The sequence below is a fragment of the Euprymna scolopes genome, chromosome 19 (assembly GCF_053919585.1).
Source record: "Euprymna scolopes isolate OS-2025 chromosome 19, ASM5391958v1, whole genome shotgun sequence".
NCBI classification, from domain to species: domain Eukaryota; kingdom Metazoa; phylum Mollusca; class Cephalopoda; order Sepiida; family Sepiolidae; genus Euprymna; species Euprymna scolopes.
In genome coordinates this window covers 133784998-133857086 of record NC_136500.1, presented here as the reverse complement: position 1 = coordinate 133857086, position 72089 = coordinate 133784998, and positions in this window count along the sequence as shown.

Sequence of the window (72089 nt, the reverse complement as noted above, 5' to 3'; positions counted from 1 at the left end):
GGTTGACTATTTTGAAAAACTGATTACATATAATGATAGACCATGTATGGAGACACATGAATGGCAATGTTTGATCTGGCAGAATAGTGGTTCTTTAAAATTGTGGGGTCTGCGTTCGCGCCTGGTCTACAAAGTATGTAAAATAAAAAATTAAAAATTTAAAGAAAAAACTTTTACAAGATTTTGTATATAGATGTACATAAGAATACTTTGATAAGTATGTTTTAACTTTAATAGGGATGGTATAATAAAATCGTGGGGTCTGCGTTCGCGCCTGGCCTCCATAGATTAAAATAGGCACACACTTTGATAAAGACTTTTCATATCTATCTGCGTAATTATACTTTGATAATTATGTTTCAGTTTGAAGAAATATGGTATAATAAAATTATGGGGTGTTCGTTCGCGCCTGACCTCCATAGAATGGAAATATGTCACAAAGTTTAACAAGGTTTTTTAATATAGATCCACAGAATTTTGTGATAAGTGTTTTCGTGGAAACAGGTATGTTATAGTAAACTATGGGATTTATCTATTTTATTTTTACTTTCATCATATTTTGCTTTGGTTTTGATACCCCCAAATTCCAAGCCGTCTCTTTACAACCCTTCCATTTCATAACCTATCCCACTTTCATAAATCAGAGTTCATTTTCCGTAGGCTGTTTTTGAACCCAGTCAACGACGGATACTTTTGCTATATATATATATATATATATATATATATATATATATATATATATATATATATATATATATTATATGGACAGGAGTCAAGCACTTATATATATATATATATATATATATATATATATATAAATATATATATATTGCACATAATGTTGCAGAGAACATAAAGCCTGAGTAAATCCGGGCTTTACTCATTGTATATATATATATATATATATATATATATATATATATATATATATATATATATATATATATATATATATATACAATGAGTAAAGCCCGGATTTACTCAGGCTTTATGTTCTCTACAACATTATGTGCAATATATATATATATATATATATATATATGTGTGTGTGTGTGTGTGTGTGTGCTTGACTCCTGTCCAGATAACGTATATCTAAAATTTCAAGTGAATTAGCGGAGGAGTTTAGTAGAGTCTTCAAAGGCCTACTCTTTTTAACTTTGACCTCTTGGCAGCCAAAATTTCGACGTCAAACTAGTTAAACCACTGCATATTTGAGTACCCTTTATGCTACATTTAAAATGTTAAAACTCAAAATTTGCTGAATAGTTTGCTAGAGACCGCACAAGTCAAATATTTTTAATGTTGACGTCTTGACAGCCGAATTTCTGGCCAAAAACAAATTACAAATCTTGCGTTATGTCTGAACACACTTTATGTAAAATTACCACAAATTCGGTGAGTAATTTAGTAGAGACTGAAGAGGTCAATTTTGTTTTTTTAATTTAATCCCAATTCTGACCCCTTTAACATTTATAATTTTGAGCTCACATCGACTTAAACAGTTTGTATCAATGTCTAAGTGTTTAGCCGCAATATTCGCAGAGGAGTTTGATAGAGATTTCAAAGGTCAAATCGTTGAACTCAAAAACCTTGAATGCAACATTTATAACCGAAAACGGATAAAAAAACATTTCCACATATCTCAATACAACTTACATCACATCCCGTGTCTTTAAACTTAAAATTGACAGAGTAGTTTTGTAGGGAAATGTACACACACAGACATACACACAGAGTCAAAGAAAAACATTTAAATTTCAACTAATAATAAATATATTGCTGTACCATCACTGTTTTCATAAAACTGATTCCAATAAAGGTATTTTTATAGACACTTATCCTCACATTTCTTGTGTTGTCATTTCGAAAGTAAAGGCAAAAGAAATAATAGATATCTGAAAAGCTGTCAATCCTTAATTGCGTTTGTTAAATGAAATTGGTATGGTTTACAAGGTGAGAATTCTATGCTTTCCGAGGAAAAACCAAATAAATACATAGATTGGAAAGAAAAGTTGAATACAGCATTTCATACTTTACTATATACACAGAAACTGCGCATTTTAAGCTGCGCCAACACTCATGTAAAATGCAACAAATAAAATTGCCAGATTAAAGACATAATTTGCACTTGATTCCTGAAAAAGACAGTAAGTTATTCTTTTTAATTAAGTTGGAAAGGGGCAACCATACCATCTACATTGTACAAATGTTACAACTAATGAATTTCAACAGTTAAAATAAATATTGAAATCCATTTTTCCATTTTATTTTACATATAAAATAATTCGTTATTTAATCAGGTAAACAGTATTTTTTTATATTAATGATATATGATATTTCAGATTCCTTTAGAAGATCGTAAATATTTAAACAGTTCAGAAAGGTAAAATTCCAGCTTAGACGAACATATAGAACTACTACAAAAATGTAAAAAAGGAGAGAGATTAAATCAACAATGAAGAGTTCATCACCAATAACTTCAATATCATATGTTCAGGATGATGTTCCTGTTCCTCTATTTCCACTGATGAAGAAGATAATAAACAGTCAAATAGTCTTCCCAAAAACCTTATAACTTAATAAAACTTCCAAGAATTTGTCAGGATGGTATATAATCCAATCTTGAAGCAAGCCTTGCTGATGTTTTGTTCTTGGGTACTAATACAGATTTAAAAATATCTATATGATAAAATGCAAAATTGATAGAGCAAATGCTAAAATAAACAGAAATGCCCATGAAAAACAAAATGAATATGTAACGAATCTTCTTTGTAGCTGGGAAGGCACAGAAAGACACACTAATATACGAGGAATCAGTGGAGGAAAATTGAAGTAAACTCTGATAAAAGCAAAAGGAGCTCAACGCCATTTGACAATCACGAAAGCGACACCAGAAGAGAATGTATATTGGACACACAGAGTCATCTCTCATATTGCTTACACTGGTACTGTTCTTACGCAAACATAACCAATACAGATGCGAATAAAATTAGAAAAAATCTTCACACTATTGTTTGCTCTTTTTATCAAAATGCATTCAGGCCTTTATTTAAACGTATAGATGACACAAAAAAAAACTCCTACTACGTTCAGTGGTCCAGTGGATAAAGTATGTCTAATTAAAAACCTACCTAAAATACTTTTTCAAATGTTGGGAATCCTCTGGAGTTTCATTATAGAATTGAAGACGTGGGTAACCTCTATATATGGCAAAAGACGTCTCTATTTATATACAATGTGTATTCCTAGAGGTAAAGCGACCCCTAGGGTTGTATCGTGGTAAATCGGCCCTTTAAACTAAGCAAAATGGTTAACTTTGCTCACCAGGCTCATATCTCTATGAACTAATGGGTCATACCCACAATATCTGTCAAGCAAACTATATAGTTTGATAAATTTTGTTTGTAATGTTTGCGCCGTTTGGCTGGTTTATATTAAAGAAGGCACAAGTTCCACTATCAATTAATTTATATTTATAAAATTATAAAGAGAATTAAGAGACGATCTATTGAGATTTATTGTATCGCCTCAAAAATATTCAATAAATTACCTTTCCATTACGTCATGTAAATGATATGTGCCAATTGGTGAAGTGTTATGACCTTGAAGTGAGAGTAAAATGTATAAACATAATTTTGGCAATTAGGTAAGTAAATATTTATTCAGTAAAAACTGGTTGAATTACTTATGCCAAATTATTGGAACATTTAAATTTTTTATCTAATTTCAAACATATTAAGACAGTATCGTATTTATTTAAAAATTATATTCAAATTATATTTTTATATTTTTCAGAGCAGAAGCGCCAGCAAGGAAATGACAGAAAAAATCCAGTGACCAATCTGAAAGCTTTACACTGGACACATTTAATGGATTTGTCATTAAATGGCATTTGTAAGCCGCCACTAACAGTGGACATTTCTACCAAACAATTAGAAAATTTAGAATTAATTGGTGAATAGTTGACTTAACTGATTTTTCTTTAGATATTCAATGTGTGGAACTAACAATCAAGTGAATGTCTTTGAAGCAAGGCACAATTATATAATAACAATTAAAACCATCATTTTCTTCAAAAAGCTCGTACATGGAACAATTTGACTGGATATATTAAAAATAATTTTTTAAAAGTAATCTTTATTTTTTCAATTTTAGTTATATTTTATTTTAAATTATAACTGGACAAATGTCAATATATTTCAACACTTGAATAATAGAATATCTAAAAAGGCAATGGTAAGGTGGAGTGAAGTAAGGGTTCAATTTTAAAATTGAAGTTTTGTTATAATTTTTTCTCGATCTTACCATGCATACTATAAGATTTCCGTGTTTAAATACGGAAATTGTTTAGTTTTAATACCAATATTTAAGTTAACCCAAATCGAGAAAATTTATATTAAACAAATTCCTGCCGAATGCTCACAAAACCGTTAGAGATTCAGGTCTAGTTTTTTGTATAAGTATTTAATATGCATATACACAACTTTAGTTATATTATTCTTTTTAATATAAAAAAACAATTGAATATTTATGGTTCAAATCAAATTAAAAAGTTTGATACATGGTCAAGAACCTACTTCTAAAATGTCAAGTGTTAAGACCAAAAATTGTCGAAGAGTTTGGTAGAGTTTTTAAAGGAGAAAGCTTTAACGCTGACTCCTTCACAGCAAAATGTCTGGGGGAAAACGCATAAACAACGTTTTACCAAATCTTAATACGCCTTTTATCGTATCTAGAGTATGCATACTGAAAATTGGCAGAGTAGTTTTGTAGGCAATTGTACACATACATACACACACAGACAATTTCACACATACTTACATACATAAAATAATAATAATAATAATAAGCTTTACTCCCTATTGTGTATTTAGCTTCTTTTATTCGGTTGGGAGTAAATGATCTATATATATATAATACTGTTATTTATAGTTTGAAGTTTAACACTGTCTCTATCAGGTAAACACTACATCACCTTGATTTCATTACTATATATATATATATATATATATATATATATATATATCAGGAAAATCAGATAATACGGTATCACTGGAAATATACTTAACATAATTAAATTCTTCTTAGATAAGAGAAAAATCCAGTGACAGACACGACAGGAAAACAAATGAACACATATCTAAAGAAATGGCAAAAGCCCTAGATGATGACCTCCAATCTGTAGTGGAATGGCGACATAAATGGATAGTCACATTCAATTCTGCCAAGACTAAACTTGTTTCCTTCAATAACTACAAGAAACCTTCTCTACCACCAATAGCAATGCCCAAGGACGCTTTATCTGAAAGCACATCTTTTAAAATTCTCGGCCTAACGTTCACATAAAACATGAGTTGGAACAATGCTATTGAGAGCATTACCAGGACTGCTACGAAAAAGGTAGGTTCTCTCTACCGTGATAGAAAGCTACTGACGACTGAAAGGGTCCTGTACGTCAAGAAGGCCTCCATTCGCCCAGGTATGGAGTATTGTTGTCATGTTTGAGCTGGCGCAGCTGCAGCTAGTCTCACTCCTAGACAAGGCTCAAAGAGATCCGATAACCTAATAGGTCCTGAACTATCATCCACGCTTCAATCTCTGTCCCATCAACGTAATGTATCATCCCTCTGCATGTTCTATAAGTACTTTAACGGTGTATGTTCCGACGAGCTGCAAGCACTTGCACCCCCTCTAGGTAAATACCACCGACAAACCCGACAAGCAGTACAATCCCACCCCTTAACAGTAGAAATTCCTAGATGTAAGAGAGCCTTCTACTCCAGCATTTTCTTCCCAAAAAACCTTGGATCTCCCTGCAATATCTGCATTAATACCAAAATGCTAGTTTATTTTTGTGTCTTCAACCCCTTACATTTCGTTTGCTGATGACGAGACTTTCGTTAAATATATAAAAAATTATTTTTATCAAATTATTGTCCAAGAGATATTGTCTATTTCAATAAAACATCGTTTCCGAAACGATCGTACAAACTATGATTTTGTTTGTTTTTTCCTTTTGAAACTAATTTTCAATTCAAAAATTATTAATCATTTCACTCAATGAAACTCAATATATATATATATATATATATATATATATATATATATATATATATATATATATATATATATATTGCAAACTAATTTTCCACCATATCACGTTTTTTTCAGTGTGCATAGCTATAGTTAAATTTTTAAGTTAAATTTTCAAAAAGAACGTGTATGTGCTACATCAGATGAAATAAATAAAGCATAGAAATATGTATTCATTTAAAAACACATTGATAACAACTTCTCATGAGATTTATGAATATTTTTGCATGAATTATAAAAATCATTTAGCGGACCTGAGGTAGTGATAAAAATAAGAATATAAAAAAATCGCAAAAAATCACAGAAACAAAAATCATATCGAATGAAAACTTTTATACAAGGTAAGTTTTATATTATACTAGCAAAGATACCCGATGTAGCACGGGTATACATGAAGTTTCGTTTAGACATACCTGCTACACTAATTGAGCTTATTTTCATTACTATAGAGCATAGATTCCACATAATATTTCAAAAATAGAAGATACGACAATCCTACATAAAGAAAAAAAACAGATACAAACAAGAATATTATAAACAGAAGTACTTCATGTACTCCACACCAGATATTTTGTGCCAAAAAGAAGCTGTTCTCAAGATATCGAGCACTTTTATTATGATTATATACCGGTTCCTACAGGAAATGTTTTTCTTTACAGCCCGTATTTTTTAAAATAAAAATCTGAAAAATGAAACGAACCGGAAATAATTTAATTTTAAAATAACATACTATTTTTTTTAAACAAAATAAATATTTCTGCGTTTTAAAGATGAATAATAATTATTATTATTATTTATTTATTAAAAGAGATTAAAAGTGATGTTTACTTTTACACCGGACACATTTAATTGATTTGTCAGAAAATGGAATTTGTAAGCCGTCACTAACAGAAGACATTTCTGCCAAACAATTATTTAAACTAAAAAACCCATTTTATTTTGTGATGAATGATGATGCCTGCTGTTATAATTTCATTAGCGAATTATTTATCTCATTGGAAAAGTGTATTTGTTTTTTTCTTGCTTGTTGGATAATCTTGTAAAAGGAACGCTATCTTTGTTTTCTAATTCAATCTGGTTGAAGAGACATTCATTGCATGTGCGTTTTGTAAAACACCATTAAATAACATTCTTTTTGCATTTATTCAGCAATTTTGGAATGTGATTATATAGAAAGTCAGCTTTCAACATACGAATTTGTGAGAAAAGTCGAACAATTTAGACAATTGTTTCCGGCTCTTTGTTTTTTTTTCCTTTATAAATGTAAAATTTTACGATTGGGCCCTACACAGTTATCCAAAGGTATCTTTGAATATTTTGACATTTTAGTACGCATTTCAAATCAATAATAAAATATTGGTCGGCGTGTTTTAAAGTGTTTGTAATCGGACATAATATTCACCCTTCGCAAAATTTACCATCGCAAATAACTGTGATTAAAAAGCAACAACAAAAAACGGACTTTATTTTCTCTGCGTAGTTAAACTTCCCCCATTGCACCACGTGCTCAAGATCAGAGAAGCCAGAATTAGAGAGAACTTTTGTCATTTACGGTCTTTGATGTGCTGCCATAGATGGTCGTGTCATCAGCATAGATGTCAACGAATGATTTAAGTATGTGTTTTGGGAGATCATTGATATAGATAAGGGAGAGAGTTGGGCCCAGGATGGGCCCCGTGGGGACTCCTGCATTAATATTGTGGGCCTCTAATTTCTGCCCATCAACCGCTACTCTTATGAGAGAGAAATGATTTAATGATACCGTAGCTTGAAATCTTGTGAAGTAGACCCTTATGTCATACCTTATCGAAGGCCTTCGATATGTCAAGAGCAATTGCCCTGGAAAGGAAGCCTTTGTCAAGGGATTCACTGATCATATGTGGTATAACCGTTAGCACATCTTCTGTAGATCTTGCAGAGCGGAAACCATATTGCATGTCACTAAGAAGGTTGTTTCTGTTGAGGTGGTTGACTACTTCTTTATTTAATATGGATTCCAACAACTTACTCATGACACACAGGAGACTTATTAGTCTGTACTGAGAGGGAGATGACTTTTCATCTGAATTCTTAAATACAGGGCATACTGATGAGGTCTTTCAGGGTGTTGGAAAGCACTTCTCCTTAAGCAACGCCTCAACAATTTTGTCAGTATGGGGGCAAGTTCTGGTTGGAGCCTTTTCAGCACTATAACTGGAATGCCGTCAGGGCCGGTTGCTTTACTGGAATCAAGGTTCTTGATTAGCTTGGCGACCTCACGCACATATATGTGTATGTTGCATAGCGTGTTGTCTGTCATAGGAAGAAATACAGGGAGTTGATGATCATTGTCACATAGGGTAGAATTAGCTGCAAAGTTCTTGGCAAATAGTCTGGCCTTGTCTGATGCTGATGATATGACATCAGGTCCATTGATGATAGTTGGGAAGCCGCTGCTCAGCTACTTTGGATTTAACAGACTGAGCATATAGCTTTTTTGCATGTTCAATTACTCTTTTTCAGTGTTTGCTGGCAGTCCTGAAAGCAGCTTTAGTCTCAGTAATCTATTACGTTGATAGCTATGGAAGTTATTTTGTTCAAAAATATAATACATTTATAACTAAAATATTGCAGCATTAAGATTAAAACATTAATTAATAACATTTTATAATCAGATTTTAATGCTGATTGGTGGTCTACTGCCGGTTTCATCCATCACAACTTGAATCCGGGTGAAATGATTACGGCGAACTACTGACGACAAATTAACGGACTTCACCAGAGGCTCCAACGTATGCGCACGAGATTGGTCAGTATGAAGGCACCAATTCTCTTCAATAATAACGCTCGCCCTCAAGTTGCTCAATTGACTCTGCAGAAGCTGAGGGGATTGGGCTACGAGGCTCTGCCTCATTCGCCATATTCACCGGACCTCTCGCCCACCGATTATAACTTTTTCAAGAATATTGACAAATTCCTGCGCAAAAAAAAAAAAAAAATCTTCAAAAGCCAAGATGATACCGAATCGGTCTTTAATGATATCATCGTTACTAGAACCCCGGATTTCCATGCTTATGTGCTAAAATTGTTTCTCGTTAGCAAACATGTGTCGATTCTAATCTTTCTCTTTCTAGTTATAAATTTGATTACCGAAGGAGTTATGATCTTTTGAAGTTGAACCTCAAAAGACAACATTAGTTTTGCACCTTTATAGATTGAAAACTCTTTCTTAGACCCTATCAAAGAAGGGGGGCTTAGTGGTAGATGCAATAAAGCATGATATGCATAGGATAATGGTCGCGTTTTACATGTACAGGATACTCCCAGGCGCGAGTAGCCTTCTAGCTCAAATTCTTTGCAGCAGCTTCAATTGTGGGAAAAGCCTCTTGTAATTGTTTACAGAGAGCAGTGTAACCTAACTGGTCTTATATCTTACCATTCAACTGCGAAGATCATTTACATACGATTCTTAGATTTGTGTACATGCGTTCTTCCCTCGTATATGTTATAAAGCATTGCACCATCAGCAAATACATGTATTTCGTATAACGTAATATTTGTTTAATCGTATTTTTAGGTTAACAAACTTACCTTGGAATTACCTTGGCAGTTTACACGCCTCGAACCCCACGTAGCAGAAATATTTTAATATTGATTACAAGAATGTTTTTTACAAAATAAATTATTTGTGTCAGATTTGTAATAGGTTTAAATGCATAAATTACATCTTAATTGTGTTTTATTCATTCTTTAAATATTATTATTAACTAGAAACAGACGAACACTAGGAATATTGTCTTCGTGAGCATGTGTACATTGAGTTTTTATACGATTAATGAATCCCGCTTACGAGAAAATTGTAATCCTTTCATTTTAATTGATTTTCATTTTCGGTCTTCTTTATAATAGTCAATATTTAAAGTCAATTAAACAGGAGGATCGAAAAGTATTCTTATAGAGTCGTGATTTCAAAACCAAAAAAAAACAAAAAAAGTGTATCTAAGTGCAATCAGCCTGATTCGAAACTGTAACATAAAAAGCTGGAGGGCCACTAATATTAATATACAAAATGTCAAACGATTTTTTTTCAATTTTACCCATATTTGACTCTTTAAAACAATTTAATTTAATCAAATAAAACCCCAAAAATGGCGGTTTATAAAAAATCACATAATTTGAAACTCCTAGCGCCACCATTTTTTAGTTTCGAAAGAGATATAGTTTGAAAATATGGAGACATACAGACGGACAAACAGACCGACAACATGTAGCCTTTTATATTTTAGACGAATTTTGTCTTATAAGTCTATGAAACAACAGCATATGTAAATGTATTTCTATCTTTGTTATATTTTTATAATAGAAGAGTTTAGATATGATCATATACACACCATCCTATCTGGACTTGTGGATGCCTTGGGAAAGGAAAAGGTTAAGGGAGTACACCCGACAAAAACCCCGGTCTGTAGTTCCAACATTCGGATGGTGAAGCTCGGCAACATCTTTCCAGCAGCTTCTGCAGCCCTGCTAGCACCGATTGTATTGACTTGCCTTTCCGTTAGATTCGGCCTGCAACGCCGAGAGGGGAGACCCTAATAAATGGGTAAACCAAGGTTCTCTTATTACCTGCCCAGGGCTTCACGTTGTTAGCCACAGCAGACGATATAGTAAACCAAACTAGTTGATGAATGCCTTGTCTCAAGAGACAGAAGTTAGCCATAATTATTATGTTATTTGTATTGTTGTTTACAATAAACATGATAATAATAATAATAATAATAATAACTGGCAATTATGTAGACGAATACAAATGATACAAGCACAAACTGGCAGCAGCACCGGAAGATTAATTTCAAGGTACGATGGGACATGGATATCCTAACGGGTAAACCAATCTAAGCAGGAAGACCGGATATCATAATGGTTTACAAGAGGAAAAGTCTTGCCATATGTAAATTTTGCCGTTCCAACAGATCACAGATAGAGGTCAGAAAAAGGAGAAACAGAGCAAATTCACGAAACTGGTCAGAGAGCTCAAAGAGATTATAACACTACACTATGCACAATACTGACACTTTGAAAAAAGAATCGGAAGATAGGAATCAAGTGGCTTGTAAAATAGGATAAAACGTGAAACAATATTAAAAACTGCAAAAATAGTAAGGGAAATCTTACAGATGAAAACCACAAAAAAAACATACAGATGAAAAACACACAACAAAACTGGAAACATGGAATCATGAAAGCCGAAACAGTATAATTGTTACATACCAGCGATTTTTGTATATGTGTCACCATAAACGTTGATCACATCACGTAAGTGAGGAGGGTAAAAGCGGACTGAAAGACCGAGGAGGGAAAGCACAAGCCAGACTTCCGCTGGTTTAATGCAAAGAGGACGTGAAACTTTTGGGAGGCTTATGGCCACTTAAATTCCAATAGAACATCAATGGTCGCTGCAACGATAAATCATTGATAAGCGGCTGTTACGATTACGCAAATTCTTTTGCAAATGTTAGCGACAGATGGGGAAAGTACTGAAAATCCGGGGAGACTTGTTTTGACTCTGACTCCAGAGTATTCAACAAGTTGCTCCTAGTGAGCCATCTTTGGAAATGGCTTGTGTGGCTCTGAGTAAAATACTACTACTACTACTACTACTACTACTACTACTACTAATAATAATAATAATAATGGTAATAATAATAATGAATGCATTAAAAATGAATATACATAATTATATAACATACACATATGTATGCTAACATTTCTAACTAACATTGGGAACTGGTATAAGAAAACAAATTAGAGCCAAACCTAACATTATCGCTAATAATAACTGTTAACAGATTTGTAGACCCATAAAAACAAAATATGTTATACCACCCATTATCTTTTAATACCTAGAGACACTATCGTTTCATCCTTTCTGACATCATTATTCCAGAGAATTACGATTACAGCAAATTAGGTGATTCACACCCGGCTAGGAAACCATGTATGTGTCGATTATCAAGGCACAAACAACACGGCCAACGTTAACCGGGAGAAATACAGTTGAAAAAAAAAAACATTTATATAACCCGTAAAAAAGCTAATTTTCTATACGTCGAGAGTCGTCTTATAATTATAACATAATGTGAGTTCATGTGACCTATTTTATTTGCAACTTAGAATGTTCTAACAATAACTGCGTACTTGTAGAGTGAAACAAACTCGTATGATATGTATCACATGAAAACTGTCATTTCGTAAATTATTTTATCGAATTATGTTCTGATGTAGATTATGAGGAGAGTGTCAGCTAATATTTCTATATCGATATTATAGATTATGTCTAAATATATGCAACAGATGTTGGTTCTTGCATTCATTGTAAAGAAATCGCTTCGCTGACGATTTTAAGACAAAATAGAAAACGAATTAGTTTGTCTTAGCGTTTGATGAACAGAAAGTCCATGCAAATCCTTTTTTAAACATAGAATATGAAACCAAATAACAAATAAATGTATTCAGCTGTTATGGATGATGCCGACAGCCCAGTTAAGCAGTCAAAGTGTGCTTTCTTGTTTTGTTTGATTGGAGGCATTCGTTTACATTATTTTCCTTTTGCTATGGCTTGTATACATAATAGATATTCTGCATCCATATCAATATATCAATGTATATACATATATATATATATATATATATATATATATATATATATATATATATATATATATATATATATATATTCAGAATAAATTTATCCAACAATCAGCTGGTATGGGCACCTGTGATTATAAGACGTACAAGATATTATGTGCCCCGTGTACACTTTATGTGATATCTCCATTATTTATTCACCGATTGCCTTTATTTTAAGGACATGGCAGAATCAACCACCGTGAGTTCACCAAGACCCCAGTGGAAGCTGGGAAAAAGAATACACTGTGTCAAATTTTACTACAAGAAAAGCCAGGACGGTTTCATGCGTCAGTTCGAATGTGAAAAAGTTCCATCCAAAAGCATAAGTCAGAACTGGGTGGACCACTTCGAGAATTATGGGACCGTGGGGAACCTCAACGCTGCCAGAGAGAACCGTCCAAGCCACTCGGGACGTCTCAAGAAGCAAACAGCCGAGCTGGTCGAAAGAGTGAAAGAGTCTGCAGTAGAGTTCGAAACGCTATGTGCGTAAGCAAAGTAAGTCCCTCGTTATGTCCCGTGAGACTTGCAGGAGAGTGCTGGTGAACGATATCAGGTCTTACCCACACAGAATACAGATGTTGCAAACCCTTACAGCCTCAGACAAGAAGCAGAAGAGGGTTATAACAGTTAAGATGCTCGAGAAGATCGAGGAGACACCAAGTTTCCTTAACTTCCTTTGGAAATCAGATGAAGCCAACTTCCATCTTGAGGGAAAGGCGAACGCCAAGACAAATGTATTCTGGAGGTCCTCCAGGCCCAATGAAGTAGTCACCAAGCCCCTGCACTCTCCTAAGTGCACGGTGTGGGCTGCAGTCTTGACCGGATGAATCATCGGACCAATCTTCATCGAAGAATCTGGTGCAGCAGTGAGAGTCACCAAGGAGCGGTATGTGGAGGTCATCAAAACCTTCAAGAGTGAGTTCCAGACCATCTACCCGTCGCCTATGAGCAAGTTCTGGTTCCAGCAATACGGAGAAAGTTCTCACACCTCAAACCTGTTCCGAGATTGGCTGAAAGAGAACTTTGGAGGGCGAGTGATCAGTCTCAAGACTGAATATGAGTGTGCACCCCATAGCCCGGACCTAAGCCCCTAAAGTTTTTTCTTTGGGGCTATCTTAAGGAGAGAGTCTACGAAGGGAAACCCAGAACCATCACGGAACTAAAGGAAACTATCAAGGAGGAGATAAGACCAATTGCCCAATTCGGTCTGCAGAAATGCACGGAGCTAAATGTAGGTCATCTAGAACATATGCTGTAGAACGGAGAAAAAAAGCCAAAGACCCTAGTGTTTTGATGTGATGTTTTGAATATAATAAACTAGTTATAACCAAAGTTTCATTTCATTCGGACAAAACACTAAGAACCGTGGCCTAATTAGAGTTGGATTACTTGTTTAGGGTCACACTGTATTCTATAAGTAATGTCCCACCTAAATAACAATTGCTCTATATACAGGATAGAGCAAATAAATCAAATTTTAGTCATTCAATGAATTTAAAAATTTCTGCCGTGAAATGTTTGAGTTTCAGGTCAAAGATTTTTATTATTCTATGTAAGATAAAGAATATATTAGAACTATTTTAACTCCTTATCCTGTACGATTACGATGTCTACCATCTCTTCAGAAGAGAAAATATTAGCAAATAGTTATAGTGGTTTACACATTATTTGCTAAGATCAGTGAGACATGGAAAATCAATTAAAATTAAGTAAGAGAAGTAAAAAAAACGGATATAAAGTTAAAATCCAAATTGCATGTATAAAGCCGAAGTGGATGTCCTTTAAAGCAGTGTGGTAAAATGATCCAAAGTGTATTTTTGGTAATCTACATCACAATTTAATAATCCGAAGTAATTGGAGTAATTTTCCTTTGTTATATAATTGGTCCGATAAAACAGTTTTTTATGTTGGTCCGGTGGATCTTTTAAGTAATAAAAATATAAATTGATAAATTTAATTTTTTTTTATATTCATAGAACATGAGCTTAGAATTGCACTCTAAATTATAGATAGATGTAATTACAGGCATATAACAATAAATGAAAAAAGTATATATTTAAAATATCAATATGTTGATACTATTAATATTTATTCCCTGAAGTATTTTACATGCACACTTGCACACTGTACAATATACCAGAAATATGTATATTAATACACTTCAATAATAAATGGTAAGATGGCCAACATCTTGAAATTTAGGATATAAACTTGTCACTTTTATATAGTATATATATATGCATATACATACATATCATATGCATATACATACATATATTATATACATATATTTATATATATATATATATATATATATATATATATATATATAGCAAAATAATAATTAGTAAAAACCTTAAGTAAGGGTTCGATACCATTGCAGAGCAAATATATATATACATTTTTTAAAATTATATATATATATATATATATATATATATATATATACATGAGCAAACAATTAATAAAATATGTTAAAAACACTTTGAAATGAGTTAAAAAATATTTAATCTGAAAAGGAAACACTATATAAATGCAGAAGTATTTGATGAAACAATCAATAAGTCAAAGATCTTACTTGAAAACAAAATAAGTTAAGCAGAGGGAATATGGTAACGAAAAACGTGATTACACATGAGTGGATAGTCTGGTGGAAGATAAAAAATTCAGTGACGGTAAAACCCAAATGTAAAACTTCAAGAAAGTTAAAAGGATTTCCATTTGTACAAGTAAAATCCAAGGGAATTCCCGTAATTGGAAGAATTATATATATATATATATATATATATATATATATATATATATATATATATATATATATATATGTATATATATATATATATATATATCATTATAAAGCAGACAAAGCCAGATATTGGTATGAATCGATGTATTTGTTGTTGTAATAACAAAACTAAGAAAACAGGACACTTTGAAGAAGCCTCTAATAGTAAGAAAGAAGAATACAATTGTACTTGTATAATACTATTAAAAGAACCGAGTTATCCGAATACTTCGCTCACTTCCTATAGCTTACACCGACCGAAACATAACGGTTTAATTACTTCCAGATACTCCGTTGAGCACCGATGACGCTACCAATTACCTTCCTAACATAATTCTCACCGTCATTGTAAATGTTAGGCACAAAAGAGACCTACTCATACTTTCATGGTCGTTTAATGCTGATAATATCACTTGGATTAGCATTAGCCGTATGAACTCCAATATTTTACATTTTCTTTTTCATTTCACGGGAGTATGAAACATGTTTTAACAATCAAATGCGTGCAAACTTTATGGATGCATCCACGCTCAAAGGATTGGCATATTTATATATTATCAGAATGTGACGAGATATAAAAAGACTTTCCGATAACTCAAATCTTTCAAAGCTTTAAATGATATTGTCCACAACTTTTCATGCGAGGTTCCTGATCTTCCAGTTAGCGCACATTAAGACAGAGTCGATGAAACTAATGCCAATGTGAAGACTCTTGTGGAGCACGTGCATAGCTACTGGACCATTCCAAGTAAAAAGTGAAGCAGTATCTTAGCAGTGATTGCTTCTGATAGTGCAACATTTTTACTGAAAAGACTCAAATGTTGTTATGATGGAAAAACAACTTTAAGGATGTTGATGTAAAAATATTTATAAGAACAACTGTAAATTGTCATTGTCGTGACAATTCTCGTAGAAATACTTTTCTTTGTAGCGAATAGAAAGTTATAACGCATCCTATTCTCAATAGAATCATATAGGTTCTTCTAGATAAGATTAATACTCAATCACACTGGTAGTTTATGTCCGACCAGGTCATTATAGATATGATGTTCCCATCAAATAGCAGGTTTAAACAGTGGATTATAGTAGTCTTTGCCGTTTTTAATAAACCTTCTGACATAGTAAACAGAGAGGCACTTTAAAAGGTGTTGAAGAAGATTGTAATACCAGATGCAATACAGAATGTGATTCTTTAATTCCACGACGAAATCAATGGTACAGTGATATCAAATTAAACTTCTTTGGATCCTTTTGATGCCGCAAATGGACAATTCAATTCAAAAGTTTGTGCTTGCGTCATTTATTTTTGCGTTGCACTGCTTAATGATGCTTTAGCATGCGTACAGTGTTATGGACTTCTAATTTCGTACCAACAGTAGATTGGTTAACCATCAACGCGTTATTGTCAAACTTTTGCTGAGATACCACTCATATATGGCATATTATTTGCTGATGATATTTCATTAGTTGCTAAATTGTATGCTGAAGCGCAAGAACTATTACAGGATTTTCTGAAGCCAATAAAGCATTTGGATTCACCATAATTAAAAGAAACTGAAGTTGTTCATCAGCCGGCTCCTTATAAAACCAAGTAAATGGTGTGAGAAAAAGGTTTGTATTAAATTATTTTCATGAGGATTGCATTAAAATGGATGTGGGCATTTTTAAATATGTTAAGTCTTTAGATATTTAGGTGACCTGCTTTATTTAAACTGATATCTGTATGATGAAAGTGTAAATAGTATGGCATCATAAGTTTTTGGTAAACTTCCACACCAGGTTGGTTGGTTGTTTTTGTTTACGGCATGTCGACCTTTTCATGTTATTTAATGCCGAATCTAGTTATTTTGAACAATAAAATGTAATATATTTGTTGTTTTCAAGCCAGTTTCTATTTAACATATAATTGGGACCCTAACGGGTCCTACCCCTCCGGGTCAGAGTGGACCTGGGAGCGATGGCAATTAAAGGATGGCTCCACACTTCCCAAAGCCCGCAAGCCTGCCTTAATCATCGGATATAGTTTTAGGTCATGGGATGATAGGGGTACAAAGTTAGAAACAAAAACCAGAGTGTACCCCGCTTTCGTTCGGACAACTTTCTTTTACGCCAATGAGACTACAATATCCTACCGCTCACATATCATGCAGTTGGATGTATTTCACAAACATGTGAATACAATCCTTAACACAAGTGCGCCAATGCTAAATTCTTTTGACGCGTGGAATATCAATGGAACCAACCCTTTTCTTAAGTGCCCGTTACGTAGGGCGAGACGAGTGATGATAGACTATCTATAGAACTTTTGTACAGCCGTCTTTAGTCAGATAAAATGCGCGGTCCAATGTTGACGCTAAGTACATTCTGACACCACCTGACATCTCAATGGCAACATTTGAATAAATTGCTTCTGATACGACACAATGTCGATTGGCATGTGACAATGGCTTTACAATATTTTAATCACAAAGAGTACACTAGCTCAGAGTATCAGAGGAAAAGAGGCATAGATTAGCCGCTAGACCATATGACATTTCAGTAAATACAGTTTTGTGCACAACTTGTGGTTACATCTGCGAGTCACTGGCGGGGCTAAAATCTCATGCCATAAACACCGAAGCTGAAATTTATTTTTGAGACGCTCGATAAGAGAGTACACCATATCGATATATATGTATATATATATATATATATATATATATATATATATATATATATATATACTAGACCACCCGTGACCCGTTGGGTCAGTACGTTATATTAGCTATGGAATTCATGTATGAGCGTGACACTTGTGGCATAAAGAAAATAGTTTTTTTTTTACATAACAGAAGCATTTCTATGAAAGTATATTAAAATGAAAAAAGAATATAGATAGATTTCTATGAGTCGTTCTGTTTATTATAATTGTTATTTTTTTTAAATTACAGTTACTGAATTATAAGTGGTTGGTCATACTTATAAGTAAATATGCACTGAACAGGTATCATAATCCTTATTATAGTTAAATTCAAATTTTGATATATCATCTTTTAAATGAAATTGTTAGTTGAAAGTACAGAATAATAAAAAAAACACTCTCCACATGTTAATAATGGCTTTTTAAATAGAAAATGAAAATAAAATGTAACTTTTTTCATTTAATTTAAGCAAACATTCAGTACCCATTGTGTAAAATATTTAATTTGTATGTAAATAATAAGGTCAATAAAATTAAGACAATTCTTTTCTTTTACATTTTTTGTACAATTAATTTTTTTTAAAGACAATTTTTGTTATCCTTTTGCTTAATTGAGACTTCTTATCAGGTTCTAACTCTCTTATATCCAGATTAATTATATTAATCGATTTATTTTATTGAATATGTATCGCTGAAAAGCACGGGTGCTTAAGCACTTATTGTACAGAAAATAAATATTGTATTCATATGCTAATAATGAGGTCACTAAAACTAAGACAATACTTTTCTATTTACAACATTTTTTGTACAATTTGAGTGTTTTAAAAAAACTTTTATGTTTTCCTTTCGCTTAACTATCCAGTTTTACATCGCTCCCTTTTTCTCTCTCTCACACATACACGTAACTACTTCTCGCGTACGTAACGAAAACAGAGGGAGTAGGAGTGTTGAAATCTATGAGAGTGAAAGTGAGAGGTGTTTTCTTTCACCGCCGCTGTTTCTATTAATAATGAGTGTTGTTTTTTAAAAGGGAGAAGTTTTTTTGAAACTGCGACAGACTTTACGAAGCTGAATGTTTTTAGCCGTTAAAAAAAAACAAAAAACTACGGTTGATTTTATAAAATTATTTATTTATAATGACATGAATTCAAGATTTCTCGCGTACGTAACGAAAACAGATGGAGTAGGAGTGTTGAAATCTATTAGAGGGAAAGTGAGAGGTTTTCTTTCACCGCCGCTGTTTCTATTAATAATGAGTGTTGTTTTTCTTGTTTGTTTACTTTTGTTTTTTTAAAAGGGAGAAGTTTTTTTGAAACTGCGACAGACTTTACGAAGTTGAATGTTTTTAGCCGTTAAAAAAATACAAAAACTATTTGATCAAATTAAATGAAATTGTTTGTATTAAAAGCGATATAAAAATTCCGGAATTGGAATAACGGATTGAAGACGTTGCTATTTACGCATGCGCAACCGGATGTTGAAAACCGGAAATCTGATTGCAAACATACAAGATCCATAGACTTTTAGTATTATATATATATATATATATATATATTAAGTAATTTGATTGTTGATTTAAAATTTAAAATCAAATTATAATTAAATTAAAAATCCGTTTCATAAGAAGGAACAACAAGAAAATCAATTATCTGTACGATCGTTTCGGAAAACAGTGTTTTTATTGTGGTAGACATCAAGTTACGGACAATAATTATTACATAAAGTTTTTTAATAAACAAGGTTTCCTCATCAGAAAATTTTGAAGGGTTTTTATTAAATTTAAAAGACACCATAAATAAACCTAGTATTACAAGTAAGGCAGATGTATCGTTGGACGATGAGATTACGTGTTCCTTCATTCGAAGATTTTTCACAGAGATGCAGCTTGACAAATCGTCGACATCTAATTAACACGTGTGCATAATTCCATGGGTCGGTCGTGGAACGAAATGAATGAAGAAGAAAGAATTTGAATTAGCTCTAGGATATTTACCTATCGAGCTTATTATATATCTAAATTATAAAGAGCACTTTTTCTTTCCTGTATTTTAATAAAACTAGTAATTTCACTGTTACATTAAAATACGCTCAGCTCTTTAGACTATTGTTCTAATCTCTTTTAAAGTATATATATATATATATATATATATATATATACATATATACATGTATATATATCGACTGGTGTTAATGGTAACACCCTGCACTGAAGATCACGGAAAGATGAAACACTAGTGTCTGTAGATATCTAATTATTATAGTAAAAAATACACACACACACACGCACACACACACAAACACACACATATATATATATATATATATATATATATATATATATATATATATGTGTGTGTGTGTGTGTGTGTGTGTGCGCGTATGTGTATCATATAGTATACCTATATATATATATATATATATATATATATATATATATATATTTATATATATATATCACATTTTAAACAGGAACAATCCTATACTCGTATACATAGAAGTATTTGTCGATTAAAAATTGAAAAATGCAAGTGTTATGTGTTTTTATTACCTAGGGAACTGGTAGCCTAGTTCTTCTTATCAGAAAGAGAGAATAAGAGGTTTAACTGTTTACATTTCAATGGCACATAAACTAAGGGATTAATTAGGGGGATTATGGTATTTGCTAAATATAAGAATGACATGCGTGACAATCAGTGTGGTTAAATTAATGTAGGTGAATTCATACTAACAGGAAAATTCCAAGAAATTTTGAATTATAAATAAAAAAGTCATATCAGAAACAGGGAAAACTGTATTACGGGGGAAGATTGTGATTATATAAAGGGAATATGCACGCGGAGAGGGATGTAAAGGATGCGAAAGTTGAAGGGAAAACGTCATATCATACCTCACAAATTGTATGTGTTTTTTTTGTATATTGATGTATAAATATATAAATACAAACATATTGATTTGTCTTGGGTTAAATTTTATGAATACATTAAACTTTCACTTCACTCGGCTCCTGATTTCTGAGATGTCCATCTGATTCAAACCTGCATCTCCAACCTCTGCTCTGTAGTACTAACCAACACAATAAACGCCCTTGTGTTTGTGCCTTGTATAGGCATGCGCGACAACAAAACTTGGGTTTTTATAAGCGGAAGTCTCGAGGTTGTCAGGCATCTACAGGCGCATGCACAAGAGAAGGGATTGAGATAGTGGTATAAAGGCAGGTCGAGTGAGAAGGATGGCGTTGTTGTTGTTGTCATTGGACGTTACAGTGACGCATGCGTTAGCAGGTGATTAAGAGGCGGTTTATTTTTGTGTGTCAAGTCGCGCACCTCGGTGAAGGTAATATAAATCGTTCACCTCGGTGAAGGTGATAGTCATAAGCTATTTCGGCAGTTGTTGAATGAGGCGGGTGTCCGACTACGACTGCGATGTGCCCATGTGCCATCAGGGAATGGCATTGCTGAGAGAGCCATCGCAGCATCAAGAGAATTGCTGCCAGAAAACGATGCACCATTACGGAGGCCACGTATTGCTATAACGCCACACCAAAGGATGGGAAGACACTAACAACAGCACCGGCCAATGCCATACACAACTACCATGTTAGGATAAAGGGCATTGACACTGTCCAACCAATCGACGAGGAGAGTCATAACAAATACAAGGTAGTAGATCCAGTTTGGGTTAGACGTCATGGCTACCGGTGCACCACCAAGTTCAAGCCATGACGAATGTCTGGAGTGGTCCACCAGCAGTCGGTCCTTGTTGATGGAACCCCACGCCATGTGCGCGATCTTCGCCCGGCTAGTGAAGTACATCCCACAACTACAGAGAGCGACGAATCATCAGATGATGAGCTGCTGATGAGTGAGGTCACCGAACAAGAAAGTAGTAGTTTTAATTCGTCTGATCAGGCAGGATCAGAACCAGAACCAGAACCAGAACCTCACACAGAACCAGAACCAGAACCTGAATCCGAGAGTGTAAATACCACCCTTCGCAGAAGCCAACGAACTAAGAAGCTACCCCCGGAGTGCATTCTAAGTGATCATCAGATCAGGGGGGAGTGTAGTACTTACCAACACAATAAACGCCCTCGTGTTTGTGCCTTGTATAGGCATGCGCGACAACAAAACTTGGGTTTTTATAAGCGGAAGTCTCAAGGTTGTCAGGAATCTACAGGCGCATGCGCAAGAGAAGGGATTGAGATAGTGGTATAAAGGCAGGTCGAGTGAGAATGTTTGCGTTGTTGTTGCTGTCAGTGGGCGTTACAGTGACGCATGCGTTAGCAGGTGATTAAGAGGCGGTTTATTTTTGTGTGTCAAGTCGCGCACCTCGGTGAAGGTAATATAAATCGTCCACCTCGGTGAAGGTGAAGGTTGGGATGATGTATCTGATGATGCTCTTCTAACTCTGATGACGACAGAAACCTTAGAGAGAGTTAACAATGTGGGGTTCTGCCCGTGGAGAATGGTGTGCAGATGGGGATACTGTGAATGTGTGGGTTGACGCTAGTTCTTTGGCATTGGGAGTGTTATTGGAGCAACGTGGAAATGTAATTGAAGACGCATGCTGGCTGCGACCCGTGAATGATGTTCACCACATCAACCTGGCGGAACTGGATGCTGTTGTGAAGGGTTTAAATCTGGCACTGCAATGGCAGTCGAAGAAGTTACACTTGTACACGGATTCTCTCTGCGTCTACCACTGGGTGTCCGACACTCTCTCGGGACGAACAAGAGTCCGTACTAAGGCAGCCAGTGAGATGTTAATCCGGCGGAGGCTAAACACCCTGAAGAGTCTGGTATCAGAATATGACCTGTCGGTGAGTGTAACGCTCGTGGCATCACACTGTAATCGTGCAGACCAACTAACCCGTGTGCCTCACAAAGGTATGAAGCTGTGAAGACAGGCGTTCATTCAGGTATCAAAAGAACTTTGTATTTTGCGAGGCGTGTAGACCCGGCAGTGACAAGGGCGGATGTCAGGCAGATCATCAGGCACTGTAAGGCATGCCAGTCTATCGATCCTGCACCTGAGAAATGGCAGAAGGGGCGATTGGAAGTTGACCATGTGTGGCAACGATTAGCGATGGATATTACCCATTACGGTGGTAAGCCCTTTCTAACCCTTATCGACTGTGGACCCACTCGTTTTGCGGTGTGGCGGCAAATGACCAGGCAGGACTCAGCGAATGTTGTCCGCCAACTGTCATCTATCTTTTCTGAGCGAGGTGCGCCGGAAGAGATATTGACGGACAACGATGCTGCTTTTTGTAGCCACCAAGTTCGGCAGTTGTTGAATGAGTGGGGTGTCCGACTACGACTGTGATGTGCCAATGTGCAATCAGGGAATGGCATTGCTGAGAGGAGCCATCGCAGCATCAAGAGAATTGCTGCCAGAAAACAATGCACCATTACGGAGGCCACGTATTGCTATAACGTCACACCAAAGGATGGGAAGACACTAACAACAGCACCGGTCAATCCCATACACAACTACCATGTTAGGATAAAGGGCATTGACACTGTCCAACCAATCGACGAGGAGAGTCATAACAAATACAAGGTAGTAGATCCAGTTTGGGTTAGACGCCCTGGCTACCGGTGCACCACCAAGTTCAAGCCAGGACGAATATCTAGAGTGGTCAGCCAGCAGTCGGTCTTTGTTGATGGAACCCCACGCCATGTGCGCGATCTTCGCCCGGCTAGTGAAGTACATCCCACAACTACAGAGAGCGACGAATCATCAGATGATGAGCTGCTGATGAGTGAGGTCACCATGCAAGAGAGTGGTAGTTTTAATTCGTCTGATCAGGCAGGATCAGAACCAGAACCAGAACCAGAACCTCACACAGAACCAGAACCAGAACTAGAACCTGAATCCGAGAGTGTAAATACCACCCTTCGCAGAAGCTAACGAACTAAGAGGCCACCCCCGGAGTGCACTCTATGTGATCATCAGATCAGGGGGGAGTGTAGTACTTACCAACACAATAAACGCCTTTGTGTTTGTGCCTTGTATAGGCATGCGCGACAACAAAACTTGGGTTTTTATAAGCGGAAGTCTCGAAGTTGTCAGGAATCTACAGGCGCATGCGCAAGAGAAGGGATTGAGATAGTGGTATAAAGGCAGGTCGAGTGAGAAGGTTGGCGTTGTTGTTGTTGTCATTGGACGTTACAGTGACGCATGCGTTAGCAGGTGATTAAGAGGCGGTGTATTTTTGTGTGTCAAGTCGCGCACCTCGGTGAAGGTAATATAAATCGTTCACCTCGGTGAAGGTGAAGGTCATATGCTCTGACCCCCGCGCACTGCCTTGTCTTATTTCAGATCCAACTCTTGTCCGGTCCCTGCCCTTCTAGTGGGCGTCGACGTAATCATTTATAGATCATGTCCATCTCATACGTTGACTCTTTTCGCCGATCAATGTTCAGGTCACGTCTCTATGGACTAGAATTAGTTTACCCAGCTCTTTATACATTAAAAATGTTCACTTAATGATCAACGTGACTTGAGCAACCGTATTTCTACTGTTAAATCATTAGAGATGTAATTTGCTATTACCAGTATTCTACTCTTTTTCGTTATGTAATTCGCACTATCTCTGTAAACTATACAGCCTCTAACTTTTACAGTGCCTCACAGCGTTATTGGTTTTTTATCGTACATATTTACTGATACAGTCTTCCCAAATTGCTTTTAATCATGACAAGCAGTGATGTTTCAGTAAATGTGTGTTCTTTCTTTGCTGTAATACCAATCATCAATGACAGTCACTGAGTTCTATTAACCACCAATTTACGTCAGATCAATGCACGGTAGTCTTCAATAACGATAATGTTGGCCTTTTAATTACTTTTTCTATCGAGCGTTCGAGAATTAAGAATTAATTAGGTAAATGAGTAGAATTTAAACTTTATCTCTCATTCAAATCCGTTCATTCCTACGTATATGTAAACCATTGCTGTTTACTGATTGTTAAATGCTTCACACTTAGCCTTTCGAAATCTTGTTTTATTAAACTATTGATTATTCTTGTAGGTCATCCATCACTATTAGCGGAACCTTCCTGTGTCTAATTTTATAGATTTTATTTCGGTGATTGACAAGATATATACAAATCTCCGTATATGTAAATGAATTCTATACAATCATAAGTTAGGACATTCAACGTTTGTACTTACGTCATTTCAACATGAACCCATTAGAGCAGTAAAGACAATTCTTTGTTAGTCATCTTACGTTAGTTAGATAATCAGTGTATACTTTACAATGTATAAATGAACTGTGCCAAAATTAGGCTAGGCCGTCTTTTCAATTGAATAAGTAAAAATGTATTATATAATTTTATTGATTTATCAGAATATTTACACGGCCATAATATGTTATTATTCCAAGCGCTTGATTGATGCAATTTATATTAAAAAAATAATAAGCAAATATATATATATATATATATATATATATATATATATATATATATATATGCAACACCTTGCCAGGAGTGCCACTCCCTCGAACACTAAAGTCCATGAGCCCAAATGCTTGAGGGAGTATCTATATAAAGATGATGTTACAGAGGCTTAGCTTTGTACGACAGCAAAATCTCTCTCTCTGTTCAAAATGTTGAGATCCAGCAACAAACAAGAGCAAGATAGCCAGCAACAAATTAAACTGCAGACCAGCTTAATGCGGATACTGGTCTCCCGGTTTTTTTTTTAAATCCGAGATTTGCTTCTCCTAGAAAGGTTGCCATAACCACGGCTTACTGGAGCCCTCTCCATTCCAACACGTGTATTCCACTACATACACACAAATATACACGGTGCTAGTTGGCCGTTGACCCCGTAAAAGGCTTCATTCGCCCTTTGAAAGGTATATTTTAATCTTTCAGGGAGACTAGCTGCCCTTCTCACCAAACAAGTCTAGTGGGGGAAGCAGTTTAGTCGCCGGTGACCCGACCATGAGGCAGGTAGTACTGGGTTACATGGTACCAGTAACATATGACATGATCTGACAGAAGAATATATATATATATATATATATATATATATATATATATATATATATATATATATATATATGTTATTTACAATATGTTATTTACAATATGTTTAAGTGAAAATAATTTTTATTTACAATATGTTTATGTGAAAATAATTTTTCGGAAGAAGAAACTGTCCTTTACTTAATACAAAGTATTGAGTTGTAACGTACAATCGAGCGAGTTTTCTGCTTCAAAAAAAACTTTTTAACATATCCACTACCATTCCTCACACACTGTTTTTTACAATGAACGATTGCTATGCTTTGTCATACGAAAGCCTGTTTCAAAAGGAAATGCACTTATTATTGTTTAACTTAAAATCATCAAAGGCCAGTGAGGCAGGAGTGGTACGATTTAATAGGCAACTTAAGTGCTGTAAAATGTATATTTAGATATAGTCACAATGCTTTCCAATGCGGTTTTGTGAGTGATAAAGGATGTTTGTATGTGGGCGACCCGAGCGCGCTCTGTAATTTGAGAATCGTTAAAAAATAACATATCATATACTTTTTTAATCACAAACTAAAAAAAGCTAGGATATTGGGAGTTTAATGAGCGACATGTGTGCTCAATAAGGTTACTCTTTTACAGAGTCACAACATTCACAAAAACTCACACTGGAGCGCGATTTGCTATTTGGTATCGTTCAAAAGTAAAAAAGTCATATATTTTTCAACTCACAAAGTAGAAAATCTCAGATTTTTGGAGATGTAATATTTAATGAGAGACCTTTCGTGTTCAGAAGATATTCTTCTACAGAGTCATAACCATTTACAATAAACGTTTGCCAAGAATTTAACGACGCATCTCAGTGTCTATCGCGCGTCCAGGAAATGGGTTACATTCACAAAAACTCACACCCTCATTATCTGTAATAAAGAGAGGAAACATCCATACCATGAAAGGATATTCAGTCAACATATGAATCCACTTTTAAATCTCCGCTGGGGCATTTGCGCAGCTTAAAAACAGACCACCTTACTTTTGGAACGCTCTTTGTAGTATTGAATGTGAACAGGTTTTATTGTTTCAAATATAACATTTTTACTTGAGCTTAAATAACTTACAATATCTATTCAAAACATATTCTCTTTTATATTTATATGCTCTGATATGTTTGATCACAGCATTGTTATCTCTTTTAAGGTTTATAGTAATTAAATCAAAACAAATTATTCTTTGAAAAGGATGTTTACTTCTCGAAAGTTTTCGATATTTTAAAAAACGATTTTATAAATAAAAATACGTTGCTTGATGTTTTACAAGATATGAATAATTATATACGCAAATCATATTTTATGATGCAACCCAGGAAGTTATGTGATAGGTAACAAAAATTAAATCTATTTATGTTCTTAATGTTTACAAGTTTTATGTTCCAAAGATTTTTACAAGTTTTATGTTGCAAAGTTTGTTACAAGTTTTACGCTATGAAGTTTTTTACACCTTTTATACTGCAAAGTTTTTTTTTAAGTTTTATGTTGCAAAGTTTTTTACAAGTTTTATGTTACGAAGTTTTTTTTTAGAAGTTTTATGTTGCAAAGGTTTTTACAAGTTTTATGTTACAAAGTTTTATGTTACAAAGTTTATTACAAGTTTTATGTTTAAAACATGCATGTTACAAGATATATTCGTTGCATACTAAGTCATCAAAACTGCGCCTATTGTTTTAAATTTTAATTTCAAGTTTCATATTCCATAACATGTAGAAAAAAATCGAGAGTTTAGACCCAAAATAGGCGGAGAAGTTTAGTAGAGTCTGCAAACGTCAACTCCTTCAACTTTGACCTCTTGGCAGTCAAACTTTCGCCAAAAAATGATTACAAAGCTGGCTGCATGTCTAAATAACGTTTACGAAAAATTTCAAAGGTTTAAATTAAAAATTGACTGAATAGTTTACTAGAGAATGCAAAGGTCAAATATTTTAAACTTATATTCTTTCGCAGCCAATTTCTTGGGCAAAAACAGATTAATAATCTTCTCCCATGTTTGAATACACTTTATGTCAAATTTCAAATTTTAGACGAAAAATTGGCAGAGTACATTGGTAGAGACTGCAGAGGTATTTTTTTTAACTTTGATATTAAGTTTTACCCCTCAACATTTATCTTTTTGGCTGAAGTAAAATTAAAACCTTTTATCTATGTCCATGTCACCTATCTCTAAAAATTCAAGTATTAAGACAACAAATTTTTGGAGAAGCTTGATAGAGTTTTCCAACGTCAAATCATTGACGATTGACGTCTTGAAGGTCAAATATTTGGGTAGTTTGGTAAGGAAATGTAAACACACAGGCAGACATACAATTTCACTTATATATATATATATATATATATATATATATATATATATATGTGTGTGTGTGTGTGTGTGTGTATGTGTATGTGTATCTGCATGTGTGTGTTTGGGTGTGTAAATGTGTGTATTTTGTATGTACGAATTCGTTATCAAATAGATGATATGTGACATTCGATGTTTGTTTGAATTCTCTTGTTCATAGTAAATCAAATGTCTTTACTGTTGCTTTTTAATGCCACTTCTCTTTTACTCGACCTTCGCACTTTATTCGTTTCTTAGTTAACTATATGTTTTGTTTTACGTAAAAGCTATTAATCTAATGGCTAGTATAATAGTTCGTGCGATATGCCTCTACACCGTTGCCATTTCTTCTATAGTCGTTTTACCTGCATCACGTTTTTTTTTTAATTTTCTACTGTTTGACAATGATTGTTTCGTCGATTGACCTAAACAAATCAAACATTTCTCCACTCAGAAATGAGACGAGGGACGTTGATGTAAAGTTTATAAGCTTTTTGGATTTTGGAGCGAATATCCTTATTTATGATTATGATTCAGACGATGGGATTTGATGAACAACATTATCATTATTATTTTTTCGTTTTTTTTTAATTTTTTGTGACTTAGTCCACCGGGCAAATTATTCCCCCTAATATATAATAGTGAATAAAGGATTGATTCTATGATAATGCATACGCAATCTGCATAATATAGCGTGAATATCGATAAAAGGAAATTAAAGAACAGTCGTTGTTAGGTTAACCAGGAGGAGTGTGTTATGCATATTTTAGAAAACCGTAGAAAATGACATCAGCGTTCTATTCCATCTCTTTAACTTGTCTCTCTCCGTAACTTGCTTTGCACACACACATTCACGCTCTTTATATTTTTATAATTAACTCAATTCTGTTACGTCTTTTCTCATGAATTTTTCTTTGTGTATGTCATGCATTCGTCTTCCCACAACCTCAAACCTTCTTCCAAAAACAATCGCAATGCTTGTTTTATATTATATACATTTTTTATTTTTATACAATAAGCATAATACCATCGCTCGCGGGAACTATCGCATCAGGAAACTTAAATAATTTATTTAAAGAGATTGCAGCCGTCCTAAAAAATAGAGACATTTGTTTTTCTAAGTTCTGTGAAGCCAATGATTGTTAACTTTGCTGTTTTTATCTTTATCCTTAATTATTTATCAAGATTATGCTTTCTCTTATTCGCCATGTTCGGTTTAACTTTTCTTATTTTATGTATAGATTGATATTTTCTTTTTCCCATTTAAAATAAACACTACTGTTTATATTGATGTCAAAGTTTCGCTTTGCAGTAAAATATTCTATTTTTTTAACTAGGTACAAATTTGCAAAATTTAACCTTACTTTTGTTTTTCCTGTTATATTTGTGTTTTTAATTTTTATTGATCTTACTCCCTGATCGATAACTTCTCTCATTAATTTAATTTGTTTCCTTTAGAATTTTGGCGCGAACATTTGTTGAAAGTTTTCTTGCAGAGGTTTTGTTTTATTTTGTTTTATTTTTTATTTAATATTCCCCCTAAACAAGGCACAGTGCAACTTTGAAGAAAGTGTCTACTATCAGGGGCATAATTTGAGGGGAGTTGAGTAGCAAGATGTATGTTCACATTACTCTTGAACTTCTGCATATCAGCACAGTTGGGATTGCAGAATCCCGGAAGGGAGTTCCAAAGTGTAGCAGTTCTGGGGAAGAAACTATTGAAGTAGAATGCTTTCTAACACCTAGGGACCTCTAATGTGAAGGGGTATTCACATCGAGGGTGTATAAGTGCTTGAATATCCTCAGAGCCTTCACCAATAAAGTACAACATTTCAGCGATGGGACAGAGACTGGAGCTTAGATTACAGTTTAGGACCTATTAGGTTGGTTACTCTCTTTTGAACCCTGTCAAGAAGTGAGAGACTAGTTGCAGATGCATCAGCCCAAATGTGACGACAGTTCTCCATACATAAGCAAACATTGGCCTTTCAGAGGTACAAGATACTTTCAGGCGTGAGTAACTTTCTAGCACGGTAGAGAGAACCCACCTTCTTCGCATCAGCCTTGGCAATGCTCTAAATGTATCTATTCTAGTTCATGTTCCTTGTAAACGTTGGGCCGAGGAGTATAAAGGATATACTTTAAGGTAATATGTTCTTGGCCATTGCTATTCGTGGTAGTGAGTTTCTACCAGTGTAATATCGTCGATATTTGGTTCATATACATGGAATTAAAGGGGCGGTATTTTTTCTTTATATATAACTATTTTCTCGTCATTGAGTCGTTGCTTCTATCTATGCTCGTGTTGTTTATATAAAACATATCTACTAGAATTTTGTTAATTTTAATTTTATATAAAACATATCTACTAGAATTTTGTTAACGAATCGTTATCAATGATCTCTAAGTGGCTAAACAGGTGTCATGCTTTGACATGTAAATGGCAACAAGTTTAATTTTTATTGGCTCGAAAGAATTTTTCAAAAACTATTATTTATTTGTCTCCCAATTTGATATACGTGATCGCCTCTATTTTAGGACTTGTTAAAATAGAATTTTTGAGTGATCATTTAAACCTTCAAGCATCATTGTTTTTTAAGATTATGTTTAGCGTACAGGTCCATAGCTGCCACGTGAGTCTCTTTTCTAGAGCAATACAAACCCATTTTTTGCTAATATGATATTTTGTTCACGTTATGCTGGTCGATGCGTAATGTTCTTTTTCTACTTTTTCATACCCTTAAATATGAATAGGTGCTGTTTGGGTCCAAGTCAAATCCAAACTGCATTTAAGATGTAGTTAACTTGTACAGCATACGAAAATAATGAAAATGTGAGATTAAATCGGGTTTACATCGTTGATGCCTTAAAACAACGTTCCCAAGTAGTGATCATTCTGTAGCCGTAAACATACCTATGTTAAAAAAAATCTAGTAAAACTCAACTAACGGTCAGATTTTCATGAAATTTTCAATATTTGCTAATTTATATAAAAAAAAACAACTATATTAATTTTTCAAAAACTAAACGAAATGTATTTAGTTCCATAAAATTGCAACATTTTATCAAGCGGAAGAAGAGTTGTTATATATATATATATATATATATATATATATATATATATATATATATATTCCATTCCTCTTTTCCCCGTGCATGCTCATACTTTCACTACACCGATGAAGACTTAAGGATCGGTCGAAAATTATGTACTTGTAAAAAGCGTTTTTTTTAAAAAATTTTTCATAATATTATTTTGTATTCCTGCACGTCACCAATTGAAAACGAATAAAGAAAAGTTATAAGCTTATATACTTTTTGTATTCCTTTTTATAGATTTCCATTCATATATATATATATATATATATATATATATATATATATATATATAGATAGATAGATAGATAGATAGATATTTATATATATGTGTGTGTGCGCGTGTATTAAGGCGGCATTTTTTATTCAGGCAAACATTGTTAAAACAACAGGAAGCTTCTGTTTAGTAATACCTTTTTAATTTTTTCAGCTTGAGACTCTTGGGTTGTGGTATCATGTATTTTTAATTGCGTGTATTTAGGCCGCGTTTTTATTCAGGTAGGCATTGTAAAAACAACATAAAGTTTTAGTTTAGTAATAATTTCTTTTTCAATTTCTATATCTTGCGCTGTGGTATCGCATTGCGCTGTTGGACCGTGTATTTATATATATGTACGAGGGGCGTGCAATAAGTAATGCCCCTGACCCACTTCCATGGCAGTAGAGCAACGAAACTTGGCACAGTTATTAGTCTTTCTCAACAAAGGAACAACCCAGAGTTAGGCATTTCTCCCATTGTTTGACGCAACTCTGAGGGCCGTTATTTAGAACACCCCAGGTTGGTCCTCCAACCACGACGTGACTTCAGAAATCATCTGGAATACGCTTTCCTTTCAAAAACAACCTCATGGGTGGGAAGCGGAGAAAGTCAGAGTGTGGCAGGTCAGGAGAGTAGGGAAGACGGGGGAGGATTTCATAACAAAACGCCCGTGCTTCTGATCTGGCGATCTGCGAGTTGTGGACCTGAGCGTTGTCCTGCAGGAGGAGGGTAGCTTTGCTGATCTTTCCTCGCCTCTTGATTTTGATAGCTTCCCTTAATTTCCTCAAAAGTGAAGCACAGTGGGCTCCTGTAATTGTGGTACCCTTTGCCAGGAAATCTGTCATAACTACTCCGTCCTGGTCCTAGAAGACTGTGAGCATGACCTTGCCAGCCGAGGGCTGCATCCTTGCCTTCTTTGGAGGTGGTGAGTCCAAGTGCCTCCACTGCATTTACTGGGCTTTGGTCTCTGGATCATAGTGATGGACCCAGGATTCATCCCGTGTAATCAGTCTTTTTAAAAACTTTGACTCATCTTCTTATTGGCATATTACCAAATTCGTCCTCGAGCACTTGACGCGTTCTCGCTTATTCAAAGTTTCTTCTTTACATCTTTTTCTTCTAAAACCCTCTTGCTTCCAAATGGTGCCAAGGTTCAGTCTAAACATCTCTGCATCACTGGTCGAACTCTCGTCTGACTCTCCGACTCTCTGACTCTGACTCTTACTAACTCAAACTTCGAACTCTTTCCTATATTGAGAAATCTTATGTATGTCTGGCCAACGTGACTATAATTCACGTGTCATCAACATGCGCGATTTGCACGTTTTTGAAATATTCTGATGACCAGGAAATTTCCTATTCCCCTTTGTTGTTTTACAAAGGAGTTTAACCTACTTATCTAATTCATATAACCCATATTTTATTATTCATTCTACTTAACAATGTGCATAGTTTCCAGCCAAATTTGTATTTATTAAATATTTTATCAGAATCAACAATTTACTGGGCATTCCATTTAAAACCTATTGTTGTTTAAAACTTTTCTACATGGTTTGATTCTCGTTTTCCCTGATTTTAATTTCATTTACTAATCCTCTTTATTTTTATTTACATGAAAAAACGAATAAGCCTTTTTCATGTAACAATATGATGGGACATTATCACAATAAGTTTCTTTCATTTCATCAAATGTCTCCTGATGTGTGCGTCTTTTCAAATACAAAAACAGGATCACTGCTCGACGTTCAACAGGCTCCATTTCACACCTGATTCAGATCAAACACCTGTAAAGCAGAAACCACAGTTAGTTCAGAGCTGGTATTTGCCATATGACCCGTAGAGATATAAATCGTTGCACATGCAAAATTCAAACTAGATCAGACAATCGGTAGTGGGTCAGGGGTATTACTTATTGCACGCTCCTCGTATATATAATCACCTTTTTTCTTCACCCCATTCCTTCTGCTTCTACTATTTGTTTCCAAGTAAGATCTATGACTTACTTGTAGTTTCATTACATATTTTTTCAAGCGAAATCCGATCCCGCATATTACTAATTCCTACCCCTGATTAGAAGGAAAGTATTTCTTTAACAACTCCGCGGATTAAGGACTATCAACTTGTTTTGTGCTCCCTTTTTGAAATTAATATGTTTGTAACTATTTTTCAAAGTGTTTTCAACATATTTTATAAACTACTTGTTCTTATATATATATATATATATATATATATATATATATATATATATATATATATACAATTGTTCCTGTATATATATATATATATATATATATATATATATATTTTCTGTGTGCTGTATTTTCCAAGTGCTTTTAACATGTTTTATTAACTACTTGTTCTGATATATATATATATATATATATATATATATATAATTGTTCTTATATATATATATATATATATATATATATGCATACATATTATTACAAAATTTACTTTGTAGTGTAAATAAACATGCACATTAATTTAATATATTATGGTGTAAACGATCAACCTCTCTCATCCATAATCTTTATTTTATTTAGTCAAATCACAACAAAATAGACATTTTTTAAATAGCATAAATTTCTAATAGCCAGTGATATGTAGTGCTATACATAGATTGTTGTTGTAAGAATACATATGACATAAAAATAACCATTTGCAATTATAAAAAAAAGAAAACAATTTTTGCTACAACTTGTAATTATTTACACTGTTAAAAGATATTTGTATCTAGAGGATGAACTTGATTTTATCGCATATTTTCTAAAACTGTGCAGACGCTTACAATCATTAAAATTAACGTATACAATATCAAAAATCTCTGCTTCCTTTTCGCAATTAAAGCGACTAGCAGCATCCGTAAAATGTATGTACGATTACAGAGAGACACGAAATGATGACGTAGTTGATAATGCGTGATATGTTGGTGATTTTACACAAAAACGAATTTACATCCTTACAATTACATTTTTTAAAATGCGCAACGAGTTTTTCTGTCAAAATATCCGACAGAAAAAAATATATCAAGATCCAAAGATATATAAATTATAGAGAATTATTACTCTATAGTAAGATCTGAGTTTTGAGTGCAGAGTGAGTATCCGACGTAGTGAAAAAAAATGGCAAGGAACTTAATGTTTAGTTCTCATCCATCTGTTTCAGGAGACACCAGAATTTTGTATTACAGATTAGACGCTTGCCAAATGTAGGGTCTGCTGTAAAAGTACTAAACTTATCGAGGATCGAGTGTCTATTTTGAGTTTGTCATAGATTTAGGTGGTGTATTATTGTAAGAATCGCGGTGCAGACGTCTCCCACCAGTTCTCTCCTCTTTATCTAATACTGATCTCTATAACAACCCTTGTGGAGAATTCATGCACAGTTCTTTTAGAAGAAGTTGTGTGTCTTTAAAACAATATTTTTTAAACAGTGAACATACATGGGAAAAACCGAACATTTCCGATGAATTATATGAACAACAGCGAGTATAATTATATATGCGAAGCAGAAAATTACAGTCGCGTTACGTAACGTGCCATTACACTTTTGTTTAGCAAATCATGAAATACAAACCTGGAAAGAAAGAAATTTAAACCCAAGTCGGCATTTTTTTTCTTTTTTAAATCAAGTCATCTATTATCGTTACTCTTCAGTGCGGAGACGACGTAAAACGCCTCTCGCTGTCACCTGCCTATCTAAACTGATCCACGTTTTGTTTCTCTCATGACCGCACGCTAGCAACTGCCAGCCCATTATCGCCTTCACCTTTACACGCCTATCTCTTTAAGCGCTGGATTTGTTTCTCCTAATCTACGTAGTTTTCTATTTCTTCCATTTGTCTTTTTTTCCTAATTGCATACGTGTTTAAACGCTTCTCTTACTGCTTATAAAATAGCTAGTTATCTTGAAGCCCCTTCTGATATTTTTCGCACGCACTCATACGCGATTTTTTATAGGTGTATGTTTTACAAAGTAATTCCTATTTGACACATTGAAGTAAAGTTCCCCCATCCGGGAAGATAATTGTTTGAATCTTTAACACAAAAAATTCGAATGTATAAATTAATGTATTACTTTCTTGAACGAGCTTATAAAAAGCATAAATGTGCACAAAAAAATCTTATTCAAAATATTTTACAAAGAGATGTTTAGCTAAACTATGTGATCTGCTGAACAGCCATGAAGCTCTAAGTATCCGTTATAAAACTCAAACAGCACGACACTTCATCAATACCATAGAAATACTTATGTATTGATCTAATTCATGCGGATCTAAATGTTGTCTAAAAAATGGCATGTATAAAATTACGGACAAGGGAAAGGTTTTCAATGCATATATGGTCTTGGATAGTACTTTAAACTATATCCGATGATGAGGACCCAGCTTGCGGTCTATGGGGAGTGCAGAATCACCCTTTAATTGCCATTGCTACCAGGTCCACTCTTAACCGGAGTGGTAGTACCTGTTATGGCCCTTACTATGGGTTAAGTAGAAATTGACTTGAAAAAATATATTCTAGTAAAAATGTTGTCTTCAAAATCACCGAATTCGGAATTAAATAACCTGAAAGGGGTTGATATGTCATAAAACAAAAATAACCAACCAACAACTAACTAATATATATAATTGTCTGCACTTATGAGTCAATACTCAATGCCCCCCCAACAAAAAACAATTGAGATAAGTGCTATGAACCATCGTTTGACTAAAAACATAAAAAATATAGAATGATTAATGATGATGCAGAAGGGAACGGCCATATTAAACTTATTTTCAGTTTACAGCGAACTTTCAGTCGTGTTCATGAGAAAATAATTCGAATACATCCAATCGAACATTGAGAAATTGATAAGAGATACGATTGCGTGTATGTTAAAACTCCTTAATAGTTATTTATAACTTTTAGGGGGACCCGATGTTACTCGGGAGTGAATGGTAATAAACGAATGTTTAAACCCCCGTATTTTATTATCATCGACACCAGTGTAATTCTCCTTTTTCAGTAAAAATAAAATCGGCTGATAAACTGCACAAGTTGCTTACCATTCCGGTGCACTGGAAGAAAGCATAGCATGCATCCACGATATGACTTAATCTACAATACATTGTAGTCTACATTGCACAGTAGAGAATCTACTATTAATGATATGAATAAAAGCTAGCAAGATTGACAATTGCAGAAATATTAAGGAAAAGTATTACATGTGGAAATTTACACTCAGGAACTACATACACAAATTGGATGTACAGAAACGACAAAAGATGTAAAACTCCAAGAACCACCTCATGGGATAAACGGCAAAACTGTAAGGTACAGCCCCCCCCACACTTTTGTGTATTCAGAAACTGGCACCACACAAAAAATGAAGATCTAGGAGGATGCAAAAACCGAGGGGAGAAAGGACTAACCAGATTAGCTAGTTTAATGCAAAGATGACTGCGACATTTGGGAGGTTTATTGCCATTCAAATTATAGTGAAGATCAATCGTCCCTGACAACAGGAAATCAATGGTAAGCGGATGTTGCGGTGACGCAAAATCTTTTGCAAAGGTTATCTAAAGAGGTGGAACATATTAAAAATCTAGGGAGAATTATTATCACCCAGTCTAGAAAACACCACAAGTTGGATGATGGATTGTGTGACTACTCCTAGTGAGTAAATAATAATAATAATAATAATAATAATAATAATAATAATATTATTATTATTATTATTATTATTATTATTATTATTATTATTATTAATAATAATGTAGTGCTTCTTCAGAGGCAAACATTATGATTAGCAGGGAAAGTTTATCCGGCGATATAAAAACGTATGCTTAGAGGATAGCTGATACGGGGATCGTTTGAATCAACAAAAAAGCACGTGTGTTATAAGGAAAGATCAATACTGAAGAAAGGACAAATATCAAATGTGGGATACGGAACGATAAAAAGATAAGAAAAATGCAGACGTAATGGGGAATAATACGGAAAACGAAGATCTGCAGTTTGATGACGACAGGGCAGAGAATTAACATGTGGATGAGCCGGCAGGAAACAGAAAAGAACACGAGGGAGGTCGTAATTGGTAATAAAATTGGGCGGAAAAGATGCTGAAAGAAAGCGATGAAGTTAGCAGGATCGTTGAGAGACTATACAAGATTCTAGTGGAAGGAAAAATAAATGATCGAATTATTTTTTTAAAATTGGACAGAGACAAGACAAAAACCATATGGTCAGACGACTGATGCCTTTGTCATTTTTTTTTCATTAAAGGTAATGAAGCAAGAGTTACTTCTCTTGTACTGTTAGCCAACATCAGTTATAGAACTGTTATCGTTTTAGCCGATATAAACTCCTAACCTAAGTTAAAACATTGCTAAAACAGCTAAATTAGGCCGTTTCCTGACAAACGATACCTTTTTTTAAAATTATGTTACCAATTAAAACTCCTACTGAAACAAAAGTATGAATTTTGGGAGAAAAAATAAAGATCTACTAAAAAGTGTGTTTTTGAACCACAGCATTTTCCCATGGTCAAATATTACGTTTCACGATGTATATCGATGTGGTCTTGCTTTTTGGTAATTTTCAGCCAAATCTAATAGTCGGAAAATAATGTTTTGACAAGAATTCCACAAAGAATATAATTTTGTTTCACATAGCTAGCCTGAGAAATCTATAGAAATGTTAGTGCGAAATGTCTTTAGAAAAATGTATTAAACAATAAAAATGTGTACTTAACACTAAACGTGGATCTATCATAAAGTTTATGTATAGAGAGATATTTTTGCCCTTGTTTTATGTTTCAGTATGAGACGTTTGTTGTATATGTTACGAATGGTAAATGTGTGTTATGGGTGGAAACATGGACTAGTTTGTTGACTGTTGAAGAAACTAGAACCCTTCAGTTTGTTATCGAGAGCCTGTATAAAATTGTATGAGGTTGATCGATATAAGAATAGAAATTTGCTGACAAGGCATTATCCTTGCATACAATCCGGCGTTGCCTGATCGGAAATATACACAAATATTATATTTTAGTTAATTCGGGGTTTCTATTCATTATAAACAGAAACACTATAGGTATAAATGTTATATGAAAGGGCTGTCCTTTTATCATGTAAGGAATAAGTAGACTAGATAAGTGAACATCCCGTTAGGAGAATGCTAGAATCGAGGCAAGTGGATTATGGAACTCTTAAGAATGCAGTTCATTGTATATTCTATTAGAACAGCTAAGTATTATTAATGTCAGAAAAAGTCGATTACCCATTCTTGAAGAAATTTATTTTTTCAGTTTAAAGAAGGGACAAGGCAAATTAAAAAAAATAAATATTTCTAAAAGTAGGTTAGATATTAAACAATTAGAATTGAGAATTCTTTTTTGCCAAAAGTGTGTTTGGACGAACATGCATAGAAAATGTGATATAGTCACGTTGGACAACAGTACAATTCTTACGTCAAAAACAAAGGAGATTTTTCAATATATTGAATCTGTTGATTCGAAGTAAAGGAGTTTTAGAGACATAGTCTTAGAAGCGAAGGAAGGAAAGTAGACCATGTCGCTATACAAACTGAATTCCTGATATCACCAATCTCGGTTGAAGAATAATCTATATATTTTGCCTCCTGTCGTCTTTACAACCCAAAAGGTTGACGTGTGTTGTATATTCATCTATAAACGAACTTTTGTATAACCCTTCGAATTATTATGTGTCCTCCTCACAATCATCCACAATGTATCTGCTCTCCTGTATATGTGTTACAAGGTATTTTATGTCTCCTTCATTATAATCGTCATCTGTTCTGAGTCCGTGTTATACATATCCCGTTATACATGTCTCTGATATGAAGCTGTTTGTCTTTCTATATCTACCCGCTACACAACATTAACGTTAATTTGGTGCCGTGACTAGGGGGTTAAATCCTTTAAAATAAATGAAGTAAACAACGCAAAGAAACTGAAATGCGAGTAATATTTTTTCTGGATAAAAAAATAGATGAGGATATAGATTGAGAAATGTCCGCATACACGCACATTCTCATTTTTACAGATATGCAAGTGGGCTTCCCGGCATGCTCCGTTGTAAAAAATGTTCAAATATGATATTTTGATTAATTGATTTATTTTTATATTGGACCCAATATATAATAATGATTTTAAACATTAAAAAAAAAATGACTCGTGCGACAACACCGAGAATCGAAACCAAAACGGTTAGTTCACGATTTACTATTTCGTCTGCCAACATGCGACCTCATTGGACTAGGGGGGTCTCCACACCCTTTATCACATCCAGGTAGACTTTGGTTTTGACATTCAAATCGACTTCGAAAGTGTGAAGTAGCATAGTGTGACCCTTATTACACCACATCAAATACCTTAATCGTGACAGGAAACTTGCTATTCATCACCCTAGGCACGTCTATGTTATTCGTGGAAATCCGGAGATGCAGTCTGAGAGTGTTTGCAATTATCCTGTTTTTATAAATTGGGTCGGTATTAAGCACGAGTTGTAGAGCGACACATCTCCGATATCGCTCTTAAACAATGTTTCACTTTACGACATGATAAAATGTTTCTTTCACTCCTGGGACTTGTAAACAATTAGCCAACTAGTAGATGTCCTGCAAAAAAAAAAAAAAAAAAAAAAAAAAAAAACCGGTTATCATTAAACGAAAAAGGAATCGTGTCGTCTTTCTGAGGGTGGCAATTGTATCGTTACACGCTGTATACAATACTCTCCAGTGTGGAGATGTTTATAGCACGATGAAGACTACCCACTTTATTAGATAAATTAGAGTTGGTTATTGTTCCGACTTTACAATCTACACGTAAATTAAAAGATTTCGTATCAGTTTGTTTAAACTAAAAGCTAACCTAATCGAAGCAACCCTAATGCAATATTATCTATTGATCGAGGATGAAATCGCGGAAAAAATAACAGCAAAACAGTTAATCGCTATTATAAGATTTTTCTGTGATGTAATAAATGTACAGGCCGTGTTTCTTTTTAATATTTATTTTTTTTCGAAAACGGATGAGGAATTTTTTTTTTAATTCAATTTTCACCCCAAACAAGGCACAGTGCCACTTTGAAGCAGGGGGCTACTATTAGGGAATTAATTAGCGGGGTCATTATGAAGGGAGAAGAGTAGAAAGATGTTTGTTAACATTACACTTGACCTTCTGCATATCATTGCAGTTGGGAAAGCAGAATCCCGGAAGGAAGTTCCAAAGACCCGCAGTTCTGGGGAAGAAACTATTGGAGTAAAAGGCTTTCTTGCACATAGGGATCTCCACTGTAAAGGGATGAGACTTAGTAGCTTGTCGGGTTTGTCGGGGGTAGTTACGTCGGGGAGGTACAAGTGTTTCCAGTTCGTCCGAGCATTCACCATTAAAGTATTTGTAGAACAGGCAGAGGGATGCAACATCTCGTCGATGGGACAGAGGTTGAAGCCTAGATGACAGTTCAGGACCTATCAGGTTGGCGACTCTTTTTTGAACCCTGTCCAGGAGCGAGAGACAAGCAGCAGATGCACCAGGCCAGATGTGACAACAGTACTCCATACATGGGCGAATGGTTGCCTTATAGAGGTATAGGATACTGGCAGGCGTAAGTAGTTTTCTAGCACGGTAGAGGGAGCCAACCTTCCTTGCAGCAGCCTTGGCAATGCTCTCAATGTATCTATTCCAGTTCATATTCCCTGTAAACCTTAGGCCGAGGAGTTTAAAAGAAGTACTTTCAGGGAATGTGTTCTTGGTCATTGCTATTGGTGGTAGAGAAGGTTTCTTGTAGTTATTGAAGGAAACAAGCTTAGTCTTAGCAGCATTGAATGAGACCAACCATTTTTGTCCCCATTCCACTACGGATTTGAGGTCATCCGCTAGTGTTTCTGCCATTTTCTTGGATATTAACAATATACCGAAACGACCATTAACGTCATGCAATGGTTATTTATGAGAATGTGTGTTTTTTTTACAGTGATATCCAAGTTTCAGTTAATTGATTAGATATTCCTAGCAACGAAAGCAAACCTATCTATAAATAAACACAACGCTTCATGGTACGAACGTGCAAGTCTATCGCAATGAATACCATATTATTACATTTTAATAATATTCCGTTCATTTATCCACTAGGCAAAAACGATCCTTCCTTAAATTCCCCTATCAAAAATGCATCGAAATACTATCAACATTTTAAAATAATTGCTACTAGTTTCTCACCCGCTGTCGGGGTCAGAAAGAGATGCCATTTTAATAGATCACGTGCTTTAAATCAAACTGTAACCTCTCCCACGATTATTAAATAGTGAATCACAGTGCAGATATATAGACATTTTAATGGAATGTATTCGGCCGAACTCTAAACCCATGCACGCCTAAACGTAAACACCACCGACAATACAGTTGAGCAGTTAAATCTAATTCGTACATTGTAGAAATTCTCAGATGACGGAAATCATTCTACTCAAACAGTTTCTTCCCTGGAACTGTAAGACTTTGGAATTCTCTTCCGGTTTCCTACTACCCAATGACGTCATAAACAAGTCTACACTACAGGTCTTCAATGCGGCTTTTGAAAGAGGTTGGTCACACCTACATGGCTTTCACACTGTATAGTTTCTCTTTGTATACAGCCGCCAAAATTCTCACTAATTTTCCTCTTGTAATGGCAATCACTTGTGGGTTTATTCCTTGCACGTTACATAATTGTGTAAATAGATAAACTTAAGGAAATTGTTATAAGGTCTTAATTTCATATAATAATAATAAGTAATATACTCGGAAAATATGGAGTAAAACTTACTATTAAAACACAGAAGTGATTGAATATATGGTTAAGTGGCAGTTTTAGTCATTTAGCATTGACTTAAAGATTCACAGCTCACTCATTTTCCGACGAAATTTCAAACAATTATTACAGTGTAAATATCACCATCTCAACTATATTGTCAAAAAGTGTTTTCAATTTTCGTTGAGAAAAACAAAATTTATGATGAATTTACCGGTGTTCAAAATCTTAAACAAAAAGTGAGGAGCTAAGCGACGTTTTTTATGATGTGTTTCCATAGTTACCACGTCGCTTCAGCGACTACTATTGCCACCAATTCACCATTCTCCCACAAAAAGAGAAGACATACGTAATAGAGAGAGACTGAAAAATTTAAAGGGAGATAATTGGGGTGTCTTGTTGACACAAACGGGTGCCGTACATTGTTATTACATATGCACTGGCATTTACGCCCGGCGTTGCCCGGGTGTTTGGGCGTGTATGTTGAGCAAAAAAAGCGGTCATTTTTTTTTAACTTTGACCCCTATTATGAGCCGTTAACATTTATTGATTGGGGCTCAAATCAAGTTATAAAGTTAGATCCATGTTCAAGGAACCTATATCGAAAATTTCACGTATTTAGACCTAAAATTGTCAGAGTTCAGTAGAGTTCTCAAAGGTCAAATCGTTGAACTTAACAGCCACATTTCTGGCCGAAAATGGATCACAAAGATTTCCCCAAATCTCAGTACCCTGTATATCAAATTTCGAGTCTGTAGACTGAAAATTGACAGAGTTATGGCGTACGGAAATGAACACGCACACATACACAGACCCGTTCACTTTAATAGATATATAGATATGTTATATAAGGGGGGGAATAAGACTTAAATAGGCTGAACTTAAAAAAAGGCAAGTGAATTTATTGGAAGTACAGCGTAATAGCCGTTTTCTCTATGAAATTATAGCTTTGAGAACCCTGTAATTGCGTCCTCTTTAAACAACCGCAACGACATACCGAAGCTAAACTGTAATCTAAATTGCATCTTTGGATATCCCTAAATCGCAATAGTGGAATTTATTTTCTTTTGACTTGAACGAATATAGAAAAATTCAATTCGTGGTATTTCCTTTCAAAAATATAAACGTTTATTCATTTTGCAAAAATATATATCGTATATCATGTTGATTGATGTTTTATCAGTAATAAACTATGGTACCTTTGAATGTACATATATTGTAATAATTCGTGCAACATGCTATTGTATCAAATCCGCCACGTGAAGTTAAATAAACTAAATTTATATATATATATATATATATATATATATATATATATATATAGATATATATATATACATATATATATATATAATTTAAAGGAGATTAGAATAATAGTCTAAAGAGCTAAGTGTATTTTAATGTAATAGTGAAATTATTAGTTTAATTAAAATACAGGAAATGCTCGTTGTAATTTAGATATATAATAAGCGCGATAGTTAAATGTCCTAGAGCTAATTAAATATTAAGTAATGTGATTTATAATTTAAAAATTAAAAAAAGAATTTTTTTAATTTAAAAATCAAATTTTAATTAAATTAAAAATCATAAGAAGGAACAACAAGGACTTTGTTGTTGTTCCTTCTTATGAAACTGATTTTTAATTTAATTAAAATTTGATTTTTAAATTTAAAATTTTTTTTTAAATTTTTAAATTATAAATCACATTACTTAATATATATATATATAAATATATATATATATATATATATATATATATATATATATACAAGCAGAAAATGAAGTTCTTGTGATGAAAGTTTCTTCAAACAAGGTGACCATATACACAAATAACTGAGAATAAGGTATTAATGCGCGGTCTATAATACTGGGGCAAAACGTGGCGTATTCGTTGGATATAGAAATTATTCGACTTTTTCATCTTCTTGTAAATACAGTTTTACTCTATTCTTGTATGTTGCCTTATTTTGCATCTCTTTGGTTAGGATTATAACAGAAATTAAAAAATAATATATGTGCTTTGAATAAAAACTATTTTTCATTATCTAGTGGCATTAATAAGTATATTATATGTACATTTGAAATATCAAATACTTTTTACATTACACTCTCTAATTAGTTTATATAAAACCATAAACATGTGTAATGTTATTATTTAAAGACCCTGTGCTTGCCTTTAGTTCTAGTAAAATGTTTATTATATTCCTATATTCTGGGAATGAAGCAGCAAAGTAAAACAACTACATATTCCAGTTGAGTCTGTTTTCTTATAATAAAGGTTAAGGTGTTATAGGCCTGTTATAGGTTGCAACGAAAAACGGAACGCTAAAATAAAGTAACACCATTTATTGCCAATCTGACAATAAGGAGTCTGTTCAATATGAGCGTTGTTCCATCGGATATCGGCTGGTATCCCACAGCTTAGTTATTCGATATTATTGAAATAGTCTATTAGTAAGGTAACACAGGTTAGTTTCGCCACAACAACCCCATCGCAAGCTGATAACGCCAGACAGTGTATGAGTGTTTTTTCTCCTTTGGTGGACAATGAACGACCGATGATATTTTCTTGCTTGAAGGTCATAGTTCTGGTGTATGTTGTGGGGGTTCAATATCACGTATCGCAGACGGTTTTCATAGCATCGACTTCCTGGGGGAATTATTTATGCAGAGCGAATTCTTTTTCTTTTGACTTACAAGAAAAGCGTTTTATTGCCATTTTCTCATGTATAATCGTTATAATTTTATAAAGCAATTAATTATTCGCCACAAGTTATTAAGCCTCAATAAACCTCATCAAAGCCCCGCTGGTAAAAATTCCCCAGACAAGAGGCGTCATTGTCCAAGCGGTTTCAACTAGTATTTATAACCTGGTGAACTGTCAATTTTGTAAATACGCCGGCTAAAACAGCCCAGCGGTTCTTCTATATTGTGGCAACACAGCTTGATTGCTATTGTTTTGCTGCATGTAATATCTTTGAGTGACATTGACTCTAGGTAAATAATGTTCCAATAAGAAGTAAAATATAGTTGCGACTGATATATGTTTTATTTTACAGGGAAGTCACCACTTATCAAGGCCCAGAGGTAATTCGGGGATAAGAGGAATTGCCCGTACAGTAATCAATGGGATAGTATCGTAGTAATCGCTAGTAATAGAGATCTGATAAGTGTCTTACTTAAGGGGGCGATTCAAAGGGAACGTGTTTATGTTGGACTTGAAGACATCCAAGTTGTAGTCAGTTGAATAACAGGCAAACAGAAGAAAGTTCCACAGGGGGGTACTTCTAAGAAAGAAGCTTTTTTCATGGAATCTATGTTTGGATTTAGGCGCAGATAAAGCGTGGGAAAATTACAGTTTCGGTTAGACGGGTGTTTTTTCGTGAAAGATTGGCGAGGGGGCCAGAGATTGGAGTTCAGACGAGCACGATAAAACAACGACAGGCTCGTAACGTCCCTTCTGTGGGATAAAGGCTGCAGGGAAGGGAAAAGGGCACCCTCACTGGTCTATCAAATCTTTTTTGTATTCTGTCAAGGAAGGATAGGCTGTTTTTAGCAGTTTCTGCCCAGATATGACAGCAGTACCCATCCTTGGACGTACTTGTCTTTTATATAGATAGAGAATTGCATCAGCAGTGAGATATCTTCTGGAGTGGTAGAAGGATCCCACCATTTACCTAGCGATCTTGTCAACAGATTTGATGTACATGCTCTATTTCAGGTCAAGAGTAAATGTCAATCCGAGAAACTTGTCAAAACATGGAGCCTCCCCTAGACGACAGCCATCCATTTCAATTGATGCCATATGGGGATCAGAGCGTTGATGATGTAAAGATAGAAGCTTGGTTTTAGATGCATCCAAAGTAAACAGCAACCTCTTCCCCTTTGTACCACGCACTACAGAACAGAGGGGAGAGGACCAGAGAGAACTTTGTCATTCACGGCCTTTGATGTGTTGTCATAGATGGTCGTGTCATCAGCATAGATGTCAACGAATGATTTAAGTATGTGTTTTCGCAGATCATTGATGTAGATCAAGAAGAGAGTTGGGCCCAGGATGGGCCCTTGAGGGGCACCAACGTTAATACTGTGGGCTTCTAATTTCTGCCTATCATCCACTACTCTTATGAGTCTATCAGAGAGAAATGATTTTATATTTTTCCAGTTTAGTTGAAGTTTTCGTATGCAGTGATAAATAACATTCCTGACTGAGTCACTATTTTAGGGCTAGATAGAGTACCCTACCTTATTTTTTGTTCCGTGTTTTGTTGACAGACGCTGGTCTCATTAAGAGAGAGATACTTCAGCTCGGTCTACAACAATATCAGTGTGTTCGCGTCTTCGGTCTGGCTTTCCGTGTCCTAGGACGAAGTTTTTTGTTTAAAGTTGTTTTCCAAGGCATGGGCGTTTGTTGTACTTTTTATTTTCATTTTACAAAATTATTGATTGGGTTGTTCCACAATGTCAATTCGTAAATAAAGTCGGAATTGAGTAGGTTAGTCGTATTTCTTAATACATAAGTTTTAATATTTTCGACTTTTCCAATAATTTGACGTTCGCTAAAAATTCACCTTCGAAGTACACTTGCGTTCTTAACTGTTTTGCATGTTGTCAGAGTTGTGATTCTTTTCATTGTCTTCCAGCTATTTAAACTGACTATCGAAAGATCGAAATCCGACTCGAGTTGCATTTTTATTTTTTTTTATCACGAATTTTAAATAATAACATATTTAAGCCACTTTTCCTCGTTAATTTCATTCCCCGCCAAATACACTTGGGTTTTGTATTTAATTTTACAATGACTACCTCAGTGTCCTATTCCCCCCCCCTATTAACAAGTTTTATGATAAATATGGAGAGTCCTAAACTTAATGCAAATTACCACATCGATTACACGGAAAGGGGATTTTTTTCTTAAAATTCTTTCTTAGCTATGTGTTGAAATGGATGTCTATTTTCTTGAAATGTGTGTTTTATTTTTGTACGTGTTTTTTTTTTTTTACATTGTCCGTCTGCTTTTTTTATCTGCGAGATTCAACTTTGGAATCTTTTTTATTATTTCTATTTTCTTGCAGTCTTCCATAAACTCATTTATTGTTTGGTTTGGTTTGGTTCATTTTCTAGTTTTGGTATGGCACGCCTCAGAATTTCCGCATTTCGACAAAAAGTCAGTCCTTTCGCAAGTACTAAAGATATAAACATAATCGGCCGTAATGATAATTAACCGTGGCTGTGTTCGTTGAAAGTTCATCTTCCCCATTTTTCTGAAAATTCTAATATGACCAACGCTTGTGGAATCAAAGGACTTTCGAGTTAAATAATTCTGTACGAACTTCCACCGTCTCGGCAAAAGATAATTGCGACGTTTTACGTGGTAAAATAAAATTTTGCTATCCTCCGCCGTCTGTAGATTCCGTAAGAGTAAACGAACTTTTTTTTCTGGCACGATCACTATTAGGAATCGATACTAAACAATCTTTATACCGACGAATATAAGATTCGAATGATTTATCTCATTCAGGCCAGTAGCAGAATTTGTCATACCCATTCTATATTTACTCTTGTGACAATGTGGTATTATTATCGGTACACGCGTTAATGTTTATGATTTGTAGGACAAACTCTTCCATGCGATGTGTATGTTGCTGTCTTTCACCTGAGCACATCTAATGTTGAAATAATTATTATCCTTCATCTGCGCATTTCTAGTGTTCCAATTATTGTTGTTGATGTTGTTGTTCAATTTGCAGTTTTAATAATTGCTTTATTGTACTTTGTAATGCGCCCCTTTTTTGTATGATGAACAAAACATTGAACTGACGGGAATTAGCAAAACCGTAGTCAGATTACCAAGGTTTTGGTATTTTAGAACAACTGCAGGGGAATGACAATAATTCATTTCCTTCAATAGTTTTTTTTTTTCAAATGAGCGTTGATCATAGTTTTAAAATCCAAGCAAATGTTTTTTTCATAGAAAAGAACAAATATGGCACGAGGCATAATCAATATTTCTTCAAAGCAAATGTCTCTACATAGAACAAAAACGTTATCTGAATCGAAAATCCTGAAAACCGTATGTACTTTATTGTAAGTGTGTCCAAAGAAAGTTCGCTTACACAGTTATTTAATGAGGCGAGAAAAATACGCATTGTTCATATTTCTCTTTTCTATATTTACGGGTGCGCAAAGATGTAATGACAGTGCCAAGCAATGGGAAGAAGAATATGAAATTCTTCTTACTTTCCATGAATTTACAATTGAAATTGTTATATCCATGCACTTGTTTGTTTTCCTCTTTTTCTCCTGTCATCAAATTTTCCGAACACTTGCTTGGTTTAATTCGTCGTGAATTTTTTGGGGTATTTTGAATTCTGATTACTCTCTGTGAGTTAGAAATCGGGCATCGTTCCTTATAGCCCAGTTAAGAGTTACAAAGGAAAACAGAATGCCAAAATGAAATAACAACATGTATTGCAAAGCATACAATAGTTAGTTATTCGTCGAATCTGATTATAGTCCTAGTTGGTCCACAGCATAATAGCTGACACCTTAAAGCTTAGTCTTATGGTATTTATTTAGATTTTTCTTGGCATTTTTACACAGTTTACAACGGCAGACTATTGTATACTTTTCTTCTAAAGTGGTCTCACGATCTGATTGCATTTCTGAAATTCACCTGTTTTGACGATCATATTTTTTCTAGGGTGCAGTCCAAATTCCTGCAGTAGCTGTTAATTTTAACATGAAATTATACAAATTGGTCAGTGATCTAATCAGATGTATCGCAATAGGAAATTGAATTTTCAGGAGAGGTCCGACAATTATAAATGCCTATATAAAAAGTCCGGAACTTATTTAAGGTAACCCGTGCATATTGTCTATGTGTATATTTTACCAACACAATATTTGTTAGCGTTTAACAATGTAACATATCCATAATCACAAATTTGAAAGACGCTAATTAAAAGGTATTGATGTAAAGAATTGATCAGCTTTGTTTCGAAGCTCTTCATGCCACTTCCTGCAAGGAAAGGTCTTTAAAATATTTTGTCAGTTAAACTTTTACTTATGTTCATCCCTTACAACGCATATCGCCACTTGGATATAAGAGGGATACTATTTGATGCCATGTCTAGGAAAGATTCACAAGATATTTGTTACATCTAAACTTTTGCATATCAATACAGCCACGGAAACAGGGAGCAGGACGGGAATTCCAAATTGTAGCTGTTCGAGGAAAGAAACTATTAGAATGGAAAGCTGTATGGCATTTAGGGACATCAACTTTGAAAGTGGGAGATCTTATTCGTAAGCGAGTTTGTTGGGGATATGTGCGTCGAAGGGGTACACGTGAAACAAGTTCATCAGAACACATTCCAGTAAAATATTTGCAAAACAGGCACAACATTGCGGCGATGGTACAGGGGTTGGAGCTTAGTTGAGAAAGTGAACCGATTAGATTGAAAACTCTTTTTGGGACCCTATATAAGAGGGAGGGACTACTGTAGATGTACCAGCCCAGAGGTTGAAACAATACTCCATGCATGATAAAATCATTTAATTATCTTTTTTTATGTTGGTTAGCATAATTTGTATCGAATTTCTTCTGCCATCATAAAATCCAGTTTAATAAAAACATTTGCACTGACTATAATTCGACAAACCAGCATTTTTAAAGGAATACCAATCTGCAAGTTATTTTTTACAACCGTGTCACTAGTTTAACACACAACTACATCATTTACAATTACGTTTGTTTATATTTATAATTACTGGATTCCTACATTCCTTATCATGATCAATGCTGTCAATTAGATGATATACACTGATTTTGAGATTTCATATTCTTCTAATTACTTATTCACGGTCGTCCTCATGGTAGAGGTATCTGTTTTAAATAAGTTTTAGTGACGATGATTGTGTATACGCACATTATATGTACGTATAAACGTCGACAGTCTCTTATTTGATGAAGAACATCGGCGTGTAAGATATTTACTGGAACAATCAATTTCATATCTACGACAAACAGTTAAGGTACTCATCTCCTTACTGATCCGTGCTGAAATAATAACGTTATTATTTAAATACCCATTCTTTACATGGGGAGGGGAGGGTGTTTTGTACCTATTCTTTTCTTTAAGCTTAGAATTGAATAAAAACATATCATAAAACGTTAATTAAACTTGGAAATACGATTTAAAAAAATAGCGCGGATAAGTAAGTACATGACCAGTACTTTTTATTTAGTCTTTTCATTGGTGACTTGTATTCGGGGTTGTTGAAATCAACAGAATATTGGCGTGTAAGATATGTACTGGCACAATCAATTTCATATCTACGACGCAATTTTTATTTAGTCTTTTCATTGGTGACTTGTATTCAGAGTCGTTTAAATCAATAGATAGTACAATTCTGTAAATCTATTAATAGCGACAATTTTGTACGCATTTTTTACAAATATTATTTTTTTCTTAATTGTTTACATTATTTCTAGGAAATTTGAAGTAGGTTTTTTTCTGAAAGTTGGAAAAAGTAAGTTTCTTATTTAAAATGTAAATAAAATCTGTACTTCTATTTCGATATGTATCGTAAAACTTCATCGCATTTCATTTCCTCTCTACGAAAATGCGATTGCAATACGGACCATACTGGATCAACATATATACAATACGTTTAAATAACAGTTAACGAAAATAATTAGTTTTTGAAAAAAAACAGCATCAACAATATTTCATGGAACAAGAAACAGACAAACTAATGTGGTCTTAATAGTATATTTCGCACATCTTTCTGTTTGCATAATACATGTTTCGCAGAAAAATGTCCGAATTTGACAGGTGCACCTGCAAAGGATTGTGGTTGCATGATCCAAGTGGAAGACAGATATCCGAATAATATAGTCTCTAATATAAAATGGTATCTAATATTAAAGTTCTGTGCGAGTTTCTTCCTTATAGGTTCCGAAACGGCATAGCTTGTCTTTACAATTTTTTTAAAAAGTTAAGTTATATTGTTGCATAGACAGGGGCCATATTAGACAAAGAGAGAGAGAGACAGACAGACAGACAGACAGACAGACAGAAGGATGGGGACAGTCATATTGATGAGGGGGAGAATAGAGACATTTATACAGTTCTACAGTTCTGTTTCACAGACGGGGAGAGGAATCATTTAACACATATTTTAGAAAAGAGGTGTATCAGTTCTTATAACACAGGATGGGGCTGTCATTACTTATAATAAAGCGGGGGACACATTACTTAGATGAGTTATACACAAAGTTCATTATAACGATGTGTGGACACGATGTTCATATAAAGGATGTTTAACATCACCTTTAATTGTTGGAGAATGACACAACACGAAGACGTAATTACAAAATATGATGTGTTCTTTTATTACATTTGGCCGGTTGCAATTATGATGACATCCAGGAATTCAAAAGTCGACTACATGATTAAAACTTTCTAACCCTTCGCTTCCAAAGGGGGGCCCTCTTCTGACAAATATAAGCTCCGTCTACCGTCTGTCTAACTCTAGCTCCTATATTGAGAATTAATTTCTGCCATGACGTCATACGCATGTGCAAAATGTGCTGGACCTCGTGGAGAACTCACGTGGCCTAAACATACTTTGTTTGGCACGTTTCCAAACCACTTTTGTAGATAATGAATGCTTTTTAACCTATTTATCGACCTAACTTATTTTTCAACATATATAAATTTGTTATTGTTCGTTTTTGCAACTGACCTTATTCTAATTCAGTTTTTGTAAAAAGAATTGAATAATTAAATTCCTTTTAAAACATCATATCTAAACTATTTTATGTGAACACTGAACAATGCGAAAATTCGATTTCTGACCCTATAGCTGAACCTAGCTTACGAGGTTCAGATCTCGGTCTATTAAAACTCATTTCTACTTATCTAATGTTTTTCTTACTTACAATAAAAGGGGTACCTTTCTTGTACCAATATGTCTGGCAGTGTTCTTAGATATGTCTGGTACAGAAATTCTTCCGATCAGTTAAGAAAATCGAAAAAAATCTGATCCTCCAAACAGTTTTTTTTTCTTATAGATAAAAAATAATGTTTTTCAAATGAATTTTATACTTACAACCAACAAGGGAGATAATAAAATATGAGCTCATTATTTCTTCTTAAAAAGCAGAACTATTGACATCTGGAGGTATAGTGCAGTAATAAATCATTCCACTACGGATCGAATATTCTTCTTTCTTAGCCCGCGTGTATGTCACTATGTTATTTTAATTTTTCTTATTAATAAATTCAATTTATGATAAATGAAAAAGTATCAGTAAAAATAGCAGTAAAACAATTTCCCTTTTGCATATTTCAAGACGAAAAATAAATCAGAAGTATTCATTGCCACATTTTATTTTTTATTTTTATTTATTTATTTTCGGATTAGTCAACCGACAAAGTTATTACTACTAATATATGATATTCAATAGCGGATTAAACTTATAATAATACATACGCGATCTTCATGAATTAAAATATCATATTTAAGTGTATTGTACGGCCGGGCAATGCAAGGCGTCCAGTTAGTATATATTAACTACCAATCATCCGCTTAATCTCTATATATAAAAACGTAACTCTTGGTTCGTTCGCAATTAATAGTTTAAAAAAACCACTGGACGGATGGCTTCCACGTTGTGGTATAATATGTTTACTATATCCATGTGTGTTTTTATATATTTCTTTTTAATTTTAACATTATACTTAATTTTTCTATGATAAATAGGTGGTTTTCTTTGTACCGATAGGTAATTTTTTTTTATTTAGGGACAATTATTTATTACCGCTTCCTGTCACGTGAGCAGTGGTTCCAATTAAGCGGTTTCCCTGCTAGATCTGGAGATTTCGTTTGCAATCAAACGGGGAATTCTAGAAAATCTGGAGGTATCTCGCACCCACACACCCGCAATATTAGATTAAAAAATAAAGAAAAGCGCTTGAAAATACTTTAAAACATAAAATAAACTCATTCATGTAAGTAAAAATGTAGCATTTATTACATTTGGTAACACTTATTTATTCATTATTTGTTTTCTTTGCACCTTTTTTTCGGCTAACCATTCTTAAATCTTGCTATAATATCGATTTTTCCAAGTACATTTTAGGTGGGGGGGGCATTCCAAACCTCCGAAGTTTAGTGTAAAATACGATAGAAACAACAGCAAAAAAAAACTTATACCAATACAGTAGAATTTAATTATCTACCAACCTAAATACTTTTAACATGCGAAAACAAAGTTTTTTTTGTTTGTTTTTTATTTTTCTCATTTCAGAATATGTTGCACAATTATTGTGATGTTTAATTTGCAGTATATTTCAATTTGACTTTTATTATAAAAAGTTTGAGTTTATGATTTGTTTCCTGCAAAAAAAATACCCTCTCTGAAAAAACAGGTAAACTTAACTGATAAAATATGTAAGCCTTCTGGGGAGCTAACCGCTTTAATATAATTCCAGAAACATATAGTGAGAAAACACGGAACATCTTATATATTGAATATACTATATTTATAATTTTTTATGCTAGGAAGTTAAAATATGGAGTTGGGGGGGAATTAGCGATTTTTGAAAATATCAGATGTTAAAAGTTCAAAATCTAGTGATTTTATGGACATTTTTTCTCCTGATCTCGCGGTTTTTTTTTTAAATCTCAGTTGCTAAAACTGCATCACAAAAAACACTACTGGTTTAATGTAAACAGAATGTGTTTAGAATATCGGTAAATTTTAATGTGTTTAATCACATGATTATTGCTAATGTAACCATGTGATTGAAATTTAATTTAAATTAACCACACATTGTCGCTTTCCTATCAAATATGCATCGAAAAATGGTAGGTACAGACAAAATGAATGCCGACGCTCAAAGTGTATACACATTTCGATCCCTCCCTTTACTTAAAAATTCATCAAAACCCAGGAAATTAACCAATTTTAATGAAAATTGCAGTATTTATCAAATAATGATCGCAGAATATAATGAACTGATTATTTTTACTTAACTCCTTGTGAAAATAATTTATTTTGTTTAAACAAAAATACCTTTACTAAAGTTATGGTTTTCAGTAGTAAATAAAAAACGCAAGAATTTATTTTTGCTTTTTTTATATAAATAAAGCATCGTAATTTGTAACAATAAAAAAATAATTTTTACAGTAACATTACGAAAAAATCCCCTAAAGTCCGTATTAATGAATTCGATATAACTTAAATAGCTTTTAAAAAATAGCATTCATACAGTAAGTTATGTAAAATTTGCATAGAATGCTCTGCTTTACGTTTGTTGTAAAAATGGAACGGAAATTTGAATTTCGTTCCCTTTTAAATTCAGTACATTTTTACATTACGTCAAACTCATCGTTCACATTCAACACATCAACTTTTATAGCTTTTCGGGTATGCTGGCAAGGTTAGAGGTGTCTATTCTGAAAGCCGTTCTTAACCTGGGTATATTGGTAGGTGTGTCACAAATTTCGTGAAAAATAGTGAATAATTCAACCCCGTTTTTCCAAGCTTATAACTCCTCGAAAAATGTAACCCAAGCCCTCATTTTTCTTTCAATTAAAGGTGCAAGGACCAAGGTTTCATTAAAACAACAAAGAAACAAACAACGTGTTTAAAATAAAGTTTTAAACTTCGAACTTTAGGTGTAAATTTCTAAAAAAAAACACTACTTTTCTTTTGTTTTAAATTTGAATATATTATTCATTGATCTGTTCTCTTCAATTTGTGGTTTATAAAACTTTGGTGAGTAAATTATTTACTTTTTACTAGACATTTCAAAATGAGAGGCGTGAACTATTCGGCCCCCTGTGTTTCCAAGCTTATAACTACTCGAAAAATGTAATTCAAGCCCTATTTTTTCAATTAAAGGAGCAAGGACCAAGGTTTCATTAAAAAAAACACAAGAAAAAACAAACAACGTGGTTTAAAAAAATGTTTAAACTTCGAACTTTACAGGTAAATATCTTAAAAAAACCCTACTTTTTTGTTTTAAATTTGAATATATTAATTATTGACCTTTTATCTTCAATTTGTGATATATAAAACTTTGGTGAGTAAATTAATTATTTACTTTTTAATAGACACTTGAAAATGGGGCGTGAATTAAAAGAAAACGTTTGTCTAAAATATTATATTCGGTTTATTGGAAAGAGCATAAAATTTCACAAGAAAATATCGTAAAAATAGAATCAATAGAAAAATGATAGATTCTTAAAATTAAAAAATTGAAAAATACTGAACTCGTAACATTCAATTGATTTCATTACTGTTTCTTAAAAAATAAAACAAAATTATATTACTTTTAAAACAACTTTAATAGTTTGTTTTGGAAGTATAATCAATAAAGAAAATAAACAACCCACTTTTAAAAGAGAAATTAGGAGTTTTTTATATTTTATTCGCAGTTTCATGATAGGGGTGTCAAAAAATCCTACAAAAATTCTGATACATCTACGAGATTGGAGTGTTTATTCGTTGTAAACGTACCCGACAACGTATAAATGTCTACATTTCCAATGTGAATGGTAACCTGGACTTATGTAAAAAATAACAAAAAGATATACCAAACTGACTTTTTCGTTTAAAAATGGAATTAATTCCCTTTCGTTATTAACTTTTTTTAATGAATATTTTGTGTTTTATATGCATAAAGTACAATTGTTGAATGTTACTGTTTTGATTATATTCGTTTGGGGGGCACAATTAAAAAAATTAAGAAAGATTAAAATGAAGTGAAATTTAAGTTTCTGTTCCAGTTTTACAACAACCGTAAAACAGCGCATACTCAGCAAGTTTTATCGTAATTTATAAGCATAATGTTGACACACTAATTCAACATTTTATTTATTTTTTTTTTGCATATCATGATGGAAGTTTTTTTCTGTTTATTTTCAGAACATCTATTAAAAAAAAATAATTTGTAAATTCTCTTGAAAAAAGAATCAAACTTTTCTCTACATTCACATACCTATTTACAGTGTTCATGTAAAGCATTCATCTGTTCCTTTTTTATAATAAACATTCCGTTTTCAAAGAGAAACGTTTACTGCCAAATTTCTTATAAAAAAGTGCAAGTTTTCCTGAAAAAAAAAACTTTCACCTAACAATTTATGGTAAAAAATTCATCTTTTTTTTTTGGGGGGGGGAATAACCACTTTTATTTATTAAAAAAATTGCAAAAAATAATAAAAGTAAATAATCGAACAAAATCAATTTTTCTTGAGGAATGTGTTCCACTTTAACAAACTGAGCCACAGCAACGCGTGGCCGGGTACAGCAGGATTTAATAAAACTTGTTTTAATTTGATATGAAGTGATGTGCATAAAAATAGGGTTCGCTCCCCATCCCCCAAAAATAACATTATAGAAAGCTTAAAATCGAGAGGCCATAAAACTCCAGTTTATGGAACCGAATTGAGCAGATTAGAATTTAAAATATCGTACGAACGCATGTAAGATTTTTTTTAATGGCCAGCTATTCAAGCCTCTAATATTAAGTTGAAGCCATCGGAAGCAAAGTAATATTTTGAAATTGAAATAGTCCAGAAATAAAATTTTTTAAATGTTTTGCGTCAAACTTTGAAAGCGTCGAGAATATAAATATTCAAATTTCTCGTCGAACTTTGAATACGTCGAGAAATGGAAGTAATAATCGATTTACGTTGAACTTAGAAAATCGAAATATGATCCCAATCAGACTCTTCCAAATCGTCGTCGTAAAATAGAATATTACGATATTTGAATATACGTCGTCGTATAATAAAATATTACTTTTGCTTTCTGAGAAACCTGTTGCGTATAGCAGTGTTTGAAATTCATGCAAGTGCCGATATAAACCCCGGATTATAAGGTGCTTTTCAAATATCATGGGGGATGTAGTATGATACGTATTTATTTGAATATTAATAAGGCTTCACCTCTCAAAAGACGGTATAAAATTGTACAGTCGAGAGGCTAGGAGATTCGAGTTCTTGAAACCGAATTGAAGAGGTCGGAATTTATACTTTCGTACGCACTCTGGCAAGAATATTTTAAAAACTCATTTCATGCGACATGACTATTAATAAACTAAAGAATCGGTGAATTATGTGATGAAATATTTTCACAAATCCTCAAGACATTCTCTTGTTAGCACGACTTGACATAATAATGTTGATATTTCGAAAAAAGCAATTGACTAAAACATAATTTTAGTGAATATTTTTCTGAACTTTTCATATGAATTACATCCGTTCAAGAAAACTTTTTGTACAAATCCCCGAATAATAGCGAATCATATTTTTATTTATTTATGTATAATCCCGAGTCATCTATATTTTTATAATATCATTCTTTTACAGATAAAGAAATGTTCTAAACTTTCCCCAGGAAATTCGTGTGCATTTTCGTGTAAGACGAAAATAACTCGCGATGAAATATAAGGTTAGCCAAAAATTGTTGCATTGTACGAAAGTGACACACACATATGATAATGTAACTTTTAATGTGATAGTTTATACATTGAAACGTGGGCGGATCCCGTTGGGAATGTTATACATGTACAATCTGAATCACTTCTCAACCACCTGACCCATGATGTGTTCAGATAAAAGGAGACTAACCATCATATTTTCGATAAAGAAAGCAAGACACAAGAGCTTAAACAGCACCAGAATAAAGGCAAGAGTCAGGTCCATGACAAAGTCTTAGTAAATGTATGACTACGTATTATTTGGTTTCATCGAACTACTGTTCTCATCTAGCGTGTCATTTCTACGACGTAAACATCGATGTAACCTCTGAACTTCTTCGTGTCTATCTTACCGAATTCGGGAATGTTTCTGTCAAACTCGGAAATTTGGATGGAATTTCAAATAGAACACTTTATTTACTTAACTGAGGAAGCATGCGCTCGTTACTCAGCCATGACTATATAGAAGAGAAACATTCCCGAGTTCGACAAGATACTATAAATTTGTGAAAATAACACTCTAGATGAGAAAAGTAGTCCGATAAATTCAAATAATACGAATAAACCAATTCTAATCGAAAATATTCAGTAACATGATAATGACTTGTCTACTAGTTGCAAATAAGATACACTGCGTTCGCCAGGTAATAGCCTTATCAATGTCGGGCGTCGGAAACCGAGTCGATTATGACTGCCTCACATCTTATGCTCCCTGTTAAAAGTCAGGTTAATATGTAGCGCTCACTGTAGCCGTTGAGATTAACAGGTGAACGTATATAATCCCCGTGTATCAGAACTGCTCACCAGAAATATTTCTTTTACTAGTGTTGTCCAACGGACTTAATACATTGCATTTGCCTTTTAATAAGAATCTTACATTTTCCTTTTCATATTGTAGCTCGCTTACATTAGGTAAGAGATTTGTCGAAATTTTGACTCCTTTCAACAGTAACAGAATCAATTCAAAATCGTCAGTGTTCCGCGAATGGACCCAAAACACCAAAATATTGCGATCTTCTCGATTAATATCCCTGTAAATTTATTGCTCTGGAGATCAGTGGATCGGTAAGCCCAGCCACACTAAACATTAATAATATACTTTACATAGACACACGTTAAGTCTTCTTATGGTCTGCCAAGTAAACGATATAATTGAAAACTATTTCTAATGTGTTAATACTTGTTTGAAATAAAATTCTCTGAATATTTTTTTTTTAATTCGAACATAGACTGATCACAGCCCTTGTACATTTTTTTTTAATGTGTCAGTGATCCACTCCCACTTATAAATATCTCGATTTTATGACAACTCAATTTAGTACTTCCACTCAGGTCAGTATTTTCCATAAGATACGAGGGGTAACATTCAAAGACAACATAAATAAGAACAAATGCATTAAGGCAATTGCCACGGCTGCTCCGAGAAGTATGGGCTCTCCATAACTTTCTAAAAGACTAGTCGCATCTGAGTTGAGTTTGTATCTCTACAAGGTCATGGTTCGCAAATGGATGGAGTATTATTATCTAGGCCAGTGCATTTGCCAGTAGTCTTTTCTGGACAGGGATCAAAATAGGGTAGCCAATCTAATATGTCCTGAACTATCAACCAAACTCCAACCTCTGCCCCATAGCCGAAACCTGGCATCTAATATTTCAATGGCTAAATCTCTGACGAACTACGAACACTACTCTCAACAAATATGACAAGCATAAAAAGCCCACCAATGCGTGGTAGATACCCCTACATGCCGTAAAGCCTTCGACTTTCATACGTTTTTCATTCGTACTGCCACACTTAAGAATCCGTTCGCAGGTCAATGCTTATCTGATTGCACTGGCATGCCGAAATTAAGTGTAATGTTAATAGACACCTCGCTGCATCACTCCATTAATAGTATCATTGCAAAATTTGTCCCAAATAGTAGCCGCTCACGTCGAAAATAGCAACCGTCAAAAACTGTACATTTTTGCCGAGAAAAACACATGTATTTATATCTCTATTTTCTATTTGACAGAACAGCATGAAAAATCGAACTTGGTTTATGTATATCTATTATTAGATGAGGGCGAAAAAACAACATGAACTTTGTCAGAAAACAAAAGTTCACGTATATTGATTCGAATTTATTAAAGCTATTTATCGATTATTCACAAATAAGCTCATGTACTCTACAAAAACACACACACATACATGCATATGACGCGTCTGTGTAGCTGAATTTTCATATTTTTCATATATTAAATTGTAGTCCGCCTAATATATTGATCTCTAGTTAAGTCAATACTGAAAATGAATACATTATAAACGACATATTTTATAGTTGTAAGCTATGCGTGTGTTGTTATCTGCTTCTTTTTATATATCTCTCTTAGTTAAGGGCTGATATAAACGTGTGTATGTGCGTAGTGTTTGCGGCTTATAAAAGACGCTTGTCCTTGTGTCCTAAATGTCTGTCATAATAGCCCGGCCATTGCCTCGTATCATAGGTGTGCGTTTGCGTGTCGAAGTATATACATATACACATGATGGCATACCTCTTTCTGCAGCTGGTTGCTTCTGTATTGATTCCTTAACCATCTTGGGGAGCAAGACCTGTTTTTAAGAAGATGCTTCACAAGCGGTGGATTAAAACGTTGTAAGATTTTATATATTTTATTCACGTTCAGGTATTCGTAATAGCAGAAGTTTGTGATCGATGGACTCTCGGTTTGTGAGAGCTTCTGTCGCCATTTTGAGTGGAGACCCGTATAGTCCATCCGTCTTTTTAACCATCTGTTTCCCAACTCAACACAATGCTTGAGCAAACAGGAACAAGTGACACGTGACACGTCACGTCCGGTGCTTGTTTGTATATTTTGCAGTACAAAGTGACACAACATTTGACAAACTGTCAAAACATAATGATGCACATAAATGTTATGAACGTTTTTTTTAATAGACACCCCCTATCTCCTCATGGAAAGAACGACTATAGAATGTAAAAAACGGGTGGAAAGAGGTTATGTAGTAAAGATAATGAGCAGTCCCCAGCCAGTGTTGTTAAATTATACTTAAAAAAACTCATTAAATAATGGCGAATAAATCTCAAGAAAATCGCAAGATTTTCATCTTTTGTCGTATGAAAGTTTCAAAAGCCTATAATTCAAAACAAAAAAGAAGAAAACAATGTATCTTACTTCATAGTCTACATAATATTATTATGAATATAGTATATTCAATAAAAAATACATATTCAATATAAAATTATAGTATATTCAATAAAAAATAGTTTATTCAATACAAACTTATAGTATATTCAATATAAAAAATAGAATATTCAATATAAAATTATAGTATATTCACTTTAAAAAATAGTATATTCAATATTAAAGTATAGCATATTCAATATAAAAATAGTATATTCAACATACAATTATAGTATATTCAATATAAAAAATAGTATATTCAATATAAAAATAGAAAATTCAATATAAAAAATAGCATATTCAAAATAAAAAATATATATTCAATATAAAATTATAGTATATTCAATATAAAAAATACTATATTCAATATAAAATTATAGTATATTCAATATATAAAATAGTATATTGAATATAAATTTATAGTATATTCAATATAAAAATAGAATATTCAATATATAATTATAGTAAATTCACTATAAAAATAGTATATTCAATATAGAATTATAGTATATTCACTATAAAAATAGTATATTCAATATAAAATTATAGTATATTCATTAAAAAATAGTATATTCAATACAAAAGTATAGTATATTCAATATTAAAAAATAGTATATTCAATATAAAATTATAGTATATTCAATATAAAAATAGTATATTCAATATAAAATTATATAATAATCATTATGAAAAATAATATAGTCAATATGAAATTATAGTATATTCAATATAAAAATAGTATATTCAACATAAAAATAGTATATTTAATATAAAAATGGTATATTCAATATAAAAATAGTATACTCAATATAACATTTTAGTATATTCAATATAAAAATAGTATATTCAATATAAAATCATAGTATAAACAATATAAAATAATATATTCAATATAAAATTATAGTATATTCAATAAAAAACTATTGTATATTCCATATAAAAAATAGAATATTCAATATAAAAATAGAAAATTCAATATAAAATTATAGTATATTCAATATAAAAAATAATATATTCAATATAAAATTATAGTACATTCAATATAAATTTCTAGTATATTCAATATAAATTTCTAGTATATTCAATATAAAAAATTGTATATTCAATATAAAATTATAGTATATTCAGTATAAAAAATAGTATATTCAATAAAAAATTATAGTATATTCAATATAAAAAAAAGAATATTTAATTAAAAAATGTTCCGTTCTTTCCTACTATATATTTCTGGAATTATATTTCTAGTATATTCAATATAAAAAATAATATATTCAATATAAAATTATAGTATATTCAATAAAAAACTATTGTATATTCAATATAAAAAATAGAAAATTCAATATAAAATTATAGTATATTCAATATAAAAAATAATATATTCAATATAAAATTAAAGTGCATTCAATATAAATTTCTAGTATATTCAATATAAATTTCTAGTATATTCAATATAAAAAATTGTATATTCAAAAAAAAATTATAGTATATTCAATATAAAAAAAAGAATATTTAATTAAAAAATGTTCCGTTCTTTCCTACTATATATTTCTGGAATTATATTGAAGCGGTTAGCTCCCCATAATATTTTCACATTTATTCAGATAGTTTACATGTTTTTTCTGATAGGGTAATTTTTTTTGCAAGAAACAAATCATTGAATAAAAAAATTAAAGATTAAATTGAAATATATTTAAAATATCACAATAATGGCGTACCCAAATATTGAATATTGCCGATTAAATTCTCCGCAAATATAGGATGAATAAATATTTGGTAAAAAATTTTTTTTTTAAATTCTGCAAATCATAAGCACCAAATGTGAGGTACTCGATAAATATATTTAACAATTCATAAGGGGAGATCAGGGAGGTCAGGTAAACATTTTACATATGTGTGTAGGGTAAAACAGCACAAGATAAAACTCTGATAATATATCTTAAGGGAAAGCATCAAGTTTGTCAATTTTAAAAATAAATTATAACTATATTTAAAAGCAGATGAGGACTCTGAGCAATCACGCTCATAAAAAATGAGATTCTGGTACCCTGGCATACTTTGACCAGAATTCTTGTAAATCCCCGTCCAGCACCGGTAATCATCGGTGTCAGCCGAGTGTTGTTCAAATGTTCAAACGCTAACTCGAATTTTTGTTTTATTTATTTATTAATTTTTCTGTTGTATTTTTCGTAATTTTATTGGTGATATTAAGGGGATGGTGATTTTTTTTATTTTCTGATTAGTTACGTATTATTATTTATACTATTATTATTATGTTTATTATTATTAGTATTATTATTATTATTAGTAGTAGTAGTAGTAGTAGTAGAAGTAGTAGTAGTAGAAGTTTGTGGGAGTTTGATTAGTCAATAGAAAAGCGCTATTTAAATGAAAGCAGACGATATTTGAATTGGGTTCTTCCAATTCAAATGTCGTCTGCTTTCATTTAGATAAGCGACGACACCAAGAAAAACATAAAGCTGAAAAAAATATATATTTTCAAACTCCCCAAACAGATAAATGACAGACAAAGAAAATACATATATGCATGTTAGAAAAAGAAATAAAATCACCGATGTAGGCAATCTCATTGTCAGGAGAAGAAATTGCTTTCCCCAAAAATGAGGTGCAACAATGTAAACACAAATGTTTGCTTAAAAAAAACGATCGTGAGTAAAGGGTGGCTTCTATTGGAGCTGTAAAAATGGACAGTGCAGACAATCGATATCATTGCGTACAGGATTGTTTTAAGCGCGATCGAAGTTGAACATTCCAACAATAGAGAAATGCATGTATTTATGAGCGTTAAATCCTAAAAATATTTCCTCTGCCCCAACTCCTCCATCTTTGCCGTCAATGGGCATTGACCAAGCGATCATAGTAAAAGATTCCGAAGGAAATATCCTCATCGCAAGAAAGTTCTTCCACTGGACATTTACAACTGAAAAAAAAAAAACTCATCTTTTTCGAAAAAGAAATGTTTCATTGATCTACCCCCCCCCCAAAAAAAATTATCTGACTGTACAAAAATATTGTAAATAAAAAAAAAGAAAAATACGGTTACAAAAAGAAAATAAAAAACGATCTTGTATATTCACTTAACGGTGACAAAAATTTTCTTGAAGTAAAAAAAAACAAACTTTCTGTTGATAAATATTTGCCCCCCCCCAAAATGAAATTAAATAAAAATAAATAATAAAATAAAATGATTAAACAAATTTTCACGTTTCAAGATAGGTTTTTCGTTATTTTTGATTATAAGCATTCGTTTTTTTTTCTGGTTTGTTTTGTTTTTCATTAGTCTGCGTCTGTTACGGCACTCGACTGATAGTGGTGATTGCCGGTCACGTCCGATCCATGCTTGACGGGAATTCGCAGGCATTCAGGTCAAATTATGCAAGAGTACGATAATGTGTAAATATTTGGAAGCAAATATTTCAGAATGAAAAGTTGGAGATAATTTTTTCATAAAAATTCCTTAAATTAATCCCTCCTTTTTTTTCATAAAAATTTCTTAAAATAATCCCTCATTTTTTTCTTTTTGCTTTGGCAGCATTTTCATGCACACCATCCTCAATTGAGTATATTTGTATTTGCTCTGAAAATGTTTATAATGAGGGGAAAATGTCATATAATTTTTTTACATTGTAGTCACCACTTATCAAGCCACTCGGAGATAAGGATTATTGCATGCACAGTAATTAATTGGGTAATATCGTAGTTATCTTTAGCAATGGATACTATTTTTTTTTTGTTATCTTTTTAGTAATTTTATTGGTGATATTAAGGGGGGTGACTATTTTATTTTCTGTCATTAAGAAGGTTATTTCTGCTGAGGTGGTTGACTACTTCTTTGTTTATTATGGATTCCAGCAACTTACTCATGCACCACAGAAGACTTATTGGTCTGTACTGAGAGCGAGATGATTTATTACCTGCATTCTTAAATACAGGCATACTAATGAGGTTTTCCAGGGCGTTGGGAAGCACTACTCCTTAAGGCAACGCTTAAACAGTTTTATAAGTCCGGGGGTTGAAGCTTTTTTAACACTATAACTAGAATCCCGTCAGGGCCAGTTGCTTTACTGGAATCAAGGCTCTTGATAAGCTTGGCGACCTCACGCATAAATATGTATATGTTGCAGAGCGTGCTGTCTGTTATAGGACGAAATACGGGAGTCGATGGCCTTCGTCGCAAAAATATTTTCATGTAAGTTATCTTTATATTTTATCAGCGAATTTGAACATCAGGCTAAACGCATTAAAGGCGCGATGTTGATACAAATAGCTAATTTTCAAATGAAAGCAAGAAAATTTTACCGTCTCATATGATAAATAAAAATGTTGGTTGGTTTGGTTTTTCTGTTTTACGGCATATGGACGATTTTCAGGTTATTTAATCCCGAATCCAGTTATTTTGAAGAAATATTTAGTAATAGATGTTCTTTTTCAAAAATGTCCAATAATGCCTGTCTTTAACATTTCTGTTTTTAATTATTTCTTTATATCTAGATCTATGTAAATATTTTCACATTTGTGTTCTATTTCCATATCCCTCTCGTTTTTGCTATTTCTCTAATTGCTTTTCTCTCTCTCTCCTTTATATATATATATATATATATATATATATATATACACACACATATATATTTATGTACATATACATACACACAAACACACACATATATATGCACATATATACACACATATATATGCACATATATATACACACCCACATATATATGCAAATATATACACACACATATATATGCACATATATGCACACACACACACACATATATATATATGCACATATATACACAAACACACATATATGTGCACATGTATACACACACATATATATGCACATATATACACACATACATATATGCACATATATACACACATATATGCACATATATACACACATATATATGTATATACATATATATATATATATATATATATATATATATATATATAAGTTACTTGAATTTCCATTTGCACAAGTAAAATCCAAGTAAATCCCGATTTAAGATGCGATAAAGGTGCAGTATTTTTCCAACCAAGCGAATTTCTTTTAAAATTACCACAAGTGAAAATGAACATAACAGTAAACATCCCAGAAAACAAGTAGTTTCCAAGATATGAGAGAATTATAAAATTGGGGATCACTTTACTCTATTAATTCAACGTAAAATGAACATCCACTTCATAGCCAACATGTCCATAAGAAGAGTTCATATTTTACTTTAAATAAATATAGAAAATAAATTCTCCACTTATTGATAGTAATGTGCGTCATTTAGGGACAAATGTCACATAGCCCAATACACATTTAAGATCATTGGCTTTCATAGGATCCTATATTTGTTTAATTCGCATCAGTAGTTACTGAGATTTCGAACTTATACAGTTGCTCCCAAAAAGGTTGTGTGCGTATATATATATATGCGTATATATATATATATATATATATATATATATATATATATATATATATATATATATATATATATATATATAACTTTATTCGATTGGCAAAATTTTAGAATAATTATAAAGAAATTATCTGAAAAAAATTATCCACTGAATTAGCGTTAAACAAGCATAATATGGCTATAAAAAAGTTCAGAAAACACGTAAACCGGAAATTGATTGATATTATACTGATACTAAAAGAAAAACAAAGTCGTGCCAATAATTTTGAACAAGGGTTTTTTGCAATTATGTTTGTTGTTCCTTTCTATTTATTTTTTCTAAAATCCGATTGCTGCATCGGAAAGGCCAGTTAAAAATACATAATATACTTTGTTATTTTCTTTAATTTAATCCCTTTTTTAGAATTTATTAGACAAAATTTAACTTTTATTTTACCGTGCCAATAAATATGATCATCACTGTATATATATATATATATATATATATATATATATATATATATATATATATATATATATATATACATACATAAGAAAGTGAAAAATACATATATATATATACATATATAAATATATACATATACATATATACATGATGATTGCTACGTCTTATCAGATGAGTGCCAATCTCTCAGACATTTAAAGTCCATGAGCCCAAAATGACTTCAATCCCTACAAGATTATTTTAATAGACAAATGTCTGAAGGTGTATCTGTGCACAGACGGTGTTACAGAGTCTTAGCTTTGTACGTCAATTTATCTCCCTCTCGGCTATAAATGTTGAAATCCAGTAACAATCCAGAGAAAGATAGCCAGCAACAAGTTAAACTGAAGACCAGCTTAATGCGGGTACTGATCTCCTACTTTATGTTTTTTATTTTTAATAAGAAAGTTGATTCTCCGAGAAAGGTTGCCTTCACCACGGCTTACGGGAGCCCTCTCCACTCAAACACACACATACATACGCATACATGACCCCAAAAAGTGTTTATTCGCCCTTTGGAAGGCATATATACGTACACACACACACACACATATATATATATATACATACATATATATATATATATATATGCACACACACACATATATATACATATATACACACACACATATATATATACATATATTTATATATAAGAACGTAAAATATATATATATGCATATATATAAATATATATACATATATATACAGTGATGATCATATTTATTGGCACGGTAAAATAAAAGTTAAATTTTGTCTAATAAATTCTAAAAAAGGGATTAAATTAAAGAAAATAACAAAGTATATTATGTATTTTTTACTGGCCTTTCCGATGCAGCAATCGGATTTTAGAAAAAAATAAATAACAAAGGAACAACAAACATAATTGCAAAACACCCTTGTTACAAAATTATTGGCACGGCTTTGTTTTTCTTTTAGTATCAGTATAATATCAATCAATTTCCGGTTTACGTGCTTTCTGAACTTTTTTATAGCCATATTATGCTTGTTTAACGCTAATTCAGTGAATAATTTTTTTCAGATAATTTTTAGATAGCGATTTATTTAAACTATTATAAGTGACTAAATTATAATTTTCAATCGCCATGGTTAAAACTAAGGAACACAGCGAAGACGTCAGGAAGCTTGTTGTAGCATGCCATACCAATGGGGAGGGCTATGAAAAGATTTCAAAGAAGCTAAACCTTCCCAAATCCACTGTTAGAGCCATAATAAACAAGTTCAAATCGCAAGGCCACGTTATGAGTTTAGAGGGTAGAGGGAGAAAAAGGATTCTTTCCCCAAGAGATGAACGGAAAATTGTTCGACAAGTAAAACAAAACCCAAGGATCTCTGTTGGGGAGATTGTTGATGAACAGAGCACCTCTGGAGTGAATGTATCTCGACATACAGTTGGTAGAGTTTTGAAGAGAGCTGGTTTAAAAGCATGTCGTCCGAGAAAGACCCCCTTATTGAAGCCTATGCACCTGAAAGCAAGGCTAGCCTTTGCAAAACGTCATATTGATAAAGATGTTGCATTCTGGAAACGTGTTCTATGGACTGACGAAACGAAAATAGAGTTATTTGGCCATAATAAAGTGTCTAATATTTACAGAAAATCTGGCGAAGCTTTCCTGCCTAAGAACACCATACCCACAGTGAAGCACTGTGGAGGCAGTTTGATGTTTTGGGGATCCTTTGCTGCCTCTGGACCAGGGCGACTTGTTAAGGTCACAGGTAGCATAAAAAAGGAAGATTATGTTAAAATATTGGATGAAAACCTGAAAGAGTCTGCTAAAGAGCTCTCACTTGGTCGTCGTTGGTGGTTCATGCAAGATAATGACCCAAAGCATTCGGCTAAAATGACTAAGAAATGGCTTGAGGACAATCATATTAATGTTTTGGAGTGGCCATCACAAAGCCAAGACCTTAATCCAATTGAAAATTTATGGAGAACATTAAAATTGAGGGTAATGCAAAGGAAGCCTAAGAATCTTATTCAATTGGAGGATTATTGTCAGGAAGAGTGGGCTAAAATTACTACTGAAGAGTGCAACAACTTGGTTGTAAACTATGAAAAGCGACTGAGGAAGGTAATCAAGGCCAAAGGCTATACAATTGATTATTAAATAAATCGTGCCAATAATTTTGAACAAGGGTTTTTTGCAATTATGTTTGTTGTTCCTTTGTTATTTATTTTTTCAAAAATCCGATTGCTGCATCAGAAAGGCCAGTTAAAAATACATAATATACTTTGTTATTTTCTTTAATTTAATCCTTTTTTTAGAATTTATTGGACAAAATTTAACTTTTATTTTACCGTGCCAATAAATATGATCATCACTGTATATATATATATATATATATATATATATATATATATATATATATATATATATATATATATATGTATATATATATATATATATATTATGGCAGCAACTCGTTCTCGACTATTGCCATTACTTAATATATCTCTGGCTCAAGTGACGCAAACATGAGCACAACTAGCAGCACTTGCCGGACGGTCATTTCTGTGGATCTTCTTTAGTCCTGCCTATTCAATAGTGACCGGATCCAAGCGGTATTTCCCGAACACATACCAGGTCAGATCCTGGAAATTCCAGAGCCTTTATTACCATTTAGGCTTCAAACTACAACTCGCCTTGGTACGAAATGTTTACAATTTTTTACAACTTATTAACAACCATTTCCCACCTAATAATATATTACATAATATATTTAATAAAAATACATTAAAATTAAGTTATAGCTGTAGTGATAACTTAGAAAGGATTATAAAAAATCATAATGGAAGAATTTTAAAGACGACTAATAGAGAAGGTGAAAATACTGCGGTGAATTAATGTAACTGTAAAAAGCCTGAGGAATGCCCAATAAAAAATGAATGTCTGACCTAATCAGTGGTATACCAAGCTAGAGTATTCCCGGTGGAGAACCCAAGGGACGAAAGATTCTACATAGGGATTACCCAAATGACTTTAAAAGATAGATTCTATGGGCATACACGCTCGATGAGTAATCAAACATATGAAGAGGACACTTCCTTATCGTTATATTACTGGAAATTAGTTAGAGAAAATAAAACACCTAGTATAGAATGGAAGATTATTAGGAGGGCCAATACTTGCCACTCATTGAACTCACCATGCCTATTATACATCAGAAAAACTTGAGATAACTAGGTTTAAAGACAGAGAAAAATTATTAAATATTAAAAAAGAAACTGCTGTATCCTGCAAGCATTTCAGAATACACGCACTTAAAGAACTCTAAATTAATAGACTAGAACAACTATGAGTACAACTAACCCCCATCGAATACCCCCCACAAAGAGGATAAGTGAGGTCGCAACTATGATCATACTCGTATGGGTTACGTAAGTCGCTTAATATTCTACTTCATCGAGCAGTTATGGTATTACTAACCGAAATAAGTGCCTGTATGAAGGTATATTTGTAACCAAACGAGTAATAGATTGTTTTTGAGTGAATCTCGTAATAATTTATGCATATGGATATTTTTGGGTGTGTACATGTATGGATATAAGATCTTTATATATCCGGGTAGGAAAAGTAATTTATAAAAAAAAAATGAAGAAATATATAGATGAAAGAAAGTAAGGAATGAAGGGCGAATGAAAGAAAAGGGGATAAGGAAATTAGGGTGAATAAACAAAGATGAAGGTAAGCACTACAATATATGAGCTTGTATACTCGGTTTGTATAACCTAAATACTATGATTTCTGTCATGTGTCATTATATATTATTATTGTATCGTGATACATCTTATGTATATCTGCCTTACCATCGAAAGAGTGTTTGCTTAATATGAGGATAAGTCTATGTGCGTCATGCTGAATTCAACATAAATTTTTACGTAGTGTAAATTTTTACAAAAAAAACTACAACTTAGGAAAATGTAACAAGCGGGTGGGGCCATGACATATAACTGTGCGTGTGGAGTTTGATAGAAAAAGGGAATGTATATAGTAAATGTATTCATGTCTGTTTCTACTTTAGATGTATCATTTGGTGGCAAGGTACAGGTATATATGTATATGTCTATATTTGTGTGAGTATGTATGTATAAGTGTATTTTATGTATGCATGTATGTTTGTATATTTATATACATGTGTATCTATATATCTGTGTGTATGTTTGTATATGGATGAATTTCTGTGTGTATTGTATGTAGATGTATGTATATACATATATATTCTTGAACTATTAGAATAGGCTTTCTCGTATATGATTGTTGTAACAATATAGACTACAAGAATGTATGGATGCCCGAATGTTGTTTGTATATGTGTTATATGTGTATGTATATGTGTGTATGTATATATGCACATATATATATGTATACATATGTATGTATGCGTGTATGTGTGTGTGTTTATGTATATGTATATATATATATATATATATATATATATATATATATATATATATATATATATATATATATGTACACCCGTCTGGAGTGTGGTAGCATACTATTGCATATACGAAGGGGTTACCACGCTACAGAAGTAAAGAAAAATGCTATTATTCGTCTCTGTATGTATGTAATGTGGGTGTGGGTGTATATATGCGCGGGTGTAGCAAAATGTAGGCATCTATAAGTATATTGATATATGTATATAGGTACAGGTAGGGTTTAGATAACTTTCGTGTTTCATATTTATTCATATTTTCTTTGTTTATTTGATTTATTTA